The sequence below is a fragment of the Sorghum bicolor genome, chromosome 8, assembly GCF_000003195.3.
Source record: "Sorghum bicolor cultivar BTx623 chromosome 8, Sorghum_bicolor_NCBIv3, whole genome shotgun sequence".
Lineage (NCBI taxonomy): Eukaryota > Viridiplantae > Streptophyta > Magnoliopsida > Poales > Poaceae > Sorghum > Sorghum bicolor.
Genome location: NC_012877.2, coordinates 59282454 through 59354079, shown reverse-complemented (window position 1 = coordinate 59354079; position 71626 = coordinate 59282454). Strand labels below are relative to the sequence as shown.

At 41.6% G+C, this 71626-nt stretch overlaps 4 protein-coding genes across 6 annotated transcripts; 2 read left to right on the top strand and 2 right to left on the bottom strand.

Annotated features, from left to right (window-relative positions):
* LOC8076661 (stress-induced-phosphoprotein 1) lies at positions 22047–28000 on the top strand. Its single transcript, XM_002443465.2, has 8 exons — positions 22047–22318; positions 24730–24823; positions 24913–24963; positions 25543–25716; positions 26051–26227; positions 26444–26563; positions 26746–26879; positions 27530–28000. The coding sequence occupies exons 1-8, from the start codon at positions 22167–22169 to the stop codon at positions 27597–27599; spliced, it is 972 nt and encodes a 323-aa protein (XP_002443510.1). The 5' UTR covers positions 22047–22166; the 3' UTR covers positions 27600–28000.
* On the top strand, positions 40384–45788 carry LOC8070118 (serine/threonine-protein kinase Nek2). Of its 3 annotated transcripts, none has more exons than XM_021465912.1 (15): positions 40384–40760; positions 41568–41712; positions 41803–41869; positions 42129–42194; positions 42285–42331; positions 42417–42462; positions 42557–42637; positions 42741–42783; positions 42879–42928; positions 43008–43089; positions 43177–43226; positions 43556–43629; positions 43721–43772; positions 43867–44322; positions 44684–45788. In XM_021465912.1, exons 2-15 carry the CDS (start codon positions 41627–41629, stop codon positions 45278–45280), a joined length of 1797 nt encoding a protein of 598 aa, XP_021321587.1. In that variant the 5' UTR covers positions 40384–40760; positions 41568–41626; the 3' UTR covers positions 45281–45788. The 3 variants fall into 3 exon arrangements, with proteins under 3 accessions (XP_021321587.1, XP_021321585.1, XP_021321586.1); XM_021465910.1 differs by having other exon boundaries at positions 41563–41712; XM_021465911.1 differs by lacking the exon at positions 40384–40760 and adding an exon at positions 40820–41466 and having other exon boundaries at positions 41563–41712.
* LOC8076660 (protein ROOT HAIR DEFECTIVE 3 homolog 1) lies at positions 46855–55617 on the bottom strand. Its single transcript, XM_021466267.1, has 22 exons — positions 55241–55617; positions 53938–54004; positions 53046–53148; positions 52357–52427; positions 52179–52242; positions 52002–52067; positions 51826–51873; positions 51677–51739; positions 51543–51599; positions 51260–51418; positions 50671–50739; positions 50507–50598; positions 50006–50084; positions 49613–49778; positions 49161–49285; positions 48765–49027; positions 48565–48661; positions 48327–48485; positions 48136–48240; positions 47898–47992; positions 47721–47817; positions 46855–47474 (listed from the first exon to the last, which is right to left on the bottom strand). The coding sequence occupies exons 1-22, from the start codon at positions 55398–55400 to the stop codon at positions 47109–47111; spliced, it is 2571 nt and encodes an 856-aa protein (XP_021321942.1). The 5' UTR covers positions 55401–55617; the 3' UTR covers positions 46855–47108.
* Positions 59270–61241, bottom strand: LOC8155524 (protein IQ-DOMAIN 14). The gene is made up of 2 exons (XM_021466129.1): positions 60795–61241; positions 59270–60692 (listed from the first exon to the last, which is right to left on the bottom strand). Exons 1-2 carry the CDS (start codon positions 61239–61241, stop codon positions 59625–59627), a joined length of 1515 nt encoding a protein of 504 aa, XP_021321804.1. The 3' UTR covers positions 59270–59624.

Genomic DNA, 71626 nt, shown 5'->3' with positions numbered 1-71626 from the left:
CTGCTATCTGCGCCCTTCATGTCTACAAGAACAGCTCCTACCACAGAGGTGCTGACCAAGCCCCGCCATGCCCCCCAACACATCCATTAATCTGGCATCCATGTTCCTTTGATTAGTTAAAGAAATTGAGTTCCATTTTTTATGTGATGGGTCAAATTGGAACTGACACCAAACATGGACGATTTCTGCTACATTGCCGACAACACCTATACCAAGCAGGTATGTGCTCATCCTTTCTTTATGCTTTGAGTGTGATTTGTATCTAGATCCTGCATCCGTTTAATCCCAAAATGTTTACTGATATGTCTAGTTTGGTTATTGGTATCTGTAGGTATTTAAGATGGAGAGTGGTGGACTGAATGTTCTCAAGTTTGAGATGGCCAATTCTACCACCAAAATGTTTTTGAGGTACACCACAAACCAAACAATCTAAAGTATTATCCCAATCCTTGTTTCTGAGCATAAATATGTTTCTGTTTTTTATCGTGATTTCTTTGTTTTTTTAGAATGTTCATCGGATCTGCAAAATAAGAAAACAAAAAGGTAATCATACATTAATGCAACCTTGTTTTTGAAGAAACTAGAATGTTTTTTGTTCTATGAAATTCCAAGTTGCTCTTTCATTGTATTAGGCCTCGTTTATATATGAAATTCCAATTCATCCCTCTTACACTCTCCCTTTTTTTTTCTTTCTAGGATTTTTCTTTTATATATGTTGCTCCAAGAATGATACTTAGGTTGATTCGAATAGGGCAGACTGGAGGACAACTTGGACTAGAATAGAACTCGGACTGGAATAGGAAAAGAAAATATACAAGCATACCGGAGTGAAAAAATTCTGATAGAAAAAATATTGGACTCTTTTTCACAATTTTGATTTAGTAAAACCCATCTACTGCCAACACAACAAAAGAGAAAAGAAGGTATTTGTTGTGTAATTGTTCTATTCTAATTAATTGAATCGGTTCAATTCTTGTCCTCATATTGAAATGAATCTGAGATTGATAAGGAGTTAGTTAATGATGTTTGAGCATGTACTTTTTTTGAGTGTCTATTTATTTTCGATTGGTATCTATGGATTGATCACAAGCCGAAACATGGTTAGAGCTCTAATATGTCTTGAACTTATACTGAATTCAATTAATCTAAATCTCGTAACATTTTCTGATCTATTTGATAGTCGCCAATTAAAAGGAGACATTTTCGCAATTTTTGTTATAGCCCTTGCGGCTGCTGAAGCAGCTATTGGACTATCCATTCTTTCTTCCATCCATCGTAACAGGAAATCAACTCGTATCAATCAATCCAATTTTTTAAATAATTAGACATAGAATCCTCTAAACAAAGGCGCATATATAATAATAAGAAACATTAAGATGAATAGAAATCTCATCTTATTTTCTTATTAGTGTCGTATATATATCATAAAGAGAAATTTGAAAAAGGGGAGATTTAATTTAACGCGGCAGGTAGTCAACAGTACGGTACGTACGATCAAGCCAAAATCCAGAAGGCCATGAGGCCAGCGAGGGCTGCTGCGAGAGAGAAGCCTAGGGCAACAATCGCCGGAGCGTGGCCGTAGAAGAAGACAGCGGCACTTGCCGGCATGAAAAGGAAGAGTCCGGCGGCGTAGACGACGACAAGAGCGTCGCGCGCGGCGACGGGCGCGAGCGGCAGGGACAGGGTCACGTAGCTCAGGATCACATCTACCAGCGTCGCGTAGGGCCGCCACGCCGTCCCGCTGCCTCTCCGGACGGTGTCGACTGATCTGTAGGAGACGTAGGCCAAACCCAAGGCTGCAGCCAACACAAGCAATGGCGCAAAGATTGCCCGTGCCCAGAGATGTCTACGGGATCGTCGCTCCAGCTCCGAGTTCCTCGCCTCCCTGCTCCCCGTCGTCGTCGTCGTCGTCGACGACGGCGTCATGACGATGATGTTGATGCGGCCCATCATCGATCAGCGTAATTAATTTACACGTCTGATGATGCGGCAGTGTCGATATGACAATGGTGTGTCCTTCGCATGCAATGCAAATCAATCAGAGGATCAATTCGTATATATATATCCTACACATAACATATATATATATATGGTCTTATTATGTCGATTCAAACAGGTACATGCACGTATATATGGCATTGATCGATCGACCCTAAACCCTAAACCATATATATATATATACACGGCCGGACCTAGGAAATGGGCCGGTGATGTCTCCACGGGTTTGGATATAATCCAATTGGATCCGACGTATGCGGACGTACTCGTATATATAGTAATTAAAAATATAGTAATTAAAAATTGTGGCGATACGTTGTTAACAAATCCTGTGAATTACGACTGGGCGACTGGCCGGCAGCTGCCATGTCTAGCTCGTTTCAAAATTGTACTCACATGTACATACCTTCTAATTAAAATGATTGAGTATATACTACACTACTAAAAAAATATGGACGGAAGTACATACTCTAAAAATAAACATTAAAATGATCATATAAGGATATGGATATACTCTCAAATTCTATAAGTATATAAATATACTTAAATTTCTTATTAAAGTATGTGTCCATACTAATTCACCTAAAACAATATAAATTAATATTAATAAAATACCTAATGTCCTTATTAAAGTATGCAACCATACTTCTAAAAAATTGGTATATACATATACTACTATTTAAATGCACATATTTCAAAAAGTCAGGTACCCCAGCCCAATGTCAAAAGCAAACAATTTAAACCAAATCCGTTTTTTATTATAGTTGTCACCATGCACGTATATATTTGCCTAAAAAATATACACGTATATACTCGCCTTAAAACAAAATACCCGTTAGGATAGTATACGGGCCGGACTCCACCCTCCACGATCTCGGTTTCCTACGTTACCTCACATCCCCGACGTCTGTTTCCTTCGCACGACGATAGATCGGTGTAGATACTCGTACGTGTAGAAAGGAATTACCCTCTCTCTCTTATATATATATATATATATATATATATATATATATATATATATATATATATATATATATGCTACGTACGTACGGGTCCTGCTGCTTGCATATTTCTATCTTTTACATTGCATGTGCCACGTTCATCCTTGCTTGCCATGATTTTCAATTTCCGACGTGCACCTTCCATTCTGGTTATATCACGCCGATAAGCAAATACTCCCTCCGATCCGTCCCAAAATACAAAGCTATCAGAGGTTCCGAATCTGTCCTGGAAATTAGAATCCACCGTACTTACAAAAGGTAAACCAGTTATGTTAATGTCTGCGTACTTACAAAACGGGTCAACTGGTTGGGAGCCTCTGCATACGGAGTACAGCAGAGAGCAGACACGCTGCCACAGCCCTCCCTGCACTGAGGCCTGCGCCTTGTTTAGTTCCCACCGAAATCCAAAAAGTTTTCAAGAATTCTCCGTCACATCGAATCTTACGGCATATGTACATGAAACACTAAGTATAGATGAAAACACAAACTAATTACACAGTTTGCCTGTAAATCACGAGATGAATCTTTTGAGCCTAGTTAGTCTATGATTGGATAATATTTGTCAAATAAAAACGAAAATGCTACAGTACCGAAATCTAAAATCATTTCGGAACTAAACAAGGCCCTGGTTTAGTTGCAAAAATTTTTACAAAATACACACAGTAGCACGTTTGTTTATAGTATTTGATAAATATTGTCTAACCATAATTATACTCAAAAGATTTGTCTCACAAATTACAAGCAAACTGTACATTTAGTTATTATCTTTATCTATATTTAATACTCTATGTATGCGCCACACAAGATTTGATATGACTGTGAATCTAAAATTTTTTGGCAAACAAGGGCTGACTTGCAAAGACTCCAACTCGACCAACGGAAACAAAGCCGGTTTAGATTTTTTTTATTTTGATATTGTGACACTTTCGTTTTTATTTGATCATCAATATTTTGAAGAGATCTAAACAGGAGTTGGTCAAATTTTTTGGATTTACCTACTATAGCATTTTTATTTGTATTTGATAATTATTGTCTAATCATGAACTATAACTAGGCTAAAAGATTTGTCTCGCAAATTATAGATAAATTGTGCAATTAGTTATTTTTTATCTATATTTAATGCTTCATTCATGCATTCAAAGACTCGATGTTACGAGAAATCTTTAAAAAATTTGACAAATTTTTGGAACTAAACAGGGCCCGATACTCCTATCGCCATGGGCATGCTGCATACATTAGTACATATGGTAAGCAGGGGTGAAAATAGTATAGATATTTCTGACCATATTTGAGACCGGATTCGTTTAGAGGAGTTGTTTGTATCTGAGTCCGAATATTCAACGTCTGATACTGTATTTATATCTGAATATTTAAATTGTATATTTATATATCGACATCCAATTGTATCTTATCGACAAGGTTGACATTATTTGTATTCGAATCCAAATCTGACCAGAAATATGAAAACAAATGTGGTATCGGTGATATCTGTCCGTATACAATCCTTTTTTTATCCCTAATGGTACGCACGCACGCGCGAATACTCCTCCTTCTACACACTCCCTCCGTATATGATTTAGAAGTCATTTAGGACAGTGACACGGTCTTCAAAACACGACTTTGACCTATTATCTTTTTATTAAAAAATACTTAGGAAAAATGGTATAGGTATAGTTTTATGAAAGTATTTTTCAAGGCAAATCTATTCATATAATTTTCATATTTGCAAACTCAACAATTTAAAAGTTATTGATGATTTATATTCTCAAGTTTGATATAGAGATCTTGTCTAAAATGACTTCTAAATCTGATACCGAGGAAGTACGTGCATACTCTCTCCGTCCCAAATTAAATGTTGTTATAGATTTTCGTGTGATAAGTTTGACTCGATTTATAAAAAAAAAATACGTGTAATATTTATATCTTCAAATGAATTTGTTGAGAAACTAGACTCAAAGATATTTCTAATGATACTAATTATATATTATAAATATTAATACTTTTTTAATATATACTTAGTCAAAGTTATCCGTCCCAAATTAAATGTCTCTCTCTGTCTACTGTAGGAGTCCTCACCACGGGAGGGGGCCACTAGTGTCGTGTCGGGGGGCGCAGCAGCCGTGCGGTGCAGACGTTTGTCTCTCTTGTCTCTGGACTGGAAGTGAGGTCTCCCCACCTCGTCGCCTTGCGCACGGCCGGCCGGCCGGCCACAGCCGCCCCCGTCCGTTCCCTCTTTGCCGTTTCGGGCAAGTAGCAATCTACGCCGTCGACCTCACCTACAGCACTGTTCGACCTCACCTATGATCGTGGACTTGTTCGACCTCACCTACGCCGTCGGCGTGGAGGAAGAGGAGAGCGGAGGTAAAGCCGTCGGACTGTACAAGAACACGTCGTCCTACCGTGACCCTCCACGCCGACGCATGGACCTGGCTCACGCTCTTGTACAGTCTTGTCTTCTCAGTGAGAGTGTTCCGCTCCTCTCGCCGTTTGCTCCCCACAGCACTGCGTGCACTGGTCCTCGCACTCTCCATATCCGCCCAGGTCTCGGCAGCTGCGCACTTCCTGCCGTCTTCCACACTGGCCACGGGAGTCTCTTACGCCAGTATCTTCCTCCATATCTTCGTCTACATCCTGGCCTGGTGTGCATGCTGCAGCGCCAGATGCCGTCAGATGGTCTGTTCCTCTCCTCAGGTGTGTGCGTAGGTTTTGTCCGCCGGCGCCCCTTTATGAGCTACATTGCGTCGGTTATTCATAGTACCATTATTGCTTGCTTCGTTTGCAGGCTGTTGTTGTTTTGGGACCGGGTGTTCCTTACCCTTCTAAGAAAATTGTTGTGATTGTCAAGAGAACATAAGGAAGAGTCTCTCGAGGAAACAATATATTAGATTAATGAACTATCTGAGATTTGCCATAATTTTGCTGTCCTTAATTTCCCTCACTAAGGGCACTCACAATGCAAGACTCTATCACACAGTTCAAGACAATTAATTACATACTATTTATGGTATTTTGCTGATGTGGTAGCATATTTATTGAAGAAAGAGGTAGAAAAAATAAGACTCCAAGTCTTATTTAGACTCAAAGTCCACATTATTCGAGGTAATAAATAACTTTAGACTCTACGATAGAGTCTGCATTGTGAGTGGCCTAATGGAGTATTCTTTTAGCTTTTTTAATGAAAGCACTAAGTACAAGGTTTCAATTGTAAATAAAAAAAAAACAAAACGAGGAAAGTTCCAAAGGCAGAAGATGCTCTCGTGGTAAGCATTAACCCAACCAATTCAATAGTGCAAGTATTATCTAGGTTATTGTGCATATTGTTTATTTGTTTGGTTCAAATACCTATCACTGTACTTCTGCTATTTATTTGGGACATATCGGAGTATCAGACTCAATGTTGTACTTCTGCAATTTATTCTGAGAAGAATTGTTGATGTACTACACTATTTTAAGCTCTGTTTGCATGTCAAATGTTGTCCTTCTGTTTCAGTAGAGCTTGACTTCAAACACTTACGGAAGAAGTGCAGTCCCAGTGACATTAATACTTTACTACTGTAGAATCGTTTTAAATCTGTTATACTAGTCAAATTTGTTTGTTCTGTCCACCCTAAACTTTCTTGACTTTTACTGATTACTTTGTCTTGAAGTGTTTTTTTTTCCTAATGGGGAGCGGGGATGTCCTAATAGATATCCAGTTTTTCTACTATAATGTCACTGTCCTACTTCACTGACATACATATTGTACATGTAGTACTGTGAGATGGTGGAGAAATGGCAATGCTATAGAGTTTTGGGAAGCGCACAAGGTTGCAGTGCAAACTGTTCTAAAGCTGCCCATAGGGGAACTCTAAAGCTTCTGATATATTTTTTCACAGTAATCATTTTATTGGTTCCTATGCATTTATTCTGTATTTGCGCACTGCTATCCTGTAACTTGCTGATGTGATTTATCATTTCTTTTGTTATCTGGCATTTTGGCAACTGATACAGTTTTAATTCTGCTCCTATTTACTTTATTTTTACTGCTGAAAACACTGTTTAATACTCTCCTATGTTAGCATTTGTAATCTCATTGCAACATTGAATGGACGATTGAGTCAAAGATTATTTCCGGCTGCTTTATGTTAATTCTAATCAGATTTACAAAAAGCATGTTGCCTATATTCATTTTGTGATGTATGTTTCCTGTAGATCTGTTTTCGTTGATCTGGTTTGTGATGTACATATATATATATATTTTTGAACATGATGTACATATATTTTGTAGTGTAGATCTGTAGAGCTTGTTGGCTTGACATGTTTATTTTGTCCTCTCTTATGGAGAGCACCCATATTGCAATCACAGTAACATGTATCCACCGTGTGATGTCATTAGTAAATAGATGTGACTATTTTATTCATAACACTAATAGAAATTGTAACGAGTAATTTAAAACTTCTGCTTAATATAAATGAAATTATGAAACGACATCCCCAGTCTACAAACATTGGTGAATGCTACCAGTATGATACTACTTCACTGTCCCTTGCTACTGCAGTTACTTCAGATACTAGGCTAATCATTTGATCAATATATTTTTTGTAGACTGAACCTGTTAATCACTTAGCTTGTAGCTTGCATGAACTGGATCTATAATTTGATTTGGTTTCATTGCGTGAACTTGTAACTTAGAATTGATGTAGGAGCCAGATTATGAATGCAATGCACTATCTTTTTTCTGCCAGTTAGATAATTTTCTGATACATGCTGCTGCAACTGATGGTAAATATGGCCATTCAAATATGTGACCTGTGAAGTGTGAAAGGGCACCCATTGACTTCAAACTTATATATTGAAGTCCTTTATATTTATAATAAATTCAGCTTTTGCATATAGCATATAAAGTTTTGATCTATGCACTGAATCTTCTAATTTACAAAGTTTTCTCTCTAATTTATAAATATACACAGCTCTCCTGCGTGTTCGAGGAATAAAATCTTCTAATTTGTGCTGACTGCTCTTGACTGCTCGGAGAGTGTTTGGATGACAAACACAACCATGACAATCCTATTGTCTTGGAGAGTGTGATAGTCCATTCATAGCAGCAGAATGAGTGCCTGTTCTAGTGTGGAAGTCATTGGTTTGTATGCGCTTGAAATTATTAACCCCCCTAACTAACTTGAGTGCATCCTCGTGCAGTGATGAATCTCAAATGGTGGCAGACAGTGCTGTCGGGAAGCATATACATCCTCCTCAAGTTAGCAGTTTATGTTTTAAAATTGAAGGAAAGGGTGTATGCACAGATTCAGTTGTGGTTGGTGCTCATTGCTCTTACCTGTTTTCTGTTTCTTGACAATGCATCATAAGGCTGTGCTTCCTTTTCTGCCTGCATGTAGTTTCAGAAAGCTTAGACGACCTTGTGTCTGCTGTGGCATACAGGCTAGGAGTGGATAGTGAAAATTTGAGCATCAACCTTGTGGTAAGAGGTAGGTTCTTGTCTTGGAAGCACACACATGTTGATTGGAAAAGATGTACGTCCTCAGAATTTATGATACAGTTTGTTGGCAATGCACTTACCTGAATTGTTCTCCATGCTCAACAGTATGACTACGATGAAGTGACAGAGTTCTCCTGACTAGCGATAGTGACCTTACTGCAGCAATTGAGCATGCCAAATCAGCTTGGTGGAAGGTAATTATCTTCCTATTTGTATTAGAAACAACATGGTCTTTACATCACTGTTTGTTCTATAGTTCTATCATCTCTACCTCTACCATTTCAATAAAATTAATATTTTCATTTTTTTTTCAACCCTCTTCACAGTGTGTGCAATGTGGCCTCCTCCATGACCCCCGCCACCGTACATGGCCCTTGTCTCCCGTAAGCTTACCGCTTCCTTTGTTCTCTCTTCCCAGATCCTGCCACCCAAGGCTCCTCCTGACCTAAGCTATCGCTTACCTCTGCTACTGTCAATGATGAGGATGACCTGCAGCTCTGTGCGCCTCTTCACGTCCTACAAGAACAGCTCTTACCTCCGCTCTACAGAGGCGCTGACCAAGCCCCGCCATGCCCCCCCCCCCCCCCCAAGCACCAAATCCATTAATCTGGCATCCATGTTTCTTTGATTAGTTAAAGAAATTGAGTTCCATTTTTTTATGTGATGGGTCAAATTGGAACTGACACCAAACATGGAGGATTTCTGCTACATTGCCGACAACACGTACACCAAGCAGGTATGCGCTCATCCTTTCTTTATGCTTTGAATGCGATTTGTCTCTTAATCTTGCGTCCGTTTAATCTCAAAATATTAATTGATATGTGTAGTTTGGTTATTGGGATCTGTAGGTATTTAAGATGGAGAGTGGTACACTGAATGTTCTCAAGTTTGAAATGACCAATTCTACCACGAAAACGTTCTTGAGGTACACCACAAACCAAACAATCTCAAGTGTATCCCAATCCTTGTTTCTCAACATAAATCTGTTTCTATTTTTTTGGGTGATTTCTTTGTTTTTTTTAGAATGTTCATCAGATATGCAAAATAAGACAACAAGAAGATAGTCCTACATTAATGCAACTTTCTGATTTGTTACAGTTCAACCATGAAATTGCTTCCATTCCAAATGGCTGCGGCTTTGCATTTATCTTCTAATAATGCATTATGTTGTCATGTATATTGCATAGCATCCTAGCCTTCTGTTGTTTTCAAGCCCAGGATTAGATTGTGTGATTTTCATTAAATTCTTATTAAAATAGACACACAATTAAATATGGTGATCCAGCATCGGAGCATCAGCTCCTGCTGGTGGACATTAGTGATGCTTCGCATGTATAGATCAACTGCTGCATTCAATTGTTTGATGTAATGCCTTAGGGGAATGATGTTTCTTGAATGCCCCAGTTGTTACTGTAATTTGCATGAAATTCTTGATCAAGATGTTTGACAGTATCCATGACTGGCCATTCAGCATGCTGCATTTTATATTGTGCATCTGCCTTTTAGTTTACACTGTATCAGACTAGGATGATTTAATTAGTTTGAAAGGCAACTAGGCATCTAGGTGAGAACAGGGTCTACCTGGACACCTAGGCAATAAGGTGCCCGTGTTTCCCAAGGATAGCTGGGTACGTCTAGCCTAGGCGACACTTTTGAAATGGAGGATTTAAAATTGGTATAGTATATCATAGTTCGCTTGTTTCTACTGAAAATAATACTTAAGTTGCCCGATTAGTAGATGACTTGGGTTCTATAATGCTTAAGAATGGATTTCTGTGGGCTGGGGACGTGGTCCAAGGACATCTGTTTTTTTTTTTGACAAGTAGTCCAAGGACATCTGTGAAGCTTCCTGGTTCACATGCTATGGTAGACATGGTGAAAGAGCAATGCAGTCAAGAACCTAATATTGTAGCTGGAGTTGTTGTCAAAATTATTGAACATTGTAACATGTTGATGATAAATTATAATTCTACAGAATATTTATGGGCATTTCTTTCACTTTTGAGATTTTGCTTTGACTTATAAAATGAATGGGTTTGTGCTTTGTTTGGCATAGGACTATTTTCTTCATTTGCGTGCTGCAGAAGTTTTTTGCCTGATAGCGGGCCGCATTGCATCTTTTTTCTAGTTACTGAAGCAGTGGATGCAGTTCTTTCTTTGTTACTTCTCTTATTGTTACTGAGACGATGCACTAAAGAATTTGAGACTCTTCTAGCCAAAATGCGTCACATGAGACACTCATCATATATATGTTGTGGCTATAAGGCTATCAGAGTCTGATGAATCACACCAGATACCTGTTTTGGCTATGCGTGTCACTAATCTTTTCACATCTGCATCTCTGATGCACGGTCTCTAATTTGGAAAAACATATGGATTTTTGAGACAAACAATATTGCGAAGAGCAAAACTACTCCGTATTATATTATATTATAGTATATAAAAAGAGGGAGATGTAATAGTTAATGAACACTACGGTACGTACGATCAAGCCAAAGCCAGAAGGCCATGAGCCCAGCGAGAGCTGCTGCGAGAATGAAACCCAAGGCAATAAACGCCGAAGCGTGACCATAGGCGAAGAACTGGCAACCTATCGCCATGAGAAAAACGCCGCCGACGGCGTAGACGACGAGAAGAGCGTTGCGCGCGGCGACGGCAGGGACAGGTTCATGTAGCTCAGGATCACGTCTGCCAGCGTCGCGTAGGGACACCATGACCAGCAGACGCCAGCAGGCCTCGCCGCCGGCGTCGACGGATCTGTACATGGCGTAGGTCAAGCCCAAGGCAAAAGCGAACAGAAGAAGCGACGGCGCAAAGACTGCCCGTGCCCAGAGACATCCACGGGATAGACGATCCTCTGAGTTCGCCTCCCCGATCGTCATCGACGACGCCCGTGAGCAGCACCACGTCATGATGTGTGTGCACACAAGCACCCAGCAGCTGAGCAGCAGCAGCAGCTAGCGTAATATAATGATGATTTGCAGTTGATGTTAATCGTGTTCTTGTGGTATTTTTTCAGTTAGAGGATGATTCGTACACGTATATATATGGCATGGATCGATTGACTTCCTTTTAAATACAGATCCTGCTTGTTGCATGAACGGAAATTCCATCCTTCCTTCCATTGCATGCCACGTTGATCCTTAATTACTTGCCATGATTTACGTCACCTTCCATTCAAGTCCTGTAAAATCAGGAAATAAGGTTCAGAATATATATGTGTGTCCTACACATTAATTATACTTAAGTTATTATGGATTGCTCAACCATATCCATGCATCAGTGTGAGCGGCCATGTAAACCCAATCCATACATGCATGCATGCCGTAGACGACGTTAAACATAGAGAAACTAAGCTAGCTCGGCAAGCTTTAGTGTCAAAAGTTTCTTGTCTATGGGTTGATTCACAGCCTACTTTTATTACTGCACTCTATAGATGGCCAACGGGCCGACACGGTCCAGTGGGTGTCGGGCCATGCTAAGGTGGGCTTCGTGCTTGACCTACGACCCAGGAACAGCTTGCTGGCCCACCGGGCTGGCCCAAAAGCACGTTGCGTGCCGGGTGGGGATGACTCACCTGGGCTCACACCTGGGGTCAACCCGCCACAGCAAGGAGGCGAGGAGCCGGCAGCGCCGCCTGTTGGTTAGCGAATGAGCGGGCCAGCAGGGTCGACAGGTCAAGGTGGTCGCCGTGCTCGCACCCAGAGGCGTGGAGGATGTCGTTGCAGCACACTCCCACCTGTGGGCAGAGCTCGGGGCTAGGGCTGCCCAGAGTGCCGGCTAGCGACCTTCACAGCTTCACCCTCTCTCGGCTAGCGAGACAGACAGGAGTTAGGGGAGAAGGGGAGAGACGCGACACGAGTGAGGCATCGAGGCCGACGGCGACGGGACCGAGCGGCGCGGGGTGGGGTGGCGCCGCTGCCCGCTGCGTGCGATTAGAAGGTAGGGGAGGGGTGAGAGAGTGATAAGGTGTGGGGTGGGGGGATTTAGGGTTGCTGGTGGGCTAGGCTGGTGCCTAGTGGCCTGGTGGGATTAGGAGGTTGGGTTGCCACCTTGTCTATTATTCGAGCCGGCTATCCCTGGGCCGTGTTGCTTGCCTAGGATGCAGCCCAGGCATGACCTGTTCCCCGGGCCGTGCTAGCCCGGGTTCGATGATCACCATGCCGTGCCATGCTCGGGCCAAGTCAAAACGCCAAGCCTCGGGCTGCATTGCCATGCGACTACTGCACTCTTAGCAAATTAATGATGTAAACAATATCATCTGATGAATAAAGCTTGTCGTTTGGCTTTGTCAAAGAAAAGAAAAAAACTATATATGGTGGTATATACCTAGCTAATACTCTATGCTTAAACTAATAACTATCTATCTACCAACTATTCAACTGTGCTACAAAATCAGCGACCGATATTTGGTCATGACTTTTTAGATAAACGAATAGGCTATGTTTTTAAATAATCATGAGCTCGATCGGTAAGTGCGGTGAAGCCAGAGCCACAAGGCGAGGAGCCCGGCGAGTTGGACGGCGAGGACGCAGGCCAAGGGGATGCATGCCGAAGCATGGCGACCGTAGGCGTAGACAGGCAGGGATACCATCATCAGGAGGATGCCGCCGGCACATGTGATGACGAGAAGAGCATTGCGCGCGGCGACGGGGGCGAGCTGCAGGGACAGATCCATGTAGCTCATCACCACGAAGCCCAGCGTCATGTAGGGAGTCCACGACACGACGACCAGCAGACGCCAGGGGCTGCTGGCTACGTACACGGGGTCCAGCCTGTACAAGGCGTAGGCAAGCGCCAAGGCCCCAGCGAACAAGAGCAGCGGCGCCATGACTGCTCGTGCCCAAAGATATCCATGGGATAGGCCCGAGTTCGCCTCCTCGATCGTCGTCGTCGAAGATGACGACCAACACGGCATTATATTTGATTGCCACCTTTTGCAGCTTCAGCCTCAAGAAGATCAGCTCCTTGTTTTTGGCAACAAATCGTCGACGTGTGCGTATATTTATATACATACTTATACGTATATATATCGTTTTTTATAGGGAAAACAGAGAGAGATCTAGAGAGACATCGAACAGTCAGATTAATTAGCAAGGTACTTATATATATATATATATATAGCCACAAAATGCGATACTATTCTGTATTTTACTCATAGTCACCCATTAAACTTTCCTTCAATAATAATACAGTCCTATTTTGAGTAATTTGAATTGTAAATTAGTCTAAGGGTTTGTCTGGATCCACCAACTAAACTTTAGAGTATCTCCAGCAGTTCCCCGATATCTTCCCCTATTACCATAAAACGTTATATTGTAAATTAGCTTTTTTTTTCTTACTCTACCAGTTTCCTAATACCTGCTCCTTTTTTGTGGTCACCAATATTTAACTCATTTCACACCAAATAAAGGGGAGATACACCTCCTCCAATATTATAGGGACCTTATACTCCTGTCGAACCCACATTTTATCTGAGTCGAATTGGAGTTTAACTCCAACATACCTAAAAATTGTTTTTTGTGATAGGAAGGAGCATATAGTATCTGGAGTAGTATTCCAATTTAATCTCGATTCCGAGTCGATTAGCCAAGACAACGGTTTTTGCCAGGCCGTGCGAGTAGCATCGATGGTCACCGCCACCAGACCGGCGGCCAGCTGAAACTCCGGCCGCAGCCTCGCCACCATGACCGTCGTCGACGGCCGTGCCACCCGGCCAGGGCCATCCGGATCTGGCCGTGAGGCCAATGGATTCGACCGCCTGACCACTGGAGTGGCAGCACCCGCCTGCAACTCACGACCGTGTTTTTTAAATCGAAAGAAGAAGACGAAGAGGAACGTCAGGACGAAGGGAAGAAGAGGAAGCGGAACGACGCCACGATGGGACGGAAGAACGGGACAATTTTTCATCCGACCGAATGGGCTTAAATTGGGCTGAAAGTCAGTCAGTGTAGGATAGTTTGGTCACTTTGAAATGGGCTGGACGAAAAAAGCCTAAAATTTTGACTTTTTATTAGTAAGGTATAGATTCTGTGCCAAATTATACTTGGAGAATGTTCATGCAGAATTCAAGACTATGGCCATTTACATAGCTTAATCAGAGGTTATCTACGGTCAAAACACTGTGGATGTAATTAACCAACGGCTTCACGGGGCCCCCAAGAACCAAGAACCTTTCATCAAGGATCGGAACTCAATGTAATTGCAGTAGGACCGTGTACTTTGTAATTCTCAAATGAATTAATAAAGGTCTGAGTTTCCTATGTTTTGTTGCCCCTTTTACTTATTTTGTATACTTACGTACACTAAGAGGGTATTTGGTACTGCTCAACAAACTCTGCTCCACAAACTTAATCATAGAGTAGCTCCACAAAAACTAGAGTTTGTGGAGTACCTCTTTAGGTACTCTCACAACTCCATTCTTTTTCGAACTGAATGCGTAGAGCTAAAACCGTTTGGCTAAAAAACATGGAGCGAAGCTGAAAACATAGAGCAGAGCAGTCCCAAACACCCCATAACATGCCCACACACTTATTTATTATTTATCTATACATTAGGATCGGACCTCATCTCACTAATCGGGAGCGGTTTCCTTTTAGCGAAACGGTGTGTCAAACGCTTTTAAAACACTTTCGAGTTAAGGGTAGATAGATCAAAAAACATAGCCATCAATAGTCGTCCATAATTCTTAAAATGATTGAATTTTTCTATTTACACATACAATTATGGTTATACTATCAACATAGAGGTCTCAAACATTTAGTACAAATATATAAATATACATAAACTAACAACCTATATAAATTATGTCATGGTTACTAATACAGATTTAAAACAACTTTTAGTATCATTACTTGTATATCAGTTGTTAAGGAAATATTTTATTGATGAACATATATATATTTATGGCTCCTTGCTAACATGTGTATGTTACATTAATGAAATCATAATATATTAATATTGATAAAAGTGGGCAATGTACAAACATCTACATGCTATATGGTTTTTAAACAATTTTTAATGAACAATATTGATTCAGAATTACTATCTGTCAACCGGTTGTTCTAGCTCCCTCCGGCAACCGAATTCTGGGCCGTTAGATATGGCACGTGTAGCGTGCTGCGACGTTTGATCTCGCGCTTTCTGTTTGGCCATCGCTCCTTGGGTCTCCGTGACTCTGTCATGTGGGGTCTGCGCATCCGAAGTTGGAGCGCCCATTTCCCCCTTTCCTCATTCTCATTTCGTCTCTTCTCCGGGCGACTCGACGTTCCCCGTTGTGGCGGCCGACATTTCTAGGGTTTGGCGAGCTAAGTTGTTTCTGCTCCTTGTTGTGATAGTTTCAACCGTTGCTAGGGTTTGTTCTCGCGTTAGTCAGTGATTTGGGTGTGGTGGTTTGTCTTCATTTCTTTTGAATCTCTGATTTCTAGGGGTGGTTTGATGTCTTGTTCATCTCGGGTTTGTCGCCGGGTTTTTGATCCATCGAGGATGGGATTACGCCGGCATGCTCTGGGGATGCTGCTCTTGTTGATTTGGTGTTTGTCGCTGTGGATTTGCTCTAGCGCCGATGCAGCCTCTGTGTCCTTGTTTTTTTGGATGTGTTTTGGTTTTTTGGGTAGGTTGTCGAGGTTTTGTCCATTCAGGATGCGGGATCTGCGTAGCCGTGTTCTGTTGTCCCAATGGTTTTGTTCTAGCATAGATGCGGCCTATGTGTCATCATGTTCTGTGGATGCGTGCTGCTCAAACTGGGGTTTGACGTAGGTGTTTTGATTCAGCGTGGATGCGTCGTCTTTGTCGCCGTGTTCTGCAGATTTGGCTATGCTTTAATGATATCTGGTTCATAGGTCTGTTGGTTGATTTAGTGTCCTTTCTCCTTTGTTGGCCGTGTAGAAATTTGGGGGTAGATAGATGGGAGGTTGTAGAGTTATAGGAAAGGAATGGTGAGCTTTGCTTATGCTGGGTCTATTGTTTTTTCTATAGTACTTTCCCTATATGTGTTGAGTTATACCAGTTCAAGCTGTCAAAGTTGTAGATTATATTGTGTATACTTGTTCATGGTAGTTCTGATAAGACTTTGGTTATGGTGTGTTTGTAGTGTCTAATTGTTGTATTTCTAAAAATGACGTTACTAGGCATTCTATTCTTAGAGATGACAATGCCAGGAAAATTGGAAATGGTGTGGAGTTTAGCTAGGTCATTTCAATTTGTAACAAGAGATAGCTTTAGAAAATGAAACATGAATTTATTTCTATTTGCTGTCAAACTGAGGTTCTATATTATGCTATCTATAAATTGTTTGGTTTACACATCAATTACCTTCTGTCTATAAAATGTTTGGTTTTATACCTTTATTGCTAATTTGCCTCTAATGCAACTAAGAGATGCCATGCAGATATTGGTTATGAAAGGCCATGCTGAAAGGCCATGCTGATTCTAATGATGAATTTGTAAGTTGCTTGCTCTCTAAATGTATTATTCCAGCAATAATGATGTACCTATTTTGATTGTCAAGTGTGAAATTGTTTGTTGTCACTTGTTAGATCTCTGTTTATTTTATTTGAACATATGGTCAAGTATCTATCTCATTTGTGAAGAGTGTGGAAATGTGTTTTGTGTTTTGGAATAGAGCAAATCATTCTTTTGATGTCTTGTTTTTTTTATCTGTTCAATTTGGAAATTGTCTTTGAGTGCTTTATTGAGCAATGTGTTTCTATCCATCTAGTCAATAGAGCAAATCAGGTTACGGTGCCACACATGATTGCATTTAAATTTTCTTTTAGTGTATTTACACTATTTATTACTATATTTACATGATTTATTCACTATAATTTTGTACTAGAATATGGTAAATTTGATTGCCATCATTAGTTTCATTACAGTTTCTACAGGCTACCTATTTGGAGCCAGCCTTTTTTTTCTTCTCTGATGATGTGGTTCATCTTTCTTTCATTTGCTTATGTCTGGCTGTATGGCATCTCTACTTTTTTCATGTGGTTTGTGTCATGACGTCTCATGTTGCATTAGGATCTATTAGATAATGTAGTTGGTTTCGTCTTAACATGTTTATGGACTGTCTGGTCACCTATTTGTTCTGAAGAAATTTGTTTTTCATTTGTGAAGTATGTGCCATATTTCTCTTTAATATCTGCCTTCCATAGAAAATATTTGGATTTTTTTCTGAAGAATTTTTCATGTGTTTCTGAAAAACTTTTTTGGGATCTGTAATTTATATAAAAGTTATATTTTTGTTCCTGAAGAATTTGCATATGTTTTTTGATAATTGCATTGCTCTGCAGTGTTCTTTTTCTCCAAGATTAGATTAGTTTTTGGTCAGTTGTTTCAGTTCATTGTAGTTGCTGATCAGAATTGTTATTAAAGGTGTTTTTGGGCATACTCTTGTTCTTCAGTAGTTTGTTTGGTTTTTTTTCTTTTTTTAGTTGGATTGAATGATCTTTATGAAGCACTTTGCTTGATGATTTGTCATTGCAGCAAGCTAGGAGTACATGTAGATTGAGCTTGGTTTTTGCATTTACATTTTCTTTGTACTGTCCAGGCCTACTGGGAACTAAATGCCCAAGCCTAGTGGTATAGAACTAGATTTTTTTTTAACTTTTACATAGGTATTAGTTTATGCCTTGCAGGTAGTCATCAGGTTGATTACTTACTAGGCATTTAGTTGTAGGTTTTTTGTGAGTTCTCTTCTTAGGTTTGGTCCTTGAAGATATTGCAGTTCTATCTGTTCTCACCTAGCTGATTTTTAGTTAGTGAGTTCGTGCATACCATTTGTTCAGAAACAACCATTGTGCTCTGATCAACTCAATGGTTAAGCCTTTGGTTTGCAAGTTCAGCCAAATGTCGTAGTGTCCTAGTGAAGGTGTTTTGGAGTTGATTGGGGTGACGTTACCCTTGTAGTAGTGTACTATATAGTTCGTAGTTAGACTTGTAGGCAAGGCAATAGAGCAAATGAGTTTAGGGTGCCATTCTTTTAGAGTTTCAGCCATGTGTAGGTTCACTTATATGCTAATATTACTATTTTTACATCCTAGGGCTCGATGTAATTTTTTCTAATTCAAAGTGTAATTTTAGTAGTTCGTTGCTGTAAGTATTTGAGTTTTATGTATTGTGCTTAGGTTATCAACCTTATCCAATGAAAGATATCTGACTTGTTCTTTTGCATATTCTTTACTGCTTGTTCTTTATTTTTTCATTTTTTGCTCCATTTCCCCTATTCTGTTTTCAGCATAGCAGTTCTGATTCTTTCCCAAAGTCTTAGTTCACTTCAGAGCTTTAGGTTTTAAATGACTTAAGATTTATTAGGATGTTGCTATTGTCAAATTCAAGGCTATTTTTTTTTGCATTTGTTTGTTCAGGATTTCTTTGTGCACACCTTCTCCATCGGAAGCTGCACCGTGTGTGCACACATGTAAGCTAGGTATAAGACCCCTTCTCATTTTTTGAAATAGTTTGTTTTGCATTTGTGAAGTATCTACCATATTTCTTCTTGTATATATGGCTTCCATAGAAAATATTTGGAATTTCTTGTTTCTGAAAATTTTTGTCATAGTTTTGTATGTCTTTCTGAAGATTTTTTGTTTCATTTTTTTTTGAATTTTAGAATGTGTCTGATATTTTTCTCTGTTTTTTGTTTTTGATTTTTTTCTGAGGAGTATGTTATGTCTATGTGAATTGTTGTGGTTGCTTGCTCTCTTCATGTAGTCAATAGACTAAATCATTGACATATATATATATATATATATATATATATATATATATATATATATATATATATATATATATATATATATATATATATATATATATATATATATATATATTTGTTATGCAGTTCTCAATCTTCATTCTTGTGCGAGTACAAGTATGGTGTAGTGCCTGGCAATAGTACCTTTTAAGATAGGGTCATTTTTTTTCAATTCATAGTTTCTTATGTGATTCTGACTGCTGCTGCAAAGTGTACATCCCTGATTGCTCATCATTTGGTACCTTTGTTGTTGCGAGGGACTCAATGTTTGATTCGCTGAGAGAAGACATCTGTGCTCTGGTGTGACCACAACATGCACATGCAGTTCTTCCAGGAGATGTTGAAGCACCTCAAGTAGGCACCCATGCCTAGGCTGTTATTTTTTTCCTCGTGGATTCAGATAACAGGTCTTCAATTTCATGTGTTTATATTCTCCTTGTAAAGTATTTACAGTGCTATATTTCTATATTTACGGTGGTTTGTTCATTGTAATTTTAGTGTTACATTGATGCAAATTTATTCCTTTGTTGATGTAATATTTTTTTTTGCATTATGTGTGTAATATTTGTATTTATGATTGAGTGTTGATTATAACTGTGGTCATTAGATTTTAGTGTCTATTATTTGGATCATCAGATTTTGATCTGAGGTTCAGAAAAATCGGTTGCTGGATGGAGCCAAAACAACCAGATTTTATTTGATTGCAAATCCGGTTGTTTTGGTGCTTTCCAACAACCGGTTGTTGGGGAGGCCAAAACAACCGGTTTCTGGGTAGACAGACTCTATTGATTATCTTTTAGATGTATATTTGAGAGGATATTTAATTTTCTTAGTAATGAGATAAAAATGGACTACATAAATATTTATTGTAATAGGAGTAAGTGAGTAATTAGATGCAAATTTAGGTATACTTTAGATCATGAGTTATTTTATATATTAGCAAAGAGGTGGATAATTATTTAGAAAACAGAATAGATTCAATAGCTATTATTATTAATGGTAATTAGGTCATATCGAATTGGTGGTCAAATGTTTTAGATTTTTGTGAGAAATTTATAGGATCTATCTTTTATTTTTGGGAGAATTAGCTGTGGGACATGCAGAATGGTGGCCATTTGCCGGCGGACACTATGAAAAAATAGATTGTTTAAAGATACTCCGTTTCTTGTCAAATTTGCTGGCGGACACTACGTCTAATCAAACATTATTACAAAATAGATATAAAATCATATAAGTGCTAGAAAATTATACTATAAATTTTTTTACACTCTACATGATGAGAACTATAGTGTAAAAATATTGTTTTGCACTGAAATGACCATTTTGCCCCTCTTCATAAATAGACAAAGACAACCAAGGTTAATTAGTTAATATATTAGTAAGATACTAAAAATACTAAACAATATTTTGAAATCGAAGATATTTATTTAGATTAGATTTCTAGTTATCCATATATTACCTTAAAGCTCTGCATATATTGTCATTGGACTATGTATCATCGTTAGCCGCGAGTTGTTGTAACCCATATGAGCACGAACCTAATATGTGTTGGAATCAGACTCTGCCTAACTCGTATGAGCATGGGTTAAATATATGAGTCTATATAGAAAAAAACTCTACATTGTACGATACTCTCTCCATCCTAAATTATAAGGCCTTGTTTAGATGCGAAAGATTTTTGATTTCGCTACTGTAGCACTTTCGTTTGTTTGTGGCAAATATTGTCTAACTATGGACTAACTAGGATTAAAAGACTCGTCTCACGATTTACAGGTAAATTGTTCAATTAGTTTTTATTTTTGTTTATATTTAATGCTTCATACATGTGCCGAAAGATTCGATGTGACGGGGAATCTTGAAAAATTTTTGGTTTTCGAGGTGAACTAAACAAGGCCTAAGTCAATCCAAGAAATCTTGAAGAGTTAAAGCATCTTGGATTTGTAGAATAATAACATTTATGATACTATAACTAAAATATAGATAAAGATAAAGATTCAAGGATATAAAGAAAAAGAAACATTTTTATTATACAAAGAAAGAAATATGCAAGGAACACGGCATATATAGTTTGAAGTTTAAATAACATGAAGCTTGGCTGGCCGGCATGCATCCGATCTGTCACTGTTTTTTATTTTACGCCCTGTATGCATACGCCAAAGGCCAAAGAAAATATCAAACATGCATACTTGGTAGAATATATAGCAGCACAAGCAACGACCCTGCATACATATAGTTTACGACTTGTTAGTCATCGTACGCAATATCAGAGGTAAATAAATTAATAAATAGTGAAAGAAAGAAAGAAAACTAGAAAACACACAGGCAAAATAGTAAAAGAAAGAAAAAAAAATGATTTTGATCCATCATTTTGTATAACGAAACTAAACACCATGCAAAATTTGTTAGCAAAAAAGATGATTATTTTTTATTTTAGATTTTAGCCTCAAGAGGCTAAAAAAAGCCCAAAAGAGTCTAAAGAGGTCCTCATGAGAGCGATAAATTATGTATTTTTTATGGAATAAACACAATCCTAAAAATTTTAGCATTTTATATTCCATCATTTTAAAGTAGTTAGCATTTTACATTTTGTATTTTATGAGGAACTAAACACCCTCTTAAGGTTTGTTATAAGTGATATCGGATTGCGTTGTTCGAGGTTGAATCCTAAACCATTGCATTCCGCTCTAGCTGACAGGATTTTTCAAATTGGAATACCATACACGAAAATGACCAAACCACCCTTGGGCCTTGGGCCCCGTATGCAGCAGAGGATCTCCGGTATACCGCACGTGCTTTTCCTTGATCCTGCGTGCGGAAAACAGGGAGAAAGAAAAAACTGCGAAAAAGAAAAAGAAAAAAAGTGAACGAAAACGAGCGCGGGGAGCTCGCGGACCGCAAAACCCTAACCCCGCGGCGGCGGCGGCGGCGGCGGAGATGGCAGACGGCGGAGGAGGAGGGCCTCCTGCGGCGGCGGCGGCGCTCAAGGACCAGGGGAATGAGCAGTTCAAGGCGGGGAGCTACCTCAAGGCCGCCGCGCTCTACACGCAGGCCATCAAGCTCGACCCTGACAACGCCACCCTCTACAGGTTCCATCCGCTGCCCCCGCTCCTCTTCCTGTTCCTTCTAGGCCTTCCCGGTGGTAGAAACCCTAGCTGCGCGTGTGCCCGTCCTGTGTTTGGGGGAAGCGACGGGGAGCTGCGGCGTGGGTGTGTCAGATACGCGTGGGGTGGGAGACGAAGAACCCGCGCCCCCGCCGCTGGGTGATCACTGATCAGTGTTTGAGTCCTGCGGTTTGTGTGTACAACGGTACTTGTGATTGCGGATTTTGTCTGTTGGGGGGAGGGAAGCTCTGTAAGTGAGATTGAGTGTTCGTGTTGTAGTTGATTTGCCGCGACGCAGCAATTGTTGCGAATAAGGTGTGATGATTTGTCGGCTTCTTTTTTATACTCTGTTAAAAATGCAAGCTGTTGAAAGTTTCCGTTTATGGTTTGGATGCTATTGGGAATTAGGTTTATGGTTCCTAGTGATCGGAGATTCTGAATCTAGGCATATTCCTGTGACATAACATCCTGAATCTGATGATTTGACATTACTTGTTGATGATGTCCAATGGGTGTTCACAATACTGCAACTCAAAGATCTGGTCATGCAACGACACAGCTGAATGGGCAAGTATCTGGGATGCCATTTTGTCGTTACTATGCGGATAAAACCCAGTGATCTCACATTTTTCCTATGTAGCTGACGAGAGAGGCATTACTTTTGGATGCAAATACAATTAATATTCCCTAACAGGAAAGGAAAGAGAAAAACACCTTCCGTTCCAAAATAGCTTAGTCTGTTCTTTTTGTAGAGCTGGCATTTATATATGTACCGCCAGAATAAATTAAAAGATGCGACAAAAACTGTGGACTCTTTTCTTGTTTGTGATACTATAGTTGTTACGCTAGTTGACTTGAAAGATCTTAATAAGCATTGAAAGAGTTCTGCCTTTGTATGTCCAATTCTTTTATGATATGGTCTGTGCACATGAGCACATAACTTGGTATTCTAAACCCAAAACCTTTAACAGCATCATTTTTCAAATGAAGATTTATACGAATGATTAAAGAACCCACATATAGAGGAACACCGGAACCATAAAGTTCTGAATAATAGTATGGATAGTGAAACTGTAGAAAGTGTTGATGATCTGTTTTTGAATTAGCATTAGGGGAGCTTCCAGCCATGTGTTTTATTCAGGAGATGGTAAAAACAGTTGCAAACTTGAATTGCTTTCTTTGTATCTTACTCGAACAGCCAGCGACTTTCTATATCGTACTTCTTTTGTTGACAAGCTCTTAAAATGCTGAGGCGTTGTGGCGAGGTGCGGCGCCGGACCCCCTTCACAACGCCTAGGCGACGCCATACACACATTTTAGGCGCAATGAAGGCATTGTGTAGGCTAGAACTTTAGATACTAGAGCAACACATATACCTTGTTCGTTCCCAATTCTTGAGCCCATACATTACATACTAGTGTAGCTAAAAGCAGAGTATATGCACTAGTCCAGCTAAGAGCAGAGTACATGCACCAGTCCATGGCCAAAGGCAGAGCCAAGAAATACAAAAGGCGGCATGTGGCTGGGAGATTTGGGAGACTAAAACAGAGGAGCCGGCAGGGAGCTGGGAGATTTGGGGGACCAGAACAGAGGAGACGGCAGGACCTGGGATATTTGGGGGAGCAGAACAGAGGAGCGGGGGGGGGCTGGGGGATTCGGAGGCAGAGCACGAGGAGGCAGAGTATACAATATTCAGATTCAGGCTTCAGAGCAGCAGTTGACTATAATATACAGAGCAGAGCAGACAGCAGAGTACATGAGATTTGGAAAAGCAGAGTGGAGGCGGGGGACATACTAGGCGGAAGGGGAAGTACCCGACAGAGGCGCAGTCAACAGGTGGGCCGACAGAGGAAGACTCGAGGCAGAGTCACATGAGCAGGTGCGGACTGTAGCAGTGACGTGCGACGATGCTGGAGCGGCTCCATGGCAGGGGCGGACGGCCAAGTGGAGATGCAGGGCCAGCCGGCTGGTGGACACAAGCAGAGGAGCAGCCAAGCGGAGGTCGAGGTCCGTCCATCGCCTTCTCTCTTCCTCTAATCACCCCCACCCCACCCCACTCGCGGTAAATGACTCGCGCGGTAGATTTCCCGCGCGAAGAGGCTATCTGGATGGACGGGCGGTCGATTTCCAGCGCCTTCCCGTAGGCGTGCGGTCAACTTCCTGCAGGGCCACGATCCTTTTGGTGCCCTTTCCCGCGACCGGCGTCCGCGGCACGGCTGTGGGTGTCCGCCTGACGCCATTCGTGCCTAGGCGACGCCTAATCCTATGAGCCGGCCGCCATACATGCTGAGGTCGTGGCGACCCTGATGCCCAGGCCCTCGACCACGCCTTGTCGCCTAGGCGACGCCTCAAAAACATTTTGCTGATTTATGTTCTTTTCGTTTAATCCCTGCCAGCAACCGAGCTGCAGCATTCCTGCAGTTGGTTAAGCTTAGCAAAGCACTTGCTGATGCAGAGACAACAGTCAAGTTGAAGCCACAATGGGAGAAGGTATATAATTTCTCAAAGTGCTCTCTGATTTTGAGTTTACCACTTACTCATTTGTCAGATTTCACATCCTGTTCTTTGTTGTGATATAGGGTCATTTCAGGAAAGGTTGTGTTTTGGAGGCAATGGAGCGCTATGAAGAGGTGAGACTAAAAAGAAAGATTCTTGTTACTTTGACATAGTGAGGGGTTCTGTGTAATCTTCTCTTTTGTCTGTTTCATAAACTTGGACTAAGTCTTCCATGCCCTAGCAAATCAAGAAATGAAATTTGAATGCTTTGCAAATGGATTGCATTTGTTAGTTCCAAAGTTCAGCAAATGGAGCTCAGATGACTTAGTGATGCTCATTGTAAGGGGAAAAAAATTGGATGAACACCTGACCACTTTGCTTCAGTTTGATACTTTATGCTGTTATTACAGTGTACACACTGTTTCTACTCTCACTTCCGTGAATCGGCTACTGGTTCTTGGATGCTACCAAATAACCTTGACCTGTGTTGGTGCCTAATTTGGGGTTTTGTTTTGTAACTGAACCACAGCCTTACCTTTCTGCTCCTGGTTTCATCTTCCCAAGTATAATTCTTGTATTTCTGGCTAAATTGTTTAAGTGACACTAAATACCCTCTTTCATTCTAGCATCTGAGGCAATATCTATACAAACAATTTCTTTGATGTTTTCCCTCCACTAAATGGAGATTTATCTGATTTGTTACTTTTCCCCAGGCAATAGCTGCATTTCAGATAGCTTTGCAGCACAATTCACAAAATGCAGAAGTCTCAAGAAAAATCAAGAGGCTTTCTCAGTTGGCCAGGGAAAAGAAGCGAGCCCTTGATGTAGAGAACATGCGTTCAAATGTTGACATTGCAAAGAATTTAGAATCACTGAAGACTGAGTTGGTGAGTTTTACTGTTGTGACTTATGAGTACAAGTTTTACTTCTTTTAATGTTCAATGGTACTGTGTATGAAATTGCCGTGACAAGAAGTCAAGAAGCTATATTCAGCATCCTTCTAGACTACCATATGTTACTTGGTTTTCTTTCAAGGAGATATTAGTTTCTAAAATGTAAATGTGTATTCTGATGGACCTTCTAAATTATATCAGGTTCATGAAATCCATCTTTATGCTACCGGTTTGAGTGTGTTGCAGGAATAACCGAGAAAAGAGACTGTTTAGATGAGATATCTTTCATCATTTATGTCATGTGTTAATCTCCATGTATTTTTTTCAGGCTGCAAAGTATGGAGATGCAGAAACAGGGCAGAGTATCTTTTCTTTCATTGTAAATGTGATAGAATCAGCAATAAAGGTTTGGCATGACACAGGCAATGTAGATCCAAGGGTCAATTTTCTTCTTGATCAGAAGACTGATACTGAAAAATATGCCCCAGTAGTTAACATTGACAAGGTAATGCTGCTGCAGCAGAGCACTTCATTTTGCAGCTTACAAAGTTGCCATAAACTTCTGTATTGTACAAACAAGTGTATTGTTGAAATTTAGTGTATATATATGTTTTTATTCTAATTTTCTATTTGTTGAATTTTATGTTATTTATTCCACTCCAAGTTTATATATGAACGAATATCAAGAGTCTAATGCTTTAATGTTTTTTCTCCCATTTAGGCATTTGAGTCCCCTAACACTCATGCCGAGTGCTTCACATATTTGCGGCAATATGCGGAGAATTCTTCTGCGAAGGCTGCTTGTATGGTGGCACCTAAGAGCATCATTTCCTACCCACAGGTTCAACTCACCTACTCCTCTTTTTGTTGAACTATGTTTTTCTATAATTAGTTGCTGCTAGCTTTGCGCTGTTTGTTGCTTTCATGACATAGTTGGTGTTGAGCATTGTCAGTGTTGACACTTTAGATTATATTGTGTGCGTACCAGATTGAAGAGGAAGGCTAACATGTATTTACATACAGGTCTGGAAAGGGCAAGGATCCAGAAAGTGGAAGCTTGACCAGAGTGACGGGTTCTTTGTACAATTTGAATCACCAGCTCTGAGGAAGATATGGTTTGTGCCTAGCACAAAAGAGAAGGGCCGAACATTGTGCAGGTAACTCACTCACTCTCTCTCTCTCTCTCTCTGCATTACTTTCCTTACTGCTAGTTCTAAAGTAGTCAATTCAGAATTACTCTCAACTTCCAAAATCGGTGTCTTGCAAAAATGTCAATGGTTAAAATGTTGCTGAAGTCTGAAGAATCCTCTCCATAGCTGTCTGTGCTGCTGTACTATTCACCTTGATGCCATCTTGACGATCATGCTTACTAGAATACGACCAACACTCAGTTTGTCAATGCTAGTTAACCACAAGTGAATTGTGCCTGTAATTGTCAAATGGAAAAACAGAAATGACAAACCTGGCATCCTTCAGCCACCAACCATCCATCCACCTTTTGCTGAGATGAGATTTGTACCAGCTGTTTGCGTTATCCCTTGTCCTGTGAAGCCCTCTGCTTTCTCTGACCTTAGATGCACCATCGGTTGCACCGCCGCTATGTACTTTACAGTTTAGATGCCCCCTTCATCATCCACGCATTCTGATTTGCTTTCCTGCTTTCCTAACCTGTTGGATAGGCAGCCGTGCCCTCATCAAAATCTCACGCCCGCCCTCCTCTTCTTTATGGTAGTCACAAGAGTTAGGACAGTGGATGTACGTACTGACTGCTGTACAATGCGCCCCTCTTTATTGCTCGTGCGTGCAGGAGCCCTGAGGCCTTGGACATCGGCATCCATGAAGTCCTCCCCCGTATGTTCAAGGAAGCAGCAGCTTAACTTAAGCGAGGGGCAAATGAACAATTGTCGATGGATGGACGGACGGATGGATTCCTGATCCTGCTCAGCCTTGGTTTTCGTCTGTCGTCTGAAAAATAGCCGGCTGTTTTCTCAGGCTGGAAGAGAGAGAGAGAGCAGCTTGCCTGCCTGTATTGTGAAAGTTGTAAACAGTGGAAGTGGGATCTGTGTAAGGGCTTCCTCTGCGCTGAGCCGAGGGACTCTTGAAATTTTGCTGCTCAGTTGTTTTGCGCTGTTATGCAGTGAGCGTGTTGTATTTCGTGAGTGTATACAACAGCCTTGGTTGGTGGTGGTGGTATTTCAGTTTCATTATTGTTTTTCCCAGGGAACAAAAACTTGTGCTCTTATCGAAGACAATAAAATTTTCTGAACAATTAGTGGCATTTTTTGGTGGCCGTATTTCTAAGAAAAGACTTTGCATTTTTTGGTGGCCGTATTTCTAAGAAAAGACTTTGTACATACTACATTATGCTAATGGTAGGAGACTGTACTACTACTAGGAGGAAAGTCGCTGTTGATGCCCTGTGGGAGTGGCAAGTACATGAGCGAGCGGACGATTGTGATATAAAGCAGGAGGAGGAACAGCTATATTCCTAGGTGGATTAGGTGATGAACAGTAACAAGAGTCCGTGAAACACATAAACACACTCTTGTCTCTCATGTAGTACGCCAGTAGGTTATTCGTTAATTCGTTGGTTGATGCAGCGTGGCAGCAGCGACCCATCCTCCGTGCATGCATGACCAGTCTACGATGTCCGTGCTATCCTAGGATCATAGGCAGAAGGCAGGGCAGGCCACATGTCTCCATCGGTTAAGGCCTTGTTTGTGGCAAATATTGTCCAACGGTAGACTAAATAGGGTCAAAAGATTCGTCTCGCGATTTAGAGACAAACTGTATAATTAGTTTTTGTTTTCGTCTATATTTAATACTTCATGCATGTGCCGCAAGATTCGATGTGATAGGAAATCTTGAAAACTTTTTGATTTTTTGGAGCGAACTAAACAAGGTCTAAGTTGCATTCACCTCACCACCATCGCATATGCATGCTCATATACTTGTACATGGTCTATCTATCGGTGACTGTTCCAAATCAAAAACAAAACAAAGAAAACAAAACAAAAATGTCGACTATATATATATATATACAAAAATTGTCCAATCATGGACTAACTAGGCTCAAAAGATTCATCTCGTCAATTTCGACCAAACTGTGTAATTAGTTTTTATTTTCATCTATATTTAATACTCCATGCATGCGTCTAAAGATTCGATGTGACGGGGAATCTGAAAAATTTTGCAAAATTTTTTAGGAACTAAACAAGGCCTTGGTATGGTTGTCGACGGCGAAAGTTTGGAGGTGTCACGTGGCCGAGAAAACGATGCAGCTAGCAGTGGCAGTGGCAGCGGCGCCGGCCGGTAATTCGCGTCGCCGTCGATCGATCGGGCAGTCGCTCGATCGGCTGGTTTTCCCGGCGAGAGCGGCGCCGGCAGCGGGGGCGGGGAGCACGTGATGGCGCGGCGGCGACGGGACTGGGGACATGGACTGGTGGATGGGTGGGCTGGGCTGCTGATGACGCCATTAATGGCGCGGGGCGCGTGGCAGATGCATTGGGTACGCGCGAGTGCGATCGATGGATGCTGCATGCAGCTGCAGCTGCGGCAACGACGACGCCGGCCACGGGGTATGCAATGCAATGCAATGCAGATGCAGCAGGGAGCTTTCGCCGCAGTAATGGCGGAGATGGCTCGCTCCTGGCTCTGCGGGTCTCTCTCTGTGTCGTCAATCTGCCATTGTGGATCTCTGCCGACTGCTACTGCCAGCTAGCTGCATGCAGCATGTACATATGGCGATCGATGCATCGTGGTGGATCGGATGCGCATGTATGTAGGAGTATATTTGCTTCAGCTTATCCGTTAAATTTGTCGAGTAACGATAAATATACATTAAGTCACATGTGTGTAGTACAGTATAATGCAGGGCGGGCAGGGAGGTTCCGTGCCAAAGCTCGAATATATTTATGAAGGTCACAGCATGCACGAGATGGCTAGCTCTGAAGCAAAGCAACGGATGCATGCATGCAGCAACAAGCAGGAAGTAAGCCAGCAGCTAGCAGCACTAGTGTACGTACTGCTCGTTCGTTCGTCCTATCTCTCGCTGCCCTGTTTTCGATGGAGCATAATTAGGCTCTAGGTTCGGATGGCTTTGAAGTAGAATTTTACCAATTCTTCTAGAAGGTTGTGAAGCTAGAACTAATGAACCTTTTTTTATAAATTCCATGCTGGGAGACTGTCTATCCATAGTCTGATTTTTGGAATAATTACTTTATTGCGAAAGATTACTGATGCAGTCCGGATACAACAATATAGGCATATATGTCTTTTAAATATGAGCTTAAAGAGTTTTATGAAAGTGTTAAATAATAGATTATTGAAAGTGGCTAACAAGCTGTTAGGACCATCACAAACAGCCTTCATTCTGAGTCGCTATATAATGGAAGGTGTTGTCATCTTACATGAACAATCCATGAGTTGCATAGAAAAAACAAGATGGTGTGATTTTAAAATTAGATTTTGAAAAAAGCCTATGATAAACTAAAATGGCCTTTTATGCAACAAGTTCTTAGAATGAAAGGATTCTCATCAACTTGGTGTGAATGGATTTCGAAAGTCATGTCTAGATGGAGTGTTGCAGTAAAGTTCAATGATAATTTAGGCCACTATTTTCAAACAAAGAAAGGGGTGCGTCAGGGGGATCCAGTATCTCCAATCATGTTTAATATAGTGGTTGACATGTTGGCTATCCTTATTTCACGAGCTAAAGAGGATGAGCAAACCAAAGGGGTCGTTCCGCATCTGGTAGATGAAGGACTCTCAGTCCTTCAATATGCGGATGACACTATTATCTTTATGGACAATGATCTAGAGAGGGCCAAAAATATGAAGCTCTTGTTTTGTGCTTTTGAACAATTATCAGGACTCAAGATCAATTTCCATTAGAGTGAGTTGTTTTGCTTGGGTGCTGCCAAAGATAATCAAAATGACTATGAACAAGTTTTTGGATGTAATGTAGGGTAATTCCCATTTAGATAACTAGGAATTCCTACGCACCGTAGAAAACTCATGAATAAGGACTGAAAATATGTTGAGGAAAGATTTCAAAAGAGACTCCATTGTTGGAGGAGTAAGATGTTGTCAGTAGGAGGGAGGCTTGTCCTAATCAATTATGTTTTAAGTAGTCTTCCCATGTATATGTTGTCCTTTTTTGAAATACCTAGAGGGGTTTTGAAGAAATTGGATTAATTTAGATCACAGGTTTTTTGGCAGAGTGATGAACATAAAAAATATAGAGAATTGACTGAGTGGGAGGTAGTATGTACTTCGAAAGACCAAGGAGGGTTGGGAGTACTAAATTTAGATGTTCACAATAAGTGCCTCCTAAGCAAATGGCTTTTTAAACTTTTGAATGGAGACGAGGTTTGGCAACAATTGCTTAGGAATAAATATCTAAGGGAAAAGACTTTGACACAGGTTCAATACTTGTCCAGGGACTCTCAGTTTTGGGTTGGCCTCATGAAGGTTAAGGGGGAGTTCTTATCGTTGGGCAAGTTTGATCTAGGTGATGGGTCTCAAGTGCGATTTCGGGAGGACTCATGGATAAGACCTCATCCTCTAAAGTTGCTCTTTCCTGCACTATATAACATTGTAAGAAGAAAAAGTGCAACGGTAAGATTAGTGTTGTCTGGGATACCATTAAATGTAACCTTTAGGAGATCTCTGATGGTTGTCAACTTGCAAGCATGGCATGAATTGGTGGCTATGCTTGTAAATGTACAACTAACAAATCAGAAAGACCGTTTTGTATGGGGGCTACATCAGAATGGGTTGTTTTCAGTTAAATCAATATATAGAGCCTCATTAGGAACGATAGTTATACCATACAACACTCTAATCTGGAAAGCTTAAACTACCTCTTAAGATCAAAGTCTTTATGTGGTATTTATACAAGGGAGTAATCTTAACCAAGATAACTTAGCACGACGACAATGGCAAGGGGATAGGAAGTGTTGCTTCTGTTCTTCAAATGAGTCTATACAACACTTACTCTTTGACTGTCGTTTTGCTAATTTTATGTGGAGAAATGTTCAGGTTTCCTTTAGGCCTTGTTTAGTTCCCAAAAAATTTTGCAAAATTTTTTAGATTTCTCGTCACATCGAATCTTTAGACGCATGCATAGAGTATTAAATATAGACGAAAATAAAAACTAATTACACAGTTTGGTCGGAATTGACGAGACGAATCTTTTAAGCCTAGTTAGTCCATGATTGGACAATATTTGTCAAATACAAACGAAAGTGCTATAGTGTCGATTTCCCAAAAATTTTTCGAACTAATAAACAACGCCTTAATCTAATACCTCCAACTAGTATCCAGTTGCAAGGGATAGATAGGAAACTGAAAACTCAGATTCTTGTGGGTGCGAGTGCTTTTTGTTGGGCAATATGGTTAACTCAGAATAACATCGTGTTTGCCAAGGTCACAACACCATCTTGCTTACAGGTTATCTTCACTGGACCAGATTCTAGTCCCTACTACAAAAAGAGGAGGATCGCCATCTGATGAAGATGAGATGCAGAACTATTGAGACAATCGTGATGGAGGTGTTTGCAAGACATGACTGGAGTTTTGCTTTTTAATTGTGGTTTTTGGAAACACTTTTTTTGTTTTCTCCGTGGCTCAAAACTTCTTTTTAAAGATTTCTTAGATGTTGCTTTTCTGCCTGTAATAACGAACAATCATATGCATTGATCAATGCAGAAGCTAGGATATGAATATATTCTCTTTTTTAAAAAAATTCTCTCGCTTCCCTGTGCATTGCAGAATTGCGTACACATCGATCAGCATCCGCCCTGCCGTACGTGCCACACGCGCATGCATGCAGCCTCGACTGCGGCTTCTTGCATTGCATGCATGCACGGTCCATGGAGCTGCTGGGTATATAGTGGTACCTACGCGCGGCGCGCGGATCGGATAGATGGCGGCTTTGGCGGCAAGCTAACAACTAACGAAACCAGCGACCTGCAGCGTGCACCGCCCACCGCCCACCGGCGAGGACAGGCAAGCATGATGCACGCACGAGACTATGGTCTTGTTTAGTGGTACTGTAGCACTTTCGTTTGTTTGTGACAAATATTATCCAATCATGGACTAACTAGGATCAAAAGATTCGTCTCGTGATTTACAGCTAAACTGTGTAATTAGTTTTTATTTTCGTCTATATTTAATGTTTCATGCATTTGCCACAAGATTCGATGATGTGACGGGAAATCTTGAAAACTTTTTGGTTTTAGGGTGAACTAAACAAGGCCTATATTAGCGTGCGTGCGTGCTTTGCATTGACTTCCACGGGATCGATGGCCGACGCGACGGTGGCTGGCTGGCATTCATCACACACACTTTCACATCTTGTCATCTTACTATTACTCGCAAAACATAACGAGAACAAATTCTTATCATCTTCTAAATTTCATTGAAACGCACCCACACCACCTGTGGCCCTACCTCAACTCCACCCGATGGAGCCCCGCTCCTCCTCGGCTCCACCCAAAGCTTCGTTAGACTTGGTGGTAGCATGCTCCCATGGACCTACCCTGCCTCAACTCTATCAGATATGCGCCGATCGAGCCTCGATGATGATACTCCTCCTCAATTTCGGTCCACCCACCAACAATTTCCGTCGCCTCAGCCTCGCTTGTCGATGTCGGCGCTCTAGCTTATTGACATATGCATAGAGGAGGAGCATTTTTGCCGAGGCTCGCAAGCATGAGGAATGGGAACCATGGTTTTTCCGCTCTTACTTTTCACTTGCCGCTCTATTCATGGCTTCACACAAGAAGTGGCATTAGTTGGCCCATTTGGCCGGCCTTGTTCAAAAACAGCTTCAGGAGCTGCTCGAGAATCAATATCAAACATGCCTCTAGATGAAGAAGAGTCTCGTTATGTCAGAGCATGTATCTTTAATACTATGCCAGTATATTGAAAAATGTCTATGTCCAACGTGTCAAAGAATCTGTTTATATATTTATTAGACAAGTCGTTTCCTCTAAGAAAGATTAATAAAAACAAAAAGATCGATAGAAAAAAGCAGCTACTACTACTATACTGATCGAGCTCGATCTCTCTCGTTGGCAACGTACTGTGGCGGCTACCACCTTACATACCTTATATTAGGAATGAGGGAACCCGGTGCATGCAAAAGGTGGCGGCACCGCCCAATGGGACATTCGGGTGGTACGGTAAATAATCCCTGCCGGTGTCATGCATGAGCAATTATCCCGTTTGTCGACCAAAGCCACGGCAAAAGGTAAATTGCAGAAAAGGAAAACAACATCGATGATGCAGTCGGCCACAGTCAAATCAACTGCATGCACTGCATGCCGGCTGCTTCTCAGAACCAGAACCTACGGAATTGGAGCTGTGAAATCACCTTGGAAACCCGTTTGCATCATCCATTTCCCATATCAACTGCATTGACGACGGTCCATGCATATGCATGCAAGGTCAAGCCTTCTTCTGTCTCGGACTCCGTGAACACTGCACACAGTCAAACACACCAAAATTCACCAAAGGCAAATACTCCTAAAGTGAGAAAGGTGAATACTGAATACATCCTCTTTTGCAGATGCGCCCCTGTATGTCTCAGGTTTTTGCGCGGATGGGCCTGCCTGTTCCTGGTGTGACAACACGGCATGCATATATATCATTATCCGGTACACACAGACAGATCTCTGGACCATATATCTCTTTTATCCTCGGTCCAGACATACAGTACGTATTCTCATGTTTTTTTCCTTAGAAACAAAAAAATGTTCCTTTTTCCATAATAAACTCTACCGCTACCACGCCTCCATCCAGGAACGGGTGCATGCGGTCTCTACATATAACTTTTTAAACTTTGATAGATTCTATAGAAAAATGTATCTATAGTTATAACACAAAATATAGTAAATTATGAAAAATACATCTCACGACAAATCTATTGTTAGTATAAACATTGACACTTTTTTTAAAAAATGGTCAAGCTCATTTTTTTTTACTCTGGTACTATGCTAGAAATGTATTCTTCTTTTGACAAGCAAGTTATCTTGTAGATGAACTCTATCAAACAAAACGCTGGCCCTCTCTTACAAGACCTTTGATTAAAAACTAGAGTAAGCTGTTTCCTTAAGTTACTTTCTTCATGGTAACAAAACACTATATATTTTTTATAGGCAATGCAAGCTTTTTTTTTTTTCTGTTTGATAAAGACACTCAAATGAAATGAGTGTGTTACATCTGATATATCCTAAAGAAAACAAAGGCTCATACAAAAGATGAACAATATGAATATACTACGTACAACAGGCGCTCGTAATTAGAAGGGTGCAAATGTAGGATGCACTGACAGTTAAACCTATGCATGAGAACGAACTGAGCCAGCAGCCAGATGTAGATCTGAGCATGAGCCGTCAGTCGAGTTGACATTTCATTTCCTATACAATATTTATTGTTTCATGCAAGCTGTGAATTATTGAAGCTAGCAGGATTGGATCCAACTAATGACAACAGTGAGAAAAGAGGGAGAGCAGCTAGCAGTAGAGGTCCAGTATATACGGCCGGGTCGCTTTCTCAGGCTGCACTCTATATATTGTATACGTATCTTTTGGTATCATGAGATGCATGGATCTAGTTTTGTTTTATTAATAATGGGTGTTTCCGCATTGGATTCCATGCATGCGCTCCGCTGCTGCTGCTGCGATTCCATGTGAGACCCCAGCAGGTCGGTCCCCTGTCGGATTTCATTTCATTTCGTATCATGCACGTACGCACCATGCATTTAGTTAGCCCCTTGTCATCGACACTAGCTTTATATATATATATACACCTCTCGTTTCACTTTTACCTCCGGATCGATTTGTTATTTTTTTTAACGCCGGCAAGCAACATGGTCTTCCTCCTCGTGCCCTCAACCCCGCCTTCTTCTTCCTCCACGTGCCCCAACCCCGGCTACCTCACTGCAGGCCGCGCCGCCCACCTGCCAGCCCCGCCCCTCGCCCTCGCTCGCCCCCACTGCTGCCCACCGCCCTGTTGCGACCACGAAGCTCCAAGGAAACCCTAGCACACCGCAACGATCTCCTCCTTCCCCTTTCTCTCCCGCCGCCGCTAAGGCCATGTACACCCCTATCCCGCCCCTGACCGCCTAACTGCTGTCAGGACCCTAAAGCTGCCCTCCTATCTACATCGCCGTCTCGGGAACTTTAATAAAAATGATATAACTTTTTAGAGTTAATTTTTAATACATGAGTTTGCCACAACTATTTATTAGATAAAATTTTGTGAACAAGATGATGGTCACGCTTTTGGTAAACATTTGCAATACATCAAGTCAAATAATATTTTGAATATGCATCTAATAATGTTCACAAAAAAGAATATACATCTAATAAGAAGTTTGGCAAGCCATAGTCATAACATGAAACCAAACACAAGGTAGCCTAAAAAATGTGGCATGTCTAACATGTAGCGTAGCTAGGTTAGCTACTAATTGTTTTTTTCAAACATTGACAAACCACACACTAGTAGACAGATGCGTTGTAATCCCGGTTGAGAACTCGTTTTTCTCAACCGGGACTAGGAAGAAGGTCTAGGCTTTTAGCTATGGGTCATGCAACCGAGAATAAAACTCATCTTGAGAACTCAAATAATTTAAATCTTGCATATCTCCCTCTTGTGTGTGTGAGATTCGAACCCAAGACCTCTTGCCTCACGCGTATCTTCATTACCAACTCAATTGCACATCACATGTGACAATGTCCTAGACGCTCTCCCTTTGAATTCACTCGTGGGGGACCTTTATTCCCGGGGTCAGAGACTTTTAATCTGGGTTGGTGACTTCAACCAGGATTAAAAGATCACCCTTTTAGTCCCAGTTGGTGTTATCAATCGGGATAAAAGTTAGAGGACCTTTAGTCCGGGTTGTCAATGTTATCCTAAACGCTAAACGGTAAACAGTCGGTCACCCTTCGTTTAGCGTTTACACTGTTTAGACGGTGTTTAAACGGATTAAAACGGTCTAAACGGTTTTACACAATATTACAAAAATATGCATATTTTTAATGTAAAATCAATCATTCTATCATTTATACATATTTGTGCAACTAAAAAACCATTTATTTTATTATGTATATATGTTTATGCATGTTATAAGAATCAAATATACATATTTATGCATGTAACAAATCAATTTTACATATTTATAAATATAATAAATTTAAGTATACAAATTGTTGATATAAAATTCAACTAGATTCACGTGGTGTTTGCCTAAACGGCCGTTTAAACAGCTGTTTAGCACGTTTAATACCGTTTACAACTGTTCCGTTTAGGCCGTTTAGACCGTTTTTTCCTGTTTTTTGACCGTTTAAACGGTCAACCGTTTAATTTCCTGTTTACCCCTAAACAAAACAGTTTGCCACCGTTTACCGTTTAATGACCGTTTAATCGGCCGTTTAGGCCGTTTAGGCGAACACTAGTCCCAGTTGGTGTTACCGACCGGGACTAAATGTCTCTGCTGCAAAAGTCTGTTGTACTATCCGTTGGGTAGAAGATTATAGTTCCGGTCGGTGGTTCCAACTGGAACTAAATCTCTAGTAGTCCCGGGCTCAATTTAGAGAGGGACTAAAAGTTAGGATTAAAAGTTTGCTCTAGTAGTGACATTGGTGCTATTTTAGGCTGCTATTTATTTTGGTTCTATGTAAAAACGGTAGCTTGCCACACTTCTGGCCCACCTGTCATTTACTCGTTTCTTTGCCAAATCGTGCCTTAGGTGTAACAAACAAATTGTTAGCCACAAATTATGCAAAAAAAATTGTCAAAGAGGTGTGACAATGGGTAGCTATCATCTAAACATCTACTCCCTATGTACTCAAAAATAAAGTTGTTTTGAATAAGATTTCGATCACATATTGGAAATATAAATCATGAATAACTTTTAAATTGTTGAGTTTAGAAATATGAAAACCATATGAATAGATTTATCTTAAAAAATACTTTCATAAGAATATACATAGATCACTTTTCGATAAATATATTTATAGAAACAAGAAGTTAAAGTTGTACTTTGGAGACCATATCGTTGTCTAAAATGACTTTATTTTTGAGTATGGAGGGAGTACGAGATGCCAGACAACCATAATATAGATGAGGAATATTAGGTAATTAGGTCGTTTCCAATGCCACTATTTTTTCATGTATTTGCACGCAAAAAAAAATCTTCATATAAAAGGGAACACATATTCAGGCCTTGTTTAGTTCCCAAAAAATTTCAAGATTCCCCGTCACATCGAATCTTGTGGCACATGCATGAAGTATTAAATATAGACAAAAACAAATACTGATTACACAGTTTATCTGTAATTCGCGAGCTGAATCTTTTGAGTCTAGTTAGTCTATGATTGGACAATATTTGTCACAAACAAACGAAAGTGCTACAGTAGCCAAAACCAAAAATTTCCCCCAACTGAACAAGGCCTCAGCTCCCTCATATACATGCAGTCCAGTTCGTGTGTTACACACACACAAAAAAAATTTGCATCGATGCCTTCTTTTTCTAATAAATATTTATAAGACAGCTGCTACTAGCATGCATGGGATAAGCTAATGCTTGGCTAACTTTATGCAATACAATTCGGTGCGTGCGAAAGCGTTTTTTGGGAGCCTGCGCTTTCGTATGAAGATGATGTCACATCAAGAGTTGGAGGTTAGCCTGTTGCTGGTTAAACACCATGTCATTTTCCAGGATGATCTCTTTTCAGGGCAATTTTCCAGGGTGACAGCGACTTAACCACTCTTCCTGCCTGCTGTAATCTCCAAAACAACCGGTCGAGAACTCGAGAACCCACAAATATATATATATATACTTCCTCTCTCTTTTTATATACGTTCTCACTTCTTGAGAAGTTAAACATACTTATCTTTGACAAAATATATAAAATAAAATATTAGTACTTATATTACATAATTAATATCTTAGATAGATTATATTTACATAATAAATTTCTCTGGAGATATAAATATTTTTAATATTCTTTTATAAATTCAGTTAAATTTAAGAAATTTGATCGGCACGATTCCTACTATGATACCTAAAGACAAATTCAGCTTCAAGAAATTAAACATGCAGAACGCGACCAAGAAGCTGCTTTAGGCCTTGTTTAGTTCCAAAAACTTTTGCAAAATAGGAATAGTAGCACTTTCGTTTGTATTTGACAAATATTGTTCAATTATGAATTAACTAGGCTTAAAAGATTCGTCTCGCAAATTATAGATAAACTGTGCAATTAGTTATTTATTTTATCTATATTTAGTACTTCGTGTATGTGCCGCAAAATTCGATGTGATAGAAAATCTGAAAATTTTTGTAAAATATTTTGGGAACTAAACAAAGGCCTTAGCCAGCGGCATCAGGATTGCGTGCCAAAAGCAAGAAAAGAGATGTATACTGTGCAACCTGAATGGTTTGCATTTTGCCACTGATCTTATCCTCTCCCTTGTAACTTCTCTTTATATATTTTTTAATAAAAAAGTCACTTCACAAGAAGTTGCCAAAATAAAGAAAGGCTGCATCCAGTGAGTGGCCTTTTGTGTGTGCAATGCATGCATGGAAGTATTTTTGTTTTTGTTTTTGTTTAAAGGAGATGACTGTACCCTGCCTAGACTAAAATATAGTGCAAGTTAGTGATTTGGTACTCTGCGTACATGTCATGTGAATATGTGATATAATACTCCAACTTGTGCTTTTGGTGATTGCACGGGAAATTTTCAGATACGGCTTCCCTGTAGCGTGAGGCCCGCTCTATTTATATATGTTATTATTATGCAACTTATACTAGTACTAGTACAAAAAAAAGGTTAGGATTTTGGCTTGTCATACATTTAGATAATATTACTTGGACTGGATGAAACAAATTAACATGCACATGTGACAGGGCTAGTGGAACTAGTTGAACCGGGTGCTGCCTTTTCCATTGGTGATTTTCAAATTGCAGTGGCATGTCACGTACACGTCATTATCTCCGTTATAAGAGTAATTCGTTCTATTTTATTTAAAAAAACAACCGGTGCATAGTCCTTTCTATTCCATTCCATTAAGATATTAACATGGTCTTACCTATAAAAATTAACTAATTTATCTGAGCGTAGCTCTTATGAAAGACAAATCTAGCCCCTAGTATATATGCACATAGGTTTTGTGTTGCCAATTCATATATTAACTTTGATGCCCAAGGTTAATGTTGAAGGTGTTTGACCAACAGTGATCCTAACTAACTGCACTCATACTAGGCAGTAACAAAAAAAACCTGCAAAATTCAAACAGCTAACGATAGGCCGGATAACTTTTCACTTTCCAATTTCTAGCATCTAATCAAACTAAACACTAGGGCTTCTCTGAAGTTGATACTCATATGATTAGCAATACAATCATATGCTCTCCGTAGTAGACCACATTATCTCCTTAGTATATTCATTCACATTCACACACTGATCTGATGGCCTCTTTTTGTTCTCACATCAAACCGGTTGCAAATCCAAAAGCAGCACACACACACAAAAAAAAAGAAAGAATATGATAAAAGAAAAAGGACCAATTTGACCACATCACGTGGGGCCCACACAGCCCCGTCTCTCTCTCCTCACTCATCACTCTTCTTCAGTCAGAGCCATCACGGCATCCTCCCCCCCTCTTCTCCCCCTCTCTCTTTCTAGCCGTGCTCCTTTTCTCTCTCCTCGGGAGGCTTCTCCCTCCTCCTCCTCCCTCCCCCTCATCCCCATTGCCTGTGGGCTATATAGGCGGGATTCATTGGATTGGAAAGGGAGCTCCCGGCGAGTTTGAACCCAACCAAAACCCGCACCTTTCTTTCTCGCCTCGCTCGTCCTCTCGCGCTTCCCGCCGCCCGCCCGCCCACCGGCCGCCGACGCTGCGTCTACGAGTCTGGAACCAAATGCCGCGAGATCTGCGCGCGTGACGCCGTCCACCGCCGGAGCCTCCCTCCGAGCTCCGGGGCCACGGAGCGCTTCGTCCCGGATCTCTCTGGTGGCTCAGTCAGGTGAGCAAGCTCTTGCAACTGGGCTGGAGCTCTATCCTGGCTCAGCTTCCACAGCTTCAGTCTTCTTTGCTCCTCGATCGGTTGGGAATCGGAATGGTGGGATAGATGCCTCTCTGGTCAGTGCAATGTCGCTCGAGTGGCTTAGGTGTGTGTTCTTGGAGTTGGTGACTCTGCTTTGCTCCTCGCCCCTCCTCCAAAAAAGAAGATTTCGATTTTGGGTTGCTTGGATTCGGGGATCATACATTCTGAACATTTCTTGTTGCTGCATATTGGAGTTGGCATTTCGGATTCAGTCAATCAAATCAACTCCCGCTGCTAGAATATTTCAGCGAAGGGTTGGTGGTAGGAGCTGGGGGGACTGATTTTCTCCCATCCCCCTCAATCACGAACGCACTCCCGACGCCGACATCTCGGCTCGCAGCTCATTCTTTTCTAGCCCCCTCCTTTGGTTTTCAGAAGCGGTTTTAGGGGTTGTCGGCAGGTTTTGTCACCGAGCGCTTTGGCGTCCGTAATTTCAGGCCGCTTGTCCTTTCTTGCATTTTTCTCCTTTTCTTTCATGTGGCCTCACGTTTTCGAAACCCACACCTTTTCCATTTTATTTTCCCCGCGGAGTAGTTTTTTTTTACTCAAATTGTACCGGAACCAAGGTTTAATGGATGCGGTTGCTTATCTTCTCAGGATAGCTACTCTTGACTCTTTGAGATAGGCATGTGCTGACATTAGACTTGTGGGGAGTAGTACTTGATTGCACTTGTTAGTTCAGCTTCACCAAATTCTCAACAGCATGTTTATTCTTCTCCAGGACAGTAGATAGAAGGAAAAGGAAATAAGCTTGCTGTGTGTGAGCTGCTGCAGACTCCAAGAAGATGGATCAGTATGAGGTGTTGGAGCAGATTGGCAAAGGAGCATTTGGTTCTGCGCTTTTGGTGAGGCACAAGGTCGAGAAGAAGAAGTGAGGCTAACCTGCTCTGTTTTTCATCTATAATACGGGCTAAGCTGTTCTTGTTCAGTAATTTTTACCGCGCGGGAGTCTATCTCGCAGGTATGTGCTCAAGAAGATACGCCTCGCACGGCAAACCGACCGCACACGCCGGTCTGCCCACCAGGAGGTTAGCATCTTCTTCAGCTTCATCTATGCTACCTTTTTCCGCATTTGGTACATAGGCAGGATTCCTAGGAATGAAATGCCCTTTTTCACCATGCTTGGCTTTTGATGTCACTCTCCTTGGTACAGAATGATTAGTGGTGCTAATAGTTAATAGTTGCTGGACAAATCACTGTATCCATACCATCATAATGATGATGGTGTGCCTAGTTTAGCAAGTCATGAACTGATCTGATATGAGTTGTGTGGAAATTTTCTTGCAGATGCAGCTCATCGCGACAGTCCGGAATCCATTCATTGTGGAGTACAAAGATTCATGGGTGGAAAAGGTAGGCAACTGGGCCAAATAAAGTTCTGCTTTAAATAATTGGGTGAAAACCTTTTCTTGTTATGTGTCTCATTCACTTCTCAAATTTCAGGGTTGCTACGTTTGCATTGTTATTGGTTACTGTGAGGGAGGAGACATGTATGTATTTCTTGGAGGTTAAATAGTTTGTTCACAAACCTTTCTTTACTTCATAGCTAAGCTAACACAACCTGTACTGGTTCAGGGCTGAGGCTATCAAAAGAGCCAATGGAAACCATTTTTCTGAGGAGGTGCAGTTCTTGACCTTGTTTCCATTCTTGCGTTCTGTTGCTCTGCTGCAACCAAAGGATTCACCCTTCACTTTCTTTTTTTTTTAATTTCTAGAAACTTTGCAAGTGGCTTGTGCAACTTCTCATGGCTCTTGATTATCTGCATGCTAATCACATTCTTCATCGAGATGTGAAGGTCAGTAATAGTGCTTTATTGATGATTTGGAGTACATGATGATATTCCCCCTCTTCCTAAAGCATGTAATTAACACCAACTGAAACTTCTCGATATGTTTCAGTGCTCCAATATATTTATTGCCAGAGATCAAAGCATACGCCTTGGTAAGTGACTTAAACTCAAGAAAAGTACAGTACTTTATGTATGAATTCAGTGACCCCGGTGATGATTGATTCATTCTAAATCTGTACAAATGCAGGTGACTTTGGTCTTGCAAAGATATTGACTTCAGATGATCTTGCGTCTTCTGTAAGTATACTTGAAACTTTTTAAGTTTTCTTGCATTTATTTGATGGTGTTGCTTATTACTGTATTTGCTCCAACAAAGGTGGTAGGAACACCAAGTTATATGTGCCCAGAACTTCTTGCTGATATACCATATGGCACTAAATCTGATATTTGGTCTCTAGGTATGTATTACTTCAGTGTCATAAACTATGCTTCTGCACTTAGATAATACAAGCTTGTGATCTAATACTTGAATTTTTCTTTTACAGGATGTTGTATTTATGAAATGACTGCTCTCAGGCCTGCGTTTAAAGCTTTTGTAAGTCCTTGGCTTACTTTCTTTTTGGAGATTGTATGTAATTAGTTTTTATGTTGGTGCAATTTAATGGTTAAGCTAAAAGCGTCATTCATACTTTATACTTAACACTCCATGTGCTTAAGTGTTAGATGATTATCTTCCTTATTTTCAGATGTTTATGCCATTTACATTAGTAAATTAGGAATTCTTATGGATGTATTGCTCTTGCTAGACACCCACTGCATTGTGTGTATGCTGACACTTAGTCATTTTAAATATTCATAATTACAAATATAACTGGATTACTATCTCAGTCCTAATAATCATGCAACTCTATGATTTCTTGGCAGGACATGCAAGCTCTTATTAGCAAGATCACAAAGTCGATAGTATCGCCATTGCCCACGAGATATTCTGGTTCCTTGTAAGATTGTTATTGAATTATACTCCCTTTTATTTACATCTTGTCCATCATCTTACCTGAATATGTTTCTGAAATATTTTGCTTCATGCAGTAGGGGACTTATCAAGAGCATGCTACGGAAAAGTCCAGAACACCGACCAAGTGTAATTCCTCAGTGTTTTTTAACTGATGCACTATTTATGCTTATGTAGATTTGTTTACTCATAAAAAAACATTTCGCATAACTGGTGTATGCAGGCTGCAGAACTGCTAAAGCATCCACATCTTCAGCCTTATGTGCTTCAGGTCCAGTTAAAGTCCAGTCCTTCTCGCAACATGTCTCCAATCTATCAAGCTCTGACAGACAAAGTTAAGAAGATGACATTTCCTGGTGATATAACTGATTCTGTGAGAAGAAGGGTGGCAAGAAGGAACTCTCTGGGGAATGAGAGGACTGTAACATTCTGCAAACCCTCTCCTGAGCGGAACTCTATTAGCTCTACACGGAGCATCAAAGAATATACAACTACCCAGAGTGTCAAAGAGCTATCTGTTGACAGCAGTCAAATTGATGACGAGGTCACAAGTAAAGCCATTATAACAAAGACATCGGGCATTCTAAGGACTCCCAAGAGTACTCCAGCCAAGACATTGACAACTAGAAATCGGTTGGATCCTCCAAAAACATCATATACCAGAACAAACCATGCTGAGGTATTTACACGAGCTTATTCTATGTCCGTGCTTTTGTTAATACTGGCAAACATGTGCTCTCAATTTGTTTGAAAATCTTCCATGATTCTCGGTTACAAGATGCACATGCCCGTACTGCTTTGATGTTAATCTTAATTCACTTATCTTTTAGTTTAGCTTTGGTGGTCCTCACAGTTAAATATTCCCCACAAGCTTAGCATAAGTCCCCATCATGATGCATTTGTTTAGCAAGTATAAATTATGCTGGTTTTTGGCTGCATCACGAGTTTGCATTTACATGACCATGTTACCTATTTTGTTGTTATATGTTGAGGAAAACATGTAGTCATCAACTCATTGGACTTTATTCCCCCCTGTACAGTTGACCTCAAGAACACCTCTGAACAAAAGTGCTCGGACAGCAAGAAGAGCATCGCTCCCACTGCCAACATACAGAGCACCCAACAGCCGCACTGCTAGCATCCTCGACCAGCTGGACTCCCCAGACGTGTCCGTCAACGCGCCTCGGATCGACAGGATCGCAGAATTCCCTCTAGCTTCATCCGAGGACCCCCTGGCTCCCATGAACAACAACCTCTCTTCAGCTCCAGGCCACGGCCACGGCCACGGCTCGTGCTTCACGCCTCCCTCCATCAACCGGTCCATCACAAAGGACAAGTACACGGTGCAGGTGCTGCACACGGGCGACGGGGACAACGTGAGCGACTCGTCGGGGCGCAACGCCACCGCCGCGTCGAGCAGAGGGTCCAACGACTCGAGGCAGCAGCGGTTCGACACCTCGTCATACCAGCAGCGCGCCGAGGCCCTGGAGGGCCTGCTGGAGTTCAGCGCACAGCTGCTGCAGCAGGAGCGGTACGAGGAGCTGAACATCCTGCTGAAGCCGTTCGGGCCCGAGAAGGCGTCGCCGAGGGAGACCGCCATCTGGCTCACCAAGAGCTTCAAGGAGACGGCGTCATAGCAGCCTCCGGTCCTGTCTGTCTCTCTATGTAGCTGCGGCCAGTTTTGTAACGTTTAATGTAGCTCAGGTAGTTTAAGCTATGTTAGGACCCCTCTCCCAGGTCTAGGTGCTGGAAGGAAGGCAACACCAGCTCAGTGTTGCTGCCCCCCCCCCCCCCCCCCCCCCCCCAAACTTAAAATTCCCATGTTGTTTAGCTGTTCTCAGGTTTCCAGTAGGAAATTGAGCAATCAGTAGTAGCATTAGGACTACAAGCTGAACCCCAGGATCTGGCAAAGATCTTGAAACCTTTGCTGTAACATAATCATGTGTCACTTGCGATGATGTAGTAGTAAACTGGAGGAGGAGGGCTTGGAATGGAGATCCAGTTGGCAGCAGGTTGGTTGGGTGTCCATCCCCATCTTGAACAGAGGCTGAAGAATCCTATGCTAGGATTCCCCATCCCCTGATCCCAGCTTGTCCCCCCCTTCCTTGTGCTGACTAAAACATATAACGGATGTGTTTGGTTGTTTGATGAGGCTTGCATCGTATATTTGCATGAGCGGATGCCAGTCTCTCTAACCTAAGAATGTGACATGTGGACCCCAATAGCACATCACGCCGTGATGGCGAAATTTGGCTGTATAAAACGTCGTCCATCATCCTGGCCGAAACATGTCCGAAGAGTCATAGGAGAGGTCTGTGTCTGCCAGTCTGAATTTCAGACCGATTGTTGAATTTCTGACCGATGTGCATATACACATGGGACGGTATGTACCAGAATTCAGTTACAAGTCACGTTTTCACATGCCGTGTACCTAGCCACTGCCTTGTGTATGCTATGCGATGCACCTTGGGCGTATAGCCTTGGGCGTGCAGCTGGATTCAGGCCGCACGTCGCGTGGTCTCTCGCGGCCGGCCGGCAACAGCTAGCTACAGTACTACTAGTTACCATACTAGAAGACGGCATGCAGCGGCCATGTGAGGAAGGGCAGCGGCAGCCGGACGAATCTCGCCATGTGCCCCGTCTCCCCTCCCCCGTATTGGAGAAAACAATATTTGGCTGCGCGGGTCTCGGGAGACTGGGAGCACGGGGCATGTCTTTGGCCCCTTGCAGGCAACGCCAAGTACGCAACAGTGCCCGTTCCTGTCCTCTGCACTGCGTCGCGTCGCGTCGCATCTCCATCTGGATTCACAGAGTATTTCCAAGCAAGTGTTGATCTTAGCAAAAAGAAGAGAGAGAGAGAAAAAAATCTTTTTCTCGAGGGCCTAGAAGTAGATAAATTAGTGATAGTGATAGCTAGTATGCAGGAAGGAATAATACATGGAGGAATAAGTCTCAGCAGATATTGACAGCTCTAGCCATTGGAGTAGAGTAGCATTTAAACATTAGAGATTTAGAGTACGATGTTAGTTAGTTAGTTAGCATATAAAAAGAACTGAACGTGGATCATAGGCTCATTTCTAGCACACGTTAAACAAATCCTACGACTTTCAAATGGGTAGCTCCTCTATGGTTCTGCCTTATATATATATATATATATATATATATATATATATATATATATATATATATATATATATATGCTGAAAAATGGTGTCAGGCAGCACTTGTCCATCGATCTATAGATTATCCCTCCTTTGCAAAATTAAAGGGGTTGCAACAGAAGGGCCCTCAATTATTTCTGTCTTGATATCTACTGAAGCATGATGATACTTACAATCACTATACATATATGCATTGAAATAGGGGACAACACAAGGTCCATACTCCATACTCCATACCTCTGCTTGTACTTCTAATGCCACACAGTCTACATACCAGTCAAACGCCACCATGGCTCATCAGTCATCACACTATCGAGTCAGCGACGGTAGACGGGTTCTCAGCTCCCCCTACCCCTGGTCTTGGCTTCTGATCCTCGCCAGTGTGCCTAGGGGACGATACGGCAGATGACGACGACGACGAGGATGGCACCGGGGATGCCACCTTCCGCGGGCTTGACGGCATGTGCAGCCTCCGAAGCTCGCTCATGGGGCTTCTCGGGCTCAGGAGCAGCGGCGGCGGCTGCATCTGTGGCTGTGGGGGGTCTGCGGCCTGTGGGTGAGGGTGAGGGTGCGGGTGCTGGTGCTCGGCTTGCTGCTCGGCTGCCACATTGTTCACCAGGTTCTGTATCGTCGGTAGGAGCTTCGCTGACACAGAGATTATCCCAGGAACCTGCACACGATCAGTTTAACTTGTCATGAGCTTAAATCAAAATGGACAGAGCTGAGGCAACTCAACGACTGATAACATTCTTATTACAACAAGAAAGAAGCAATGGCAGTAACTATTTTATGCTGCCATTATGACGCAAAAGATGTATAGTACTAAAAAGTAGTTGAGGTTCAGTGCAAACTATTTTCAGAGTTTAACCTAATGCAAATGTTAAGATGAACGTTATATCAAGTGTTCAGATCATACCACCCCATTTTGGAATTCTCTGCTGACATCTAGCTGCACCGCCAAAGCTTTGAACATCAAGTAGCCCACAAATAGCAAGAACAGATAAATGGGATTCCTGCAGAGAATAGGAACAACAATGTCATGCCATTGTTAAGCTGAACGTAAAGAACCACAGAGCATAGTGCTACCAAGTACCTAAGAAGCACCATGATCTCATTGAAACCAAGAATAGCGATGGCCACAATTGCCCAAGGAGGAGGCAGTTTACTATTACCACGCCTGTGAGCTTGCTGGGGTGAATGAAAGACAAAAAAGGTAAAGTCAAACATCGAAAAGAAATGTAGATAGATACAGTTTTCACCTGTAAGGGGAAAAATCACATCATGGTAACTGTATCAGAAATCAAAGCTCTGTTATATGAAAAAATGCACACCTGTGTAGATACTGCTTGTGTAATCGTGAACTCAGTTTCTGATTTAAATTGCTTCCACAGTGACTTGCACTGAGAAGGAGTAATCATTGTATACTTTGGAGGAATCTGTTTCAAGTTTCATAAAGTAGTGTTACATGCACAGATACACTTCCATTGTTTGCTTGTGCAAGAACAGACCAACACAAAATTACCTCTTCCCAAGTGGTAGAAGCAAGTGGATCAGCAGAAGCAGCATGTGCAATTTTTGATACAACAGAGCCTTCCAGAAGTGTTGAAGTGAGGATGCTTTCAATACTATCTGGCTCGTCATCCCAGCGAATGGCCGCCATTACAGACAAAAGTTTGAGAGCCTACAACATAAGCATAAATGCATTTTACAAACAGAAAACAAAAGAGATGGCGATTGTTGAAAATGTGTGGTTCTTGTACCGCAGATCGAGCTTCCTTTGCTATTGCACGAACATCTTCCTTTCCTGTCCAGACCCTTGGAATTGAATCCTTGTCATGGCTAAACACTGTTGTGAACCTGGCAACAAGAGGAAACAGTGTCAGAATTTTCCCCCCTCGGTGTCAGAAAATTATGGATCAATACTTCATATTGTTGAAGAACAATAGAGAATTTCATCAACCTCTCCTTCATATGGATCAATACTTTGCTAGATTCATCTTTAGCTTTACTTTCCACAACACTCCGGGCATAATCCCTTAATTTGGATACCATTTCTTCTGCTGGACCATATTCCATTTCAAACCCACAAAGGGTTTTCAGAAACTCCGGTAGGATGGCCTCTGTCTCGCGTTTGTAAACATTTCTTATTGATTGCCAGGTTGTTTGGTCTGCAGCGTCAAATAGAGACTCCACAGGTTCAGCAAGTGCTTTTCTTAGTTTCTCCTGCAAGTACAAAATAACTGAAACTATTACCATATGGTAACCAGATAATATCATATATGTAAATAAATCCAGAACAAAATTATGCATTGATAAGCTAGTAATTAAACTCTCTTTCAGCTTTTCCATACATAACCTTAGCATGGGTTGTCAATTCTGATAGCTTGCTTTCACGAATTGAAAGTGCATGGTCTTCAATATCACGCCGAACTTTCTCTAGCATTTTAGAGCAGTCCCAGTTCGCCTGTTTGATTATAGCATCTAGAATACAAGTGTGCTTGTCAGATTGATGCATCAATTTCATACGAGGCAGCTTGCAGTATCAACTTAAAAGGATTGATAAGACGAAAGAAACACGTGAGATATGGATACACAAATAGCATAAATTAAGTAAATGATGAATGGATAAAAGAGATGTTACACAATAGAATGTAGAAGACTTATTATTCTTTGGATGACATCAGGATTCTTTAGAAAGTTTCAATGGCCAGTGCACTACTGGAACAAATTACTATTTTGAGTGTTTTTAGTAAGGGTTAAATTTTACCCGTGCTTGAGAAGAAATTACCACGAGTATATGATGTTTACCTGCACAGCCTTGTTCAAAGTCTTTGAGAGAGCATTCAGTATTGTCTCGAGCAGATACCGCGAATCCTTTTCCACTCTCCAAAGATGAATTAAGACCAGTTTTAAATTTTTCTAGAGCCTTCATGCGCAGATGAGTCAACATTTTCTGGAATGCAGGTTGGACAAGCTGCAACAAATTTTAGATTAAATTAGAGGGAGAACAGTAATTCAGTAAATGACACTGCAAGAAATAAAATGAAAAAAACTACTACTTATGCATAAGAAAGATTCAACATGCACTCTTTAATGCTAGAAGTACTTTTCAAAGGACCTCAGTAGCTACTGAAATTTTAATTCACATAAGATACTAATCTTGAGTGAGAAAAGAATATTAAATATACAAGAAGGCCTTACATTCAGTATTCTGGACTCCAAATGCTCTCGTTTTCCTTTCCTAACAGCTTCATCAAAATAGATAGCTTCTTTGTCATACCTAAAAATTACGATTCACACCTCAGTTCTATTCATGAACATAAGTTTCCTGCCATAGCTAAATAATAGATATCTTGGATGACCTCAAAAGAACAAGGTGACCAACTTCTAGCCTCACTGCCAGTACTTTGGTCACAGAGCAAATAAGCATGTAAGTATTTCCAAATGTGGATTTTAGAAAACAGGTAATTAATAATGTAATATCAAGCACATGCATTCTCTTTCTGTTGAATACAGTTGAGACAGAGAAATTGGTAGTTTAGACTTTAGAAATTCTTGTACTAAGTGCAAGGGTACCAATCTATTGGCAGATATATAGAACACAGAAGGCATATAATTGATAGCTTGTAAAGTTGGAAACACTGGTAATCACATTGTACAAACCATCAGGCTGTCAATGACTCAAATCACTCAAGGGCTTACTCTTGCAAGTGAACGTCCACGATATTGCCAAGTTTTTTTCCAAAACCAGGTACTGGACCAGATTGGACAGCACTCTCCACATCTAACCATTCCTAAAGAAGATAAAAACACATTAATAAAATCCAAAACCTGTACAAAATGATCATGAAGTGGCAAGATCTTACTGTGTCCGTGGTTATGCATCCAAACTTCTCGTTTGCAATTTCATCACACCGAACTGTAGCAACCATTACCTTGCATGGTAAAAAAAATGGAAGTAAATCATCAAAAACGGGTTTGGGTATTTTTTAACGTAAATGGGTATTTTCTTTTAAAAATTGGTAATGTTACTTAGGCAAGAGCATTCAAATCTTTTTAGCAGCTACTATTTTAATTGCTCAAATATGAGAATTTTCATGTGATTTTATGGGTTTTGTGTTGCACTCGTGATAATTAGTATATTAATGCCTTTTTTCTGAAGAAATATAAAAGTTAGAAGAACTGCAAGCATCATGTAGGTGGAGATGCACTGCCAGCACCATCCCATCTGTTTGCAGAAAATTCTATGACTGTTACGTGATACTCTCTCTGTTCCAAACTGTAAGCCATTTTGGCTTTTCTATTGTTATGCACCTAGCAAAAGCTATGTATCTAAAAAAGCCAAAATGACTTACAATTTGGAACAGAGGGAATAAGATTTCCAGAGGACCCCTTCAAAGTGAATTGGTATAGTGATCTAGCATTTGTCTTAGTGCAAGCAGGAAAGAGAAGTACCTTGTGAGCAGGAAGATCAAGATCCTTATTCTCTCGGATGACTTTCCAAATCTGTTGTGAACTAAACAAAAAACCTGAAGCGGGAACAACTCCTCTTCTATCACCTGCAAGACCTCCTGGTGCAATTGAATTTGAAAATCTCTGCCTAAGTTGTTGAACCTGGTCAAGGTAAAAGTAAGGTTCTTGAAAATAATTGCTTAGAAAAAGAAACATTCTGCATTACTTTCCCTACAGAAAATTCTACACAGAACGAGTTTCAATTTTCAAATGATCTTTGAAGTACCTGTTCTCTAAACTGGTCCTCTTTTTCTTCAAAACTGGACAATGCAGTAACTTGCACCTTCATATTGACAAATGATGTTCTAGTAAAATCATAATCTTCTTTTTAAAGATTGTACGACAAAATATATAGCTTACATTGAAAAATTCACTGATAGGGGTGTCTTTGTGTGCCTCTGGCTTGGCAACAGAGTTCCATATCTGATCAAATCTGTGACAATATTAGAACTAGAGGAAGCCAACCAGCTAGTAAACAAAGATGAAACAAAAAGAAAGGATGCCAGCACCTTTTGAATATCCTCCCTTAGAACTGGTTCTAGATGTTCAAGTGGAGTCTGCATGAAAACAATGATGTGTCTGAGATTTGTTAAAGTGAATGGAACAAATATTGTACTCTTAATAGATTTCGTATTTTTTTGGATGAATTCATTCAAGAACGCAATGTAACAAAGGAGAGTCAAACCCTGGTTTTATCACGTATAACAAATAGTAGTGTTGTCTTCCGAGGACTAAACAAACGCATCATGACCTACAAACTCAGATGTCCAAGTGTTACTAATACATCAGATGATCAGGGCTATAAGTATATCAGCTGTGCATAAGGGTAGCCCTGGAAGAGAAAGAGACTTAACCTCGGTACCTGAAATACTGTCTTTAGAAGTGGTTTATTTGCAGCTTGCTCACGGCCAATATCATGGCACCACCTATACACATACACATAATGATAACAGAAAGTCTGTAGTAAGTCTGAGAACTAAAAGGTTCAACAAATATGTCCATAAGGGGAAGTCATCACAAATATTATATAGGTGACTCACATGTTAATAAGAACTATATCCGAAATTGCAAGAGCAAATAACGAACTTTGCTTCTCAAATGCAGTATCATCCTAAATGTGACAAAAAAATAGAAAGAGAGAGAGAGAGGTGTCAGAAAACAAAGTTTACAAAGAACCTCCTAAAAGAAACATGCATAAAAGTGTCATCCACATGCCATTCTCAAGTTGCTTGAACTCATCACTCATGTAAGGATGCCTTTTAAAAACATTAGTACTAATCAAGAAGGTTAAATTCACTGGAAGATCTTTTAATTTCTTATTACTTCAATAGAGAAATTCATGCCGCAATGCCATGTCAAAGCAATCACAACAGGAGGGAAGAAAATACTAATGCTCGGTTAGTCCGAATTCTGTAATAACCTTTTCACACTTTCCCTCAAATAAAAAATCTTTGGAATTAGAATTATCTGATGACTGTGATGTAGGCCAGTTTTTACGCTTGCCTTGTACAATCTAAATTCCAGATTGGTAGGCTGGGCACTAAATCAAAGAACAAAAAAATGAAAAAAAAAGTTAACTGCCATGCACTAAAACAAGGAACAAAAAAAATGTTAACTGCCATGCAAAACCACCTTAACTTCCAGAAGAACTCTACCATTGCACACTACTACTTGAAGGGTTTGCTAATTCATACTATACATTATAATTGGCCTGTGTACAGAGTATTACCTCTCCTCTCTCTCTTCCATCAGTACCCTCCAGATCCAATACAACAGTACAAGGCTCAACACCAACACAGCGTGCTATCCAGATACCTTTAGTAGTTTGACTCCTAATAACAAAAATAGAACAGCAATAATTTTTCTATCAACATAAATAAAAAGTAGCAGCTACATGTGTTTTCATGATAAGGTTAAGGGGTGATAATGGGTATAAAAAATGCCTAGCAAATGACAAGGAATTAATTACTACTCCCTCCGTCTCAAGATATAAGGCGCGATTTGACTTGTTGCGGTCTTCAAGATCACAATTTAACCGTTAATTTATACTATTATATATAATTTATGGCAACAAGAAAAGTATCATTAGAAAGTAAACTATGTTTTAAATAGCGAGCTAAGGCCAAGGTGTTTAGCGTTTTATAAACCATAATTAGCGTACTTTAGCGGTAAAATTGTGCATGAACACAAATAGCGGCACAATTTTTTTCAAGCTATTTCTGGCTGTAGCGGCAAAAATAGCGGGCTATTTTTTTCCATGGAAAGTATTTGTAAAGGCAAATATAATGTTACCATGACTGTACTATAATTTTTTATATTAGTAGACTAATTATTGGTCAAAGATAACAAAGTTTGAATTTTCAAATACGTGCGTGCCTTATATCCTGAGACAGAGGGAGTACCTTCAAAATTGTAAGTCATTCCGGATTTTCTAGGTACATAGCTTTTGCTACGCACTTAGATATACATCATGTCTAAATACATAGTAAAAGTTATGTATCTAGAAAAAGCCAGAACGACTTACAATTTGGAACGGAGCAAGTAATAAATTATTTATATATGAATAAATAAATAAAAAGGATAATCTAAAATCATGTAGGGGAAAAGCAAATGTTAAATACCTTCCCCTGAATGCATCCATCTCCCTGAAATTGGTTCCAAATAGTTGGTTCAACAAGGTACTCTTTCCTGCTCAAAATACAGAAGGAATGATGAAAATAAATCCTTATTACAAAACGTACATAAATTACTTGCTCTTAATGTAACCAAAGCATACAGTGTCTTTTTTGTGCAAAGGAGCAGAGATCCCAATATATAAGGCTCTCAGCCTCAACCAAAGAGCATGAGTTGAAAGCAAAATTTACAGTTCAGTATCAGAAAAGACAGTAAAGAGTTAAAACACAACAGCTCTTAGTGTGAAGTCAGGTATTTGGGAACATTGCCCTCAGTCAAACTAAATCATTACGAAAATATATTTCATGATCTATCTAGTTATACTAATTTGGTGTCATAAATATTTGTTGTCTTTTCTATAATTTTGGTCAAAGTTAAAATAGTTTGACTCAGGGGCAGAGCAACTTAGAAGTTGATTAAATTTAGTAAGGAGAGAGACTATAACATATTCATGGCAGTGTATTGACAGCTTCAACCAGGAACATCATGTACACGAACCGTACTTTGAAGACCAAGCAAGTGTCAAAATTAATTTTCCATGACACACACAGTTAGCAAATTAACAATAATAATGAACAAAGGACTATCCAAAATACTCCACACTGTAGCTTGCTGAAGTAGCAAAGTACTGCATAGCGCATACTATGTGGTAGAAGGGCCGTTACTAACAAAATTAAGTTGCTAGAACAAAGCGATCAACTGGTAAGACGACGTACACAGATGCGTGCAGGTTTATGTTCAAGAAGTCCTGTTTTAGTTAGCTAGGTTTCGCATGGACGAAATATCAGCCAGTTAAGTCCTCAGTAATCAGTTTGAGGATGCATGCACTTATTCATTCTCCATTACCGAATTAATCTAGGCATAGCATGAGAGGGCAACTAATGCATTGTTTAAAATTACAGCAGAGTGCTACGAATAGTGCACCGTTGGGCCACAAATCAATTGAACCGCCCGTTACCAACAGCAACTCATGCGACGCCAAAGCAAATACTCGATCGCTGAATGGTTCGATGACAGTCATTTAGCCCGCATGATCAACGGCGCACGCAGCATTTCATCGAACAGGTGGCCAGCGCGCGCGCACGCACGCATGGCCCCGCCCGGCGACCGAGCTCGGGATCGGAGTATCGGACGGACCAACCAAGCAACCAACCGGACCGCCTCGACGGATGGATCGTCGACGTGGAGTGCGGGACGGGAACGGGAACGGGAACGGATCGAGGCGGTGCAAGCGCAAAGCAAAGCATGTACCGCTGCTCTGTGGCCCCATGATGGCGACGACGGCGTAGGAGAGCCCGCACCCGGCGACGCCCGCGGCCGCCATGAACCGCTCGGCCCCCTCGGCCGCGAACTCGCCCTCGCCGTCGATCAGCTGCACCGCCACCCCCTCCGCCGCGTCGCTCTCCTCCATCTCGGCCGATCCCGTGCCGTCGTGGGGGGCGCGCGCGCCTAGCTAGGGCTCGTGGGGGGGGAATGGGATGGATGGGATGCGACGATGGGGGGTGCCGGGGCCGGTCGATCGTGGCCGCGCTTCACTTGTCCGGCCGCTCGGCTTTCGCGGAGCACCATGCGCGCGCGGGCGCGGCGAAAGCCCCCCTTCCGTTCCTGGTTTTACACTTCTGCCCCCCGCGGCCCCAACCGCCGTGTGCGCCCGTGGATACAAATTTCGAATTGCAGTTTGGAGCCTGCCGATTACGTGTCCTTGCATCGGTTACGTACCCACGGTAGTACGCGTTTACGCTGGGAACGAGGCTTTGGACCTGAGAATAATAATACTCATAAGGTCACTCCCAACGCAGAAACCACCATAGTTTCTACATTAGTTATGGTGACACCTAAGCATTTTGCTAATGTGGCAAAGTGGTTATTGAAGAGAGAGAGCAAAAATCATAGAAACTGGGTCTAACTTACAAACCATGTCTACGCGAAATCCAAGACATGAAGTGATATGATTGATTGAGAATGGAGAAAGAATGAATATGATTGGATAACAAATTATTGTGTAGAAACTATCCATTGAAAATATAGTTTCTATACATAGTGTCTATAGAAATTAATAGGTATAGAAACTACATGTAGTTTCTAGCATTGGGAGTGCCCTAACAAGAAATAAGAGCAACTCCAGCACAGGCACCCAAATCAGAGCCTCTACTTTTGATTTGGGTGCTCACCCTATTTTTGTTGGCCTAGATTTTTTTACTCTCTCTCCAACAGCAGCCCTCAAATCTATTTAGATAGACAATGACAAAAGGGATCCATTTGTCATCCTCTATGTCCTATATACTAAGCTATAACGCATTGGAAAGATGGGAAGAGGGGAAGGGAATCGGCAGCGGAATCGGCACTGGATCATCTCGATGACGTAGAGAAGAATCGGGCAGGAGGTGAGATCAGACTTCCCATCGCGCGGATCGATATCTGGGACGTTGGGAAGAAGCGGTAGGCTTCGAGAAGCTGCTCGGGCCGGCTCTATAATTTTAAGAGCCTTTGGGCAAGTAACAAGGCAAGGCTCGTTCAACTATCTTTTATATTAAAATTGTTGTATATAGTATGGATAATAAAAATTACTTTACAATATATGTGTAATTCATAAAACATAACAATACTTTGTTCTTCTTGTTTTTTTTTCTTTTTTGAGTACTTGACAAATGCTTTTTTGGCAACATCTAATATATTCAGATAACTATATTGAATTATAAATTTATAATGTTAGGCCCTAGCACTATACGAGCATAGCGAATACACAAGACAAATAAGAAAAAATTGAAAATACTAATCCATCATGGCTGTTGGTGTGTTGCTTACTGTGATGGCATGTGTATCTGATGTTTCCCTACCCTCATGTAGAATAGACCGGAAGGAAGAGTAATCTACGACTTTGACTGATTTATCTTGAATCTTCAAATGCTTATTATGCCAAATAGAAAATTATATGTACTAATTACCTATATTGACTTGGGCCCCCAAGCTCTATGGGCCCCCGGCGGTCGCACTGCCTGCCCCCCCCCCCTAGGCCGGCCCTGGCTGCTCCGCGCGTCGCTGGGAAAGGGCGCGGCGGCCGGTGCCGCCGCTTGTGTCGGCATCCGCACAGAGTCGAGGTTGGACATCAGAGTTGCATCGGAACTCTAGAAGAAGGCGAGCACGCGCGCCACGCTGACTCCATGGACGAGGACGCGGCGGTGAGGGCGCCCGTGCGACCATCGTCGGCAGCTGAGGAAGGGAGCACGCGAAGCTGTCACTCGACCTGTGTGCCCGACACCTGGCGATGGAGCGAGGCCACCAATGAAGGTCGGCGACGGAGGGAGCACGCCGGTGGAGATGGAGTCCGTGGAGGACGACGACAGAGGAGAGAACCGTAGCTCCATACACAAGAGCAGGATGGGGGCCGGGATGTTGGCCCAACACGAATCGGGTCTGGGGAAGAGTTTTGGGTGCCGACCTCAAAGTGGGGGTTTGAGTTGGGGTCTGCTGGATCTGTGTTTTTTACTTGAGCACCCATATTTAGCTATTGGGGCTTAAATAGGAGCCCTGCTGGAGTTGCTAGTGCAAATTGGTTACTCAATCTAGTCTAGTCTAGTCATAAAACAGGTGATATTTTTGGGTTCTTAGAGTCAAATATTGCAAAAATGTGACTATAAATTACATTTCAAAATTTTTGGTTTGTTGCTCCTTTTTTGATACTTTTCATCCAATTTTCAAGCAATCATCATTCTACTATGTTACTTTTGCATATTAATCATCATAGTTATTTTGAAACTATATATTATTCATGGTTTATGTCACAATTCATCCAATGCTAAGTAAGATGTATCATTGATTCATAGTTCCATGTTGTGATTTCGGTGTTCAAAATCAAGACTCTTACTTTTGATTTGAGGGTTCCTCTACTTCTGTATTTTTTTTGTTGTCTCTACCCTAATATGAGTCCTTAATTTTAGAGCCCTTAAATTCATTCCAGTATATATTGGTGGGATATGGGACTTAGAGCTGTAGCATGGTTGAGTGGCTTGCCAGAAAGAGAGGACCCGCACTGAGAGCCTGTTTGTTTATTTTATAAGCCGTACTTTTTTTACCAGCTAATAATGCTTTTTTTAATAAATCAGCGAACAATATTTTTAGCCATGACTTTTTCAGACCAGATGGGCACCGATGAGCCAAGGACGGAAGCTAGGCTGAGGGACTTCGCTGATGAAGACGCACTAGGGGAGGGGAATAGGGTGGCGGCACATGAGAGAGTGCAGACAAAAGAAGACATGAAGGATTGAATTGTTGCGGGACCTTGAGATATAGTATTGAGGCGTGATTTAGAGGCATCTATAAAGTAGGAATTTGAGTTGAGCCTCTACTGATTCTTTTCTTTGCTCTGCCACTAAAAAGCATAATAGAGGTTATGTTTAGGAATTATATATTTTTTTTAAAAAAGAGAAAATATATTAATATCCTAGCTTCAAGTTTAGAAACTATATATGTTGGAGTTGCTCTTGCTGCCTTAGATATATTTCAAAGCTCTCGAAAGATACTAGTAGTAGAGTAGTAGTTCAATGCTTGAGTGAGTAAAATAGAACAAGGCAAGGAAAATATATGAAGAATGTCAACGTATAGATTCAGAACTACATGTAATTAGACCATCTTCAAAAGTCTTTCTAAAATTTACTCAGGAAATCATCATTTATTTGGAGAGCCATTTAGGTAAAATCACTTTATATATCTTTATACACTCCAGCAACTTTTTTCATATATTATGCTCACTAGAGAATCATCCTCTCTCTCTATCTCTCTCTCCAATTTTGGTTGCGAAATCGAAATAGATGATATTTATATTTGGACATCCAATTATAGAGGTTGTTAATTGGAGAATTTTTTTCACCAAAATTTCTATTCCTAAAAGGATGTAAAGAGTCTTGAGTTGCTCTTCGTCCTAAAAAATGTGTCTCTTACTTTTTGAGCAGTCAAATTTTTTTAAGCTTAATTTGATTTATAGAAAGTAGTATATGAATCTATATTTACAAATATATTTATATAAAAAAATATTTCATAATTAATCTATTTTTCACCTATAATAAATTTAGACTTTTTATATATGTATTTGATTAAGTTTTAAAAGTTTCATATAACGAGATGTATACCTTACCTTTTTGAGGAAGCCTTGGTGTCTGTTGTCAAACTTTGGTGAGAGCAAGACTTCTTCAGTCAAATCACGTTCAAATGAGATTGGCCAAAAAGCCAGCAGTAACCATCTCTACTACTAGATGACAATACATACAGTTGCAGACTTGCAGGTGGATAAGACGATGCAGAAAGATTCATTCATCTGTCTGTTGTAAGCTCCATGCATGGGCCATGGCAATCCTTTGCTAAATAATTGATTGTAGCATTCTACACTTTGCAAGTATATCAAGTCTGAACTAAAAACAAAACAGCATCACTCTCACTCAATCATTCCAACCCCAAATAATCGCTGTAAGAAACACAAAAGCACAAAAATCATCGCTTACATCCACACTGCAGTACCGGCACTCCAAAACACACCATGATCCAAGGTTCCAAGGTTACCATTCCTCGCATTCGTCAGCTTCTTCTACTGCCAAACACACCTCCTCACTCGCCAAGAGCGCACTGACCAAAGGGACAAGAGTCAGTAGTCACCACCCATGCCATGGCCCGTGCGAGCGCTGCCACGGTGCCCGACGGTGCTCGAGGACCCGCACTCGCTGCCGGGGACCGACGACATCGTGCTCGCGCGCGCCCGCGACGCGCACCGCTGCACGTGCCGGGACGGCGCGCCGCCGCCGGGCAGGTCCAGCGACGCCCTTCGCCGCGCGCTGCCCCCTCCCCCGCCCCCGCCCAGGCTCGGCGTCGGCGGGTGCTCCCAGTCCCAGCACGACGGCGACGGCGAGGCCGCGGGGACCGCCGTCTCGGACGCCGACGAGAGGCGCTGCCTCGGCGCGCTCTGCGACCGCGCCTTGGCGCGCGACGACTCCGTGTTGGCCATGTAGCTCGGGAAGAACGGCGGCGGGTCCGCGCGCCACGCCGCCCTGCGCCGGCTCGGCACCGGTGCCGGCTCGGACGCGGAGACGAAGGACGCGTCGTCGACGTCGAACCGCCCGCTGAGCGTCCGCGCCGACGACGGCGTCGGCGAGACCTTCTGGCACAGCGGCTCGGCCTTCGCCGGCGTGCGGCTCGGCGTCGTCGTCGTCGGCGTCGAGTAGTGGCAGCAGCTGTTCCGCCGCGCGGACGTCCTCGGCGCGCCGTCGTCCACCTCCACGATCCTGACGTCGTTCTCCTCCGAACCCCTCTCCGCCGCCTCCTGCAGCAGCAGCACAGCGACAGCCGACAGCGCAGCCAACCGCATGGCGCATCTGTTAAACTTCCTCGTGCGTGCCACGGTCAATTCCTCCCATGATTTGAAGAGGGACAGTGCTCGGCTCACCGGTGGCTTCCGTGACCGCGGGTGCTGCGGGGAGCGCCGGCTCGGCGGCGGCCGCGGCGTGGCGGTGGTGGCGGTGGTGGCGGCCTGCTGCCTGGAGGAGGCGCCGTCCTCGAGGTCGAGGAGCCGCAGCCGCTCGGCGCGCGCGCGGCGCTGGGCGTGGACGAGCGCCTGCATGCGCCGGAGCGTCAGGTTGGCCTGGCGCCGCACCAGCTGGCCCCTCACCATGGCCTGCAGCCTCACCATCCCTCGCAGCGCGCACAGCGCCTTCCTCGCCTGCGCAATTAAACAATGCCGTCGCAAAACCATTTCACGTTTCACTCCGGCGCGCGGAGAATCGCCGGCCTGTCCAAGAACGAACGAACGAACGTAACGTACCAGGTACGATCGGAAGGCGGCCTGGATCCTGACCGCGGCCGCGTCACGATCGCCACCGCCGGCGCTCCTCCTCCTCGTGCCCGCGGTGGACGACGACAACGCAGTCCCAGGGACGACGGCGGCGGCGGCGGCAGCGACCTGCTGCTGGTCCTGCTCCTGCGCCACGACGACGACATGCACCTCGGCCTCGGAGAAGCAGTGCGACGACGAGGACGCGAGCGGGCCCTGTCCCTGTGCGCCGCCGGACGCGCCCGGGCACCGGAAGCTCCACCGCCTCTTCTCCCTCCCGGACGGTGTCGCTGTCGCTGTCGCCGCCAGCGAGTGCGAGGGCAGCGGCGCCGACAGCACCGACTGGCAGTCGACGTCAGCAGCTCCCCTGTCCTTGGCCGTCCTCCCTTTCCAGCCGGTCAGGAACAGGTTCCTGAGCCACCGGCTCGCCTTGCCCATCTGCTCCGCAAGACGCACTACTCAACCCTGCTGCAGCCGGCGTTGCTGCTCCTGCTCCTCCCCCGCCATTACGCATCTGCACCGGCCACCGGCAGATGCAGAAGGATGCAGAATGAATTGGCAGCAGAGGCTCTGTGATCACTCATTGCTGTCTCTATCTGGGACTGGGACTGGGACTAGCACCTCGATCACTGCAAGGGAGAAGATTGCTCCATTGCCTCCTCAGACGTCTGTGATGTGTCCCCCCTGCTGCTCCGGCCATGCATGTGAGGAACTATTTACAGTCCTCGGAGCAACAGCTAGCACCTTCAATTTCTGTACCCGCCACCACAATGACTGTGAGCTTGAATTGCATGAACACACACAGGTCACAGGCATGGCTCATGGGTCATGGCTCGTTGGCTCAAGATGATTTATGAAACAAAGGGGAACAAAGGGAGCGATCAGTGTCCTAGCTAACTGCCAGTTTATTATGGTCTCCTATCTTTCAAAAAAGTTTACGTGAGGTGGTGAGATGGATGACAAGGTAATCAAAAGGGGTTAAGGGCGTGATGAAGAGCGAGCACAGACCGGCCATGGACAGAGGGTGTAGTAGCTAGTAGGGTTTAAGGGACAGGGACACGGTCCATGGATCACTGGGGTCAGAGCTTTGCATGTGGCGAGTGATGAGTGAGTAGCTGAGTACCTCCTCCTCCTCCTGCAGGTCAGGGACCGATGATGCGAGCGATCAATGTGGGGGCACACGTACTGCTGCTGCTGCCGCTACAGTTGCATTGCTTCCATGGTCCACAGCGCTACAGCAATGGCATGGCAACAAGTAGTCCCCGGTATCGTCTTCCAGAACGGAAGGCACACACATGACAGTATGACTTATATAAGCAACTGGATTTAAGCAATGACCAAGGCCTTGTTTAGTTCCCAAAAATTTTGCAAAATTTTTCAGATTCCCCGTCACATCGAATCTTTAGACATATGCATGAAGTATTAAATATAGATGAAAATAAAAACTAATTGCACAGTTTGGTCGAAATTGACGAGACAAATCTTTTGAACCTAGTTAGTCTATAATTGGATAATATTTGTCAAATACAAACAAAAATACTACAATTCATATTTTGCAAAAAAATTTGGAAGTAAACAAGGCCCAAATAAAACGGTCTCAGTCAGGAGACGGGGAAAGGAAACGCAAGCGCCAGCAGTGGGCGCGTGATCCAATGCAAACCTGGCCCCAACTCCCGTTCCCGTATACTAAGCCTAGTTACTCTATGATTGGACAATGTTTGTCAAATAAAAACGAAAGTGCTACAGTGTCAAAATCCAAAAAAATTTTGCATCTAAACAAGCCCTAATTACAGCTCACAACAGCTTCATGAGTTGTTGTGAGCTGTTTCTTTTTCAAACACTTATTTCTAAAACTGCTTCATGGATGAATTTGTTTTTCTCCTCCTCTCACAAAGACATAAGTTGATATGAAGCTGGAAAAAGTAGCTTATTACAACTCTCTCCCTTATTTGTCTCTCTCATCTATATAAGAAGTAGTTGATGAAGCTATTTTACCAAACAATTTTTTTTCAAAATAGCTCAGCTTCAGCTTTACTAGTGAAGTTGAGCTGTGCCAAACAAGGCATAAGTAGTGAATAGCTTACTACTATATGGGTGGGCTCTAAGAAGTATACCTGGGTAACGGGCCGAGGGGGCACGTCGTGCCCTGCGGGCCGTGCCTTACCGGCCTGCGGGCCTAACCTCCGGCCCAGGCACGGGCCCGTGGGCCTTTTTGCGTACCGGGCTGGTCCGTCAAACACGGCAAAAAAGGAGGGCTGGGCCAGCCCATAGCCCGTTGAACAGATAACATATCAATAAACATAGATTTAAAAGCAGATTTTAAACACATTCATCAGTTCATCACTTCATCCGTATAAAGAACACATTCAAATATAGATGACAGATGTAGAGAATAGATTTAGATAACCAAATGAGTTGTTTTGTGCAATGTCGTTATTTGGCAGGCCGGGCCGTGCCGCCCTGCGGGGCTGAAGTGCGGCCCAAGCACGAGCTGCACCTCCGTGTCGTGCCAGCCCGAGCCCAATGACCTTCGGGTCGGACCGGGCCAGGACAGGACCGGACCAAAATGACGGGCTTTGGGCCGTGCTCACGGGCTCGGGCTGCATGCCCAGGTATACTAAGAAGACTACAAGAAACTTAGGAGGCGTTTGGTTGCCTGCATCAGGCCATGCATGGCTCGCCGCATGCAACTTGCGGGCGTTTGGTTGCCTGGTCAAGCGGCAGGGCCAGGCTGCTGCCATGCAACCGTACAACGCGAGCCAGGCTCGCAGAGAACGCCCAAATCGAGCGTTTCTGGCGGGCCTGGCTGGCGGGGTGCGAGTGTTAATCTCTTAATTACCTTATTACAGTATAATTAGTATGTATTAAGTGCTATTAGTATATTTTAAAGAAGATTAGCAAATATTAAGATAAATAAGATGTATTAGAGTGTATTTATGTAACGTAAATATTATTTTGATGATTATTAATATTTTTTATGTTATGCAACATTTGTTCATGCGGACAACCAAACAACATCTCTTCTCATACAGGCTCAGCTTATGCAACTAACCAAACAGATCGAGTTGCATGACATCAGCCTGGCTCCAACCAGCCTGGCTCCTTGATACGAACCAGGCTCCTATGAAACACGAACCAAACAGGCCCTTAGTCTTGCTCTTATGAATTATCAGTACAAGCAAAGTAGGATTGTAGGAAACGGACGTGTGTGGTGTGTGGTGTTAATGTGCTAGCCTGGACGCTGGAACGGAGGCACTGGGCAGGGGGGAAGGAAGGGACTGCTGTACTAATACACTATACAGCAGTGAAGAAGACAAGCACATACTAGTAAATAGAGGTACTATACAGACGGTTCTAAACCCCTTTTTACAGACGGTTTGGCGATTAACGCACAGATTAACGCACGCAGGCAGGGACCATGGTCCATGCATGGTGCATCGGTGTTCCACGTCAAAGCTGAGGAGGAGACAATGGCAACGAGAAATGCTGCTATATATATATATATACACATATATATCCAGGGCTCTGAATCTCTCTCTCTGATACGGTGTACGCGACGGAGGCGATGCGCCTCAGGTCGTCCGAATCTGCCGGCCGGGTCCGTACACGCGGCCTCGGTCCGGCCCCGTTCCGTCGATCGGCCGGGTAGCTCCGTGCGTGCGCGTGAATGTCCTCGTCGTCCTCCTCCCGGAGCGGATCAGGCCGGAAATAGCACGGAGAGTGTTGGTTGGATCGGAAGAGACGCCAACGCCATGCATGCTTGGCCGGTGGGTGTGTGTGCTAGCTGCTGCTGCTGGCCTACTGCGGATCCCTCTCCGCCTGCCGTCCGCGGCTCAACCAACTGCAGTGCGAGTAGGCACGTTGGTGAGTTGCTACTAGGGATGAAAATGGATCGGATACGGACGGATATTATCGATATCATATTTATTTTTATATTTATGGTCGAATTCGAATTCGGATACGGATAATGTTAATCATATCGGATAAAATACGATTAGATGTCGACATCATAAATATACGATTTAAGTATTCAGATACGGATACGGTATCAGATGTTGAATATTCGGACTCAGATACAGACAAATCTAAACCTCTCTAAACGAATTCGGTCTCGAATACGGTCGGAAAATATCCGTACCGTTTTCATCCCTTGCTACAAAGTCCTCTCCTCTCCTTTCCTTACTTCTCTTCTTCGATCTGTACTGCAAGTAGTAACCTTGTTTAGTTCCTAAATTTTTTTAAGATTTATCGTCACATCAAATCTTTGCGGTATATGCATAAAAAAATAACGCAATTAAAAATCCTATGTTTTATTGGTTAATTGGTTTTTATATTTTATAGTTCAGTTGTTCAATTTGTAGGGCTTTGTAACTGTAATGTTTCTGCATAAATGAATAATAGTAACTACACAAATGATTATGGATATCTGCGTTCCGCATGGTCTATAGTATTTTGTTTTTCTTACCTTCTGGTCATTCATGACAAATTGATAAGGTCTGTTCGAAAACAGTGTGAATGTATGATCAAAGGATTCACCAAGTGTGTGATACATTTTTCCTATACAATATATGGTCAAAGGAGTGTTACCCATTGATTCAGCAAATTATGAACTGAATACAATTGCATCTGCACAACACATAGATGTACTCCTACGCTTTATTGTTGACCAAATACAAATTTCTATACCTCTTTTGCCCCTCATTTTCTATAGAGAAGCACTAGTGAAAAACTCTGGAACCTCTGCATTTTTCACAGCTACTTCCAATGCTACACAAAAATGCATTTCATCTAAACCTCTCATTATCACCTAGAACCGAGGCTTTTTGCTCAGGCCCAATCTATTTGTCACGCTTCAGTTTGATTAGTACGATATGAACGATTGGTCTTCAGTAGTCTTCCATAGCATTGCCATCACCTCCAACCTCTCCTATGTATTCTATGCTTGCACAGAGAGGGTGTCCAGCAAGAGAGCACAATAGGTTGCTGGCTACTGATTTACTGAATGTATCACTACGGGTGTGTCCAGCAAGAGAGCAGTTTTGTTCCAGCTCTCATCATGGCTTATAGTTGTAAGAGTAAAGTCCATCAGCGGTCCCTAAACTTGTTCGGATGTGTCATCCCGGTCCTTAAACTCGCAAAATGACCGTTTAGGTACCTAAACTTGTTCGGTTGTGTCATCCTGGTCCCTAAACTTAAAAATCTCCCATATAGGTCCTCAAACTTGTTCAGTTGTGTCATCCCGGTCCCTAAACTTGTTTTTAAGTCTTATCTAGGTCAAAACAGGACGAATCTAAAAACTCTATATTGAAAAATAATTCATAACTTTTTCATATGAACTCAAATAAAGATAAACTTTATATCAAAATTGTAGGCAGCAACATGATCTACAACTTTGCAGTTGAAAAGTTTTTTAAATTAAAATCGTTTAGGTTCCCAAAATATTTTTTATAAGTTTATAGATTTTAAAATTTAAAATTTAAAATTAAATTTTATAACACTAAACGACTTCAAATAAAAAACTTTTCAACTACAAAGTTGTAGATTGTGCTGAGGACTATAACTTTGGTATAAAATTTGTCTTCATTTGAGTTCATATGAAAAAGTTATGAATTATTTTTTTATATAGAGTTGTTAGATCGCTTTGTTTTGACCCAGATGAGATTCAAAACCAAGCTTAGGGACCGAGATGACACAACTGAACAACTTTGAGGATCTAAACGAATGATTTCTAAGTTTAGGGACCGGGATGACACAATTGGACAAGTTTAGGGACCGAGATGGCACAGATGAACAAGTTTGAGGACCTAAACAATCGATTTGTGAGTTTAGGGACCGGGATGACACGACAACACAAATTTAGGAACCGGTAGTGGACTTTACTCTAGTTGTAACATTATGTCTACTTTGAATTCTAGGTTATTCATTTGTTTGTTTTCCAAATTATTAAGGTGCATCTGTCAGTACTCAATAATGGTTGTTTTCGTAATGATACATGCTCTTCATTTGAAAAAAAATGTTTAGAAAAAGTAGGTGACTTGATATTTTAGTTTAATGATTGCTTCAATGAACACTGGATTGTCAATAATACACATGCAGGTAAGAGCACTAGCAATGTATTTTACCGATTCAGGTAGTAAGGTGGGTCCAATGGTCAGTAGGCATTTAGCCAAATTTCGTCCCTGGCCTTGTTTAGTTCGCGGATTTTTTTGGTTTTGGCTATTGTAGTACTTTTGTTTGTATTTAAAAATTATTGTCTAATTATAGAATAACTAGGCTCAAAAGTTTTGTCTTATAAATTACAGGTAAACTGTACAATTAGTTTTTATTTTCTTCTATATTTAATGTTCTATGCCTGCGTCCAATTTTAATGTAATAGAAATCTAGAAAAATTTTAGGAACTAAATCAGGCCCGTGTGTAGGTAACATAGTGGGTCCCATCCTTACTAAACAAAACAATAACAAAAATCATCTCTGTCTATCATCCTTTTATCGAGCACCTGCACCGCCATCTTAGGCCCTTGATCGTAATAAGTAAACTTTAACTTCTATCACATCAAATGTTTGGTCACATATATAATGTATTAATACAGATAAAAAATAACTAATTGTATAGTTTGTATGTAGTTTACGAGATGAATCTTCTGAGTTTAATTAGTCTATAATTAGACACTAATTATTAAATGAAACAAAAATATTATAGTATCTGTTAAACTTTACTGTCTTCAAATAAACATGCTCTTAGCTCTCTCTAAGGATGAAAACGGTCGAAAATGGAATTACAATATAGAAAAAAACATGGTCGGTATAGAATATTTCTACATTTTAGCAATTAAAGAGTACAAAAAATAATTTAAAATAGTTGTAAAACCAACTGAAACTGACAAATTTTTATGTTTGATAAAATTCGAAAATAGTATCATAATATAGACCGTTCCTTTTTCATCCTCACTCTCCACACACTTTTGCCGGCGCGCCGCTATTCCCTTACCGGGTAGTAGTGCTACTACCGGATGGTGCTACTACCTGTTTCGCTTTTTTCTTCACAATATATCTTACCAATAGTAAAAAGTCGGTCTCACTGCCTCTTCTTACCTCTCCATTATTGCAGACACCCTATAAGGAGCATTCAGAGAGGGAGGTTTGAATTAATCCATTCTATTGTCTATGCGATTAAAAACTCCAGCCCTCAGAAATTGCATAGTATATGTGTACATAATCACAATCACTGATTGAGATATTTGTAGACTTTAGGTTTATTACTGTGACTAGACGAACTATATATATCTTGACTGCATCAAGCCTGCATATTCAGTGTTTTCCCCATCTTACTACAGGGTTTCGATGAGTTTCCTTTCCATTGGTCCTAGCAAGCCATCTGCTTTACCATTAGTCTCCTCCTTAGAATCACCCTGAGTTGCATTAGAGATACCTGTGAAATTGGTTGAAACTTATAACAAACTCTCAATAACACAGAAATTTTTTTAAGGCAGTTAAAGTCAGTTTTTAGAGGCGGTTTGAAAAAACCCGTTACAACGCCTCCGATTATAAAAATAAGTGAATTTCATAGGAGGTTTTAAATCCGCCTCCAAAAGTTGATTTTCAGAGATGGTTGACTTAAGTCAACGGTCTCTAAACAATAGTTCTCAGATTTTTAAAAGATCATTTAGTGTCTAATAAAAATAATAAAAAATATTTTTAATGTAGCCCGAATGCCAAAGACGCTTGGAAAAGTACGTATTTCATCGGCTACCACCACACCACACAATCACTTATGACTAATTCTACGATGTGTCTATTTGTACTAATATGTGTGAATCTTATAATCAATATTTTAACTTATAAACAATCTTAAATGAGAAAACTTTCAACTATAAAGTTTTACATCTTGTCGAACACTACAACTTTCATATAGAATACTAGGAGGATTTTCCGTATGTTGCCGTGGGTATGAAGAAGGATTATAAATAAGTTAGAATGTGCACTGCGTAGTTAGACAACTTGTATGTTTAGAGAAATATGTGACTTGCTGACGTGGACATTACAATTACATGAGCTAGTGGATTTTTAATGTGTGTGATAGTGTATTGCCTAGTTAGATAACTTGCATATTAAGAGAAATAGGTAGTGCGGTTTTGCTTTTATAAGAGTACAAGATTTCTCCATCCAAGGTCATTTAAAAATTCAAAAATTTAAAATTCAAAATCTAAGAATTATTTTATATATTTAGAACCCTAAATGATCTCAAACAAAAATTTTATCAACTACAAAGTTTTAGATCTCGTTGAACTTAATAATTTTGATATAAATTTTTATTCATCCAACTTCATTTAAAAAATATATGAATTTATTTTTGCTGCAGCTATTTTTAAGGATGGTTGACTTAGTCAACTGCCCTTGCAAATTGATTTTCAAATGCGGTTGACTTAATAAAACCACCTTTAAAACTTACTCATTTTAGAGACAGTTGACATCAACAACCATCCTTGAAAATAGCATTTTCAAAGGTGGTTCTCTTAACAGAAGTGTCCCTAAAAATGGATACATTTGTAGAGACAAATTTCTTAATAAAACTACCTCTGAAAATAGATCTTCAACGACGGTCATGGAGCTATAGTGCTCCCTGACCATGTTAGAGCTAGCGTGCTAGTTTAACTTCCTCTCATAGACATCCTTAAAAATCTTTTCTGTACTAGTGCCTTTCCATTTTAGATGTCACCTTTGTTATTAAACTCAACAATCTCTCTCACATGCGGTGAGAAAAAACAAACATCTCTCTCTGCCTTGATCTCTTTCTTGGGAAAGGACATTATCAGTTCAGTTTGTGAAGCGTGAGATACTCTATCGTATGGTGAGCATTAGGTTCTTTATTTGAATCTAGATAAATTTCAGAATTTTAGCAGCACAATATCATGGTTCTATTTGGCTCAGAGGCAAAGAGATGTATTCAAGCACTACAACCGAGCATGAGCACGACATATTGGTCTGCTTTATAGTTCGGGTTCAATGCTTAGTGCATATTGAATTCAATGTGGGGTTCTGCATTAGTTCTTGTGGCAATGTATGGGTACATAGCTAGGACCTCTAAAAACACATATGAAGGATCGAGATGGCGGACTAGATGGAAGGGGTGAATAGTCCTTTCTAAAAATTTATCGTGTCGGCTAACCAAAATAAATGCGGAATTAAAACAATCGGTCTAGTCAAAACTACACCCCTCTATCTAAGTTCTCTAGCACCTTGTAAAAGATCCTAAACAAGCAAACAAGGTGCTTCCTTAGCTTGAGCTCACCTAAACAATTCTAGGAGCAAGATCACACAAACCTATACAACTAGTACTTTACAAACCGGAGGAGCTCCTACACAATTAGTAAGAAAAAGCACAAAGCTCCTAAACTCACTAGCAAAGCTCAATAACAAGGCAACTAATGCCAAATTAGAAAGTGTAACTTACTTAACTATACAAACTAAGCAATGTGACTAACAAGGTTACACAGACCAAATTAGCCACGCAAGAGACTACTCCTTGCTACACAAGCAAAACTAGTTACAAGAGCAACTACACAAGCACAATAGAAAGTAAATACAAGCTTGTGTATGGCGAATGTAAACAACCGAGAAGAGTAGACAACGTTGACATGGTGATTTTTATTGAGGTTCACTTGGTTGCCACGAAGCTACATCCTTGTGGTGGCGATTCACCCATTTGATGGATCACGAGTTAATTGGCAATCCAAAGTCAAACTCTTAGTGGGTGCTGCACATCCACTCTCAAAATGGGAATCCTCTAAGACACAAGCAATCCACTAGAGTTGCTCTTCGCGATCCTCGCAGGGTGAGCGTCGTACCCCTCACAATCTCTTATTCGGAGCACGGTACAATCTCCTTGCGTGCTTCGACGGAGTCACAAGCCACCAAGCCATCTAGGAGGTGGCAACCTCCAAAAGTAACAAGCACTACCGGCTTGCAACACGAACACCTAGTGCCACTCGATGCAACCTCATGATGCAATCGCACTGGAATCGCTCACTCACACAATCAGATGATCACTATCAAGCATATGTGAGTTAGAGGGCTGAAAGCCCAAGTTTGGTTTTGGTAATTAATGACAGCAAGTTGCTATGTTTTGTGTTTAAGTGATTTGAGTTAGGCATAGCAACACATGTGATGAAGGTGCATGGTGGCATGGAAAGGTGGCCACATGATCACAAAGGGATGAAGTATGAAGTGAAGATCATGGTGATAGACGAGGAGCAAAGTTATCAAGGTAAAGGTATAAACATAGGGTTTTACTTTTGCCAGTCTAAGATGAGTAGAGAAGCGATTGACCGGGTTTAGTATAGATAGCCGACTATCAAGAGGGGAAATCACGGTCATCTCTCGAATCAAGTGCTACTAGGTCCATATCTTGAGCATATGTATTAGGATCTAGTAAAGTGCTAACTTAACTCCTTTGATGAAAATGTTTATGAAAAGCTAACACACATGCACTTTGGTGGTGGACACTTGTTGGTGTTAGCACATTTACAAAGGAAGTGGTTTTCCTAGGGTTGAGAGGGGTGTGGGTTCCTCTCTCCCTCCCGCCGAGCTTGCGAGGCGGGATTCGGCGCTTTTGAGAAAATTAAGTGAAAATTTTCTATAGCCGCTGGTGGGAAATTTGGAGAAGTCGTGGGAGTGTTTTTCGCTGAGAAAACACTCACCGGACGCTGGCCCAGAAGCACCAGACGCTGTGCCTGTGCGTCCAGTGTACAGGCTGCCTGGCTCAGCTAGGGTTAGGCACCGGACGCAGGTTGGAGCGTCCGGTGTTATGAGTTCGGTGTCCCGCG

Excerpts from the sequence above, each read along its gene's own strand:
- LOC8076661 (XM_002443465.2), top strand. The coding sequence starts at position 22,167 with ATGGCAGACGGCGGAGGAGGAGGGCCTCCTGCGGCGGCGGCGGCGCTC. Across the intron at positions 22,319-24,729 it reads GACAACGCCACCCTCTACAG|CAACCGAGCTGCAGCATTCC; the intron begins GTTCCATCCGCT and ends AATCCCTGCCAG. Across the intron at positions 26,228-26,443 it reads CAGTAGTTAACATTGACAAG|GCATTTGAGTCCCCTAACAC; the intron begins GTAATGCTGCTG and ends TCTCCCATTTAG.
- LOC8070118 (XM_021465912.1), top strand. The coding sequence starts at position 41,627 with ATGGATCAGTATGAGGTGTTGGAGCAGATTGGCAAAGGAGCATTTGGT. Across the intron at positions 41,870-42,128 it reads GCCGGTCTGCCCACCAGGAG|ATGCAGCTCATCGCGACAGT; the intron begins GTTAGCATCTTC and ends ATTTTCTTGCAG. Across the intron at positions 42,638-42,740 it reads TTCTTCATCGAGATGTGAAG|TGCTCCAATATATTTATTGC; the intron begins GTCAGTAATAGT and ends GATATGTTTCAG.
- LOC8076660 (XM_021466267.1), bottom strand. The coding sequence starts at position 55,400 with ATGGAGGAGAGCGACGCGGCGGAGGGGGTGGCGGTGCAGCTGATCGAC. Across the intron at positions 52,428-53,045 it reads ATGGAAGAGAGAGAGGAGAG|GATGATACTGCATTTGAGAA; the intron begins GTAATACTCTGT and ends TGTCACATTTAG. Across the intron at positions 49,779-50,005 it reads TGGAGTCCAGAATACTGAAT|CTTGTCCAACCTGCATTCCA; the intron begins GTAAGGCCTTCT and ends AATTTGTTGCAG.
- LOC8155524 (XM_021466129.1), bottom strand. The coding sequence starts at position 61,241 with ATGGGCAAGGCGAGCCGGTGGCTCAGGAACCTGTTCCTGACCGGCTGG. Across the intron at positions 60,693-60,794 it reads CCGCCTTCCGATCGTACCTG|GCGAGGAAGGCGCTGTGCGC; the intron begins GTACGTTACGTT and ends TTAATTGCGCAG.